Below are 51,210 nucleotides of genomic sequence, written 5' to 3' on the forward strand. Positions count from 1 at the left end.
CGGAAAAAAGGATTCAAGGGTGGACTAAAAGATTGATGTCGTTTGGAGGCCGAGAGGTGTTCATCAAGTCGGTGGTTCAGGCACTTCCTGCTTATGCTATGACTTGCTACCTGCTTCCGGAAGGGGTTATTGAAGACATTAAATCACAAGCTAGATCTTATTGGTGGTCCGGAAAACAAAATTCTAGAGGTTGGGCTATGGTTGCATGGGATAAAATTTGTCAGCCTAAAAAATTTGGTGGGATGGGGTTTAGGGATCTTAGACTGTTTAATGTGGCGCTGCTTGGGAACCAGATTTGGAGATTTATTCAGGATGAGCAATCATTGGCGTTCAAGGTCCTTAAAGCGAAATACTTCCCGAGCTCGTCGTTTTTTGAGGCTAAGCTTGGGGCTAATTTTTCTTATGCTTGGGCAAGTCTTATGAAGGCAAAAGAAGAGCTCAATGATGGATTTTTCTGGAGAGTGGGTATTGATAGTGAGGCTCGTATGTTTGAGGATAATTGGGGGGATGCTAGCCCTTTCAAATGGAGAGAGAGATACATGGATAATGCTGATCAACCGGTTCGGGTTGCGGATTTCATGATTCCCGAGTGTGCTAGGTGGGATGAGCCTAAGGTGCTCGGAGTGCTTCGGACGGAGGATGTTGCGCAAGTTCTCAAGACGTTGATTGCTCCGATTAGAGGGGATAGGATGTTATGGGGACATCATTGTTCGGGCTTCTATTCAGCTAAGTCTGGCTATAACTGGTTGAATCTTCGGAATAGCCCGACCTTGGTGGTGGTTGGAATTTGGAACGGAGTGGCTAGAGCACGGGTTCTTCCAAAGATTAGAATTTTTGGATTGCGTATTTGTCATGAAGCTATCCCAGTGGGCGCTAAATTGTTACAAACAAATCTTGGAAATGGTGTTTGTCCTCTGTGTAATCGGGAATTGGAATCGATTTTGCATGCTATTAAAGATTGCCCTAAAGTTAAGTCGGTTCTTGTGTTGTCGGGGCTTTCTCCTGTGATTGTTGATTGGAGTGTGAATTCTCCTTTATCTTGGTTGGCCTTTGCTCATTCCAAATTAATCAATGAAGGTTTCGATCTCTTCCTTGCGTTGCTTTGGAATCTTTGGAATCGGCGCAATAACTTGGTGCATAATGGGGAGTCGTAATCGGATAGGGACATTATTATTAGTTCCTCGAGTTTGATTGGGGAGTTCAATAGTGTGTCTAAGGCAGGTGGGGTTTCAAGGGATGATGAAGTTATCCGCCGTCAACGGGTTTGGTTAAAGCCGGTTCAGGATGAAGTGAAAATTAATGTGGATGGGGCTTTTTGCAAGGATTCTAGAGTTGCGGCCATTGGTGTTGTGGCTAGGGACTCGTATGGTATGGTGATTGGGGGTTTAGCTAAGAAGATTGAGCCTCCATTTTCGGTCGAGTCATCGGAAGATGCTGCGTTTACGAAGGCATTCGGTTGGCTTCCGAGAATGGGTGGAATAAAGTTGTTATTGAAGGTGACGCCATATCCATTGTCTACAGGTTGGCTAATCAGGTGACGAGAAAGATTCAGGATTTCTCTACAATTGGATTGGTGCTCAATGAGGCTAGACAAATGTTAGTTAGATTTCCTACTATTAAAGTGCATTATGTATGTAGGGAAGCTAACCGTGTCGCCCATTCTCTTACGCATTGGGCTTTATCGAACAACAATCCAGTTTGGTTTTACTTTGATGAACGTGATTGTATCAAACAAGTTGTTATTGATGATGCTATTGGAATATAAGATTTTACCACTTCAAAAAAAAAACAAAACAAAACCAATAATAATAATAATAATAATAATAATAATAATAATAATAATAATAATAATAACAATAATAATAATAATAATAAAGCAAGTGAAACCATAATTTGCAGAGACTTGTTTAAATTGCGTTTATAATAATATGTAATTAAACGTTTTTTAAATGTGATGTTTTGTTTGATTAAGCATCAAAATTTCTCAAGTAAATTTTATAAATTGTGAATTTAATATACGAATCCACCATATGTGGGGTTTCCTCTATTTTTTGGGTTCTATTCAAAAATATTTTTTTATTTAAATTGAGGTTTATATAGATATATTATTTTATTATGCTGTAATAATTATTTTTAATTATGTATAGTTTATTTCTTATCTAGTTATATTAGGATGATTCTTCTATGCTCGACGAGCGGCGATGAACACCACTAATGATGAGCACCGATAAATTAATTTATAAAACCTTAAAATTATAAAGGACTCAATGTATAATTATAAATTAGTTATAATTTTAAAGGTAAATTGTTTAAAATAAAGGGTAAACTATACCAGTGACCATCTAACTATTGCCCCTTTTCATTTTGACAATAATTTTTAAAATTTTCTCAATCAGGTCCCTTTTCATTGTAATTGTATTTGTATCCATTTATATATATATATATGAGTTAATTGCATCACACATCTCAAACTATGACTCTAATTTCAAACCAGTCCCTAAAATTTAAACATTTCAATTTCATCCTCTACTATCATTCTAAATTAGTGCTTAAACTTTTGAAAATTTCATTTTTATCCTCAAAATGTAATCTTCAATCTAAATTAGTCCCCTAACTTTTTAAATATTTCAATTTTATCCTAAATTATATGTATATACTAATCACATCTCTTGTTAATTCATTAAAGCTAAATTATATGTTTGAAAAATTAAAATTTAAGCTAAACTATGGTTGAAATGGATTTCATATTCAGATGAATTTGGGGATGAAATCGGAATCTAAAAGTTTAGGGACTAATTTATATGAGATTCTAGTTTGAGGATGAATTGGAGTGTCAAGGACTAATTTAGAATGAGAGTCCTAGTTTAAGGATGAAATTAAAATGTTGAAAAAATTAAGGAATAATTTGAAATAAGGGTCATAGTTTGGGGACATAAAAGTAATTAACTCAAAAAATATATACAAATCCACTCTCTATAAATGCGGGATTCATGTAATATTTGATTATTTTTATGATTCGATTTTTGATGGACTGGTATTAATACAATTATTTTAAATGATATATTTTTCGAACTTTCCTTTTTTTTATTATAAAAAATGCTATCCGAGTGAAAAAAGTTGAGTTTAACTCGAACATTATGTCACGGATTCGTTGCATCTATTTAAAGAGCCATCATTAATCTAAAGCTTCAACCAACATTGCCACTAAAACCTTAATCATTTCACGATTCCTTTTAGTTCGTAGTCTTAATTATGTTTAAGACGCGTAATACTGTTTTGAGTGCTAAAAATGTTTATTTTCTCATAATCCATTCACTATTATTATGTATCCTATCCACCCTTTTTTAATTTGACAATAATCAAATATTTATATGTTATAATGAATTTTCCAGACTTTTCTGATTTCAAGGCTCAATAAAATAATGAAATTAATTGAAAAATTATTTAAATAATTTAATATTAGAGTAAATTACGTCTACACTCACAAACAATATAATTTTTTTTTCACCCCATTTTTGAAATATCATATGGACTACTAGAGATGAATTACTTTTGTCGCTTAGGTGTTAACTTGGAACGAGAGAATGACACGACCCTATAAGAATAGTGTTATTTCACTGCCATTGTACAAATAAAGCAAGTTTATGCCATTGTTACTGTGGAGGATTTTTTTTTGTGGCCAAATTTTTATTTTAATTGTTTTTAGTTTTGAATTTGTTTGGTTTTAAAGAATATATGGTGAGAATATTAGATACTTAATTTGAGGGATTTGTTAATGATGTTTTGAACATGAAATAAATATTTGTTTTTGTATAGTGTCCTAAACTTAAAAACATGAAAAACCAATTAGTAGTAAAAGGGCGCATTCTGCAATTTTTTTATTTGGTCATGGTGGAGATATAAGCACAACTCTGGGCATGACACGGTTGGCATGACAGTTTCTAGAAGGTTTAGTCAGCGTTTTCTATAAGCACGAATGGATTGGCTGCACGTTTCTGGAATTCGAATTTGAATTAAACTCAAGTTTAGGATAATATTTTAAACATTGTATTTTATCTTTATATTTTAATTTAAATAGATGTTAGTATTTCAATTAGGATTTAAGATGTTATTTAAATATTATTTTTTATCTTTATTTTAGGTATTTAGTTTAAATAGTTTTAAGTGTTTTAATTAGTATAAAATATATTATTTTAGGAATTATCTTTAACTTGTTTTAGGAATTTGAAGGTTATAAATACCCTCAGTGTGAGCATAGAAAGGGGATCTGAGAATAAATATTCTTTTTCTCTCTAGTTTTCTCTCTATTTTCGCATATTCCTTTATTTTCCTTTAAATTTCGTTTTCGAATATGCTAGTATGACATTGGTCGTGTTTAGCTAAGCCGAGGGTTAAGCGAATGCTCAATTCCAAACGTGAGAATTGTAAGAATGATTAGCTTATTGAAGCACATTCGACTTCCTAAGAACACGATTAGTAAAATTGTTTGCTAAAGGAAACTGAGATCGGAATCAGTTATTGTTTAACAACATATCCGAGTCGGCTGCAAAAAATTGTCCTTGTAGCCGACGTGAATTTTGAAGCAAATATTTGTTTCGATGATCGAGAGATTTGAGGCAAAGCGAAGTCTGAGGCTATTTTTCACTATAAGTTTCTCTTATTTCAATCTCTTTATATTATTTACTTATTATTTTTTAATTTATTCCTATTTTTATTTTAAAAACAACTTTTAAAAAACATCTTTTTTTATATTTACTATTATTGTTTATTATTTTATTATATTTTCCCTTTATTTATTATTATTATTTGTTTTGTTTTGTTTTATTTTTATCTTTAACATTTTTTTATATTTTACTATTTTTCTTTTATGAAATTTAATTTTTCTTCATTTATTTTTTCTTTGAACATTTTTATTTAACATTTTTTAAATTAATATTTCATTCTTTGATTTTTTTTTAAAATTTAATTTTATTTGATATTTCTTTTATTTTATAATATAATGTTTTCAAACTTTTAGAGGTAATTTCAATCGATCAAAGGTAAGTAATTCGAAACCGGGTCTGTAAATTTTAATTTTAATTTTTATAATTAAGACAACCGACAAATTAAAATGGTACCAAAAGGGCAATTTAATGGTGCTAATCCTTCTTTGACTGTAATCGACTCCCGAATCCGACATACTTCTCATAAAACACAGATCATGTAAGATGGGGTCCGATCAACCTAAATATTTTTAAATGATTAGTGGCGACTAACGTGTTTTATTAAGTCGAAACTCAATTCCGAACCCAACTCGAAAGACGGCCAGACAATATTATTTCTATTAAGAGCTGTATATTTTATATTGAATGGTAAAAATTAAACCATCATGAGTAGTTCATTGATAGAAAACGTTATTTTTGTAAAATCGTGTAACAAAAACTTAATTTTACTAATAATCCAATGATCGTGGGTGTAATTGACCATTAGTATTATTAGGTGATTGCCTATTTTTCTTTTTTTTCCGAAAAGAAGCCATGTTAAAAAGATGGAATGGAAGAATGTTGCAACATTTATAGTCAAATTAAGGTGCGAAATTAACCAATCGATTATAGTGGGAAACTTATTTTCTTTTAGGTAATTTTGCATTTTTAAAAAAAGTTTAATAATGATTGAATATTACGTAACAATGAGAAAAGGATAAAGAATAAAAAGGACAATAGAAAAAGGAGATTAGGACCAAAGATTCTATCATTTTATGAAGAGTTAATTGCATTAAGCATTCTTAAACTATGACACTCGTTTTAAATTGGCCATTGAACTTTTGACATTCTAATTTTATGCCTAAGTTATGACTCTCATTTAAATCATTCCTTAAATTTTTAAGTATTCCAATTCTAACCCTAAACTATGAACCACATTCTATATTGTCCCCCAAACTTTTGAATGTTTCAATTTCACCAACTTTTAAGTGATTTAAGGATTTATTGAACATTCAAAAACTTGAGGACTAATTTAAAATGAGAACCGTAGTTTTGGAAATGAATTTAGAATGTTTGAATGTTTAGAGACCAATTTAGATTGAGAGATAGTTTAGGAATGAAATTAGAATGTTTAAAATTTAAAGACCTAATTTAAAATAAAAGTTATATGATGACATATAATGCAATTAACTCTTGTCGAACGAGATGCTAACCTCATCAAACACCCAAAATGCAAAGAAATAATTTTTTTGACTAATTGATGGCTGATGGTTAGAGTTTTCTGAAATTATTTAATAATTTTGTATTTATAAAGCACAAATCAAAATAATCTCTATGATAAATGAATTGTTATTATATCGAATGTTGAGAGTTATCTTTGATTAAATACTGTCATGAACTTACATTAGATTATTCAAACAAAATATCACTTAAATTTATGCACATTGGTTAACGTTTTTATTCGTTTATATTAAAGCGTATTTAAAATATTGTTATCGTATAATTTATTTATATACAACATAAATAATTCAGTAACATGGAAATTATATGTATTTGAATAATCTAAATTTAAAAACTATCGTATTATATATTATATATATATATACATCAAAACTCTCATTTGTTAGGTTTAAGTTAGTAGATTTATATTACTATTATTTTGTATCATTAAGTTTTAAAAAGTAAATTGTTGTAATAATCAATAATCAGTTGGTCTAGTAGAATGAGATATTAGATCCCTTAAGCAATGTTAGGAGTTGAATCTTGGCGACTGCAAATGAAGCAAACGGATTAGGAGGATCACCTTATTTTTACAATACCCGATCTAAATTAGTCGAACAATAAGATACCGGTGATTATAAATAAAAATGTTGTAAAGATAATAATATGTTTATTCTCTTCGTTAGACAACAAGAAAGGGAAGGACATCGGGAAGGGAAATGCCGGCTAGTGCTGAACACGCGGATCTGTAGCACGTGGAGAGGAAAAGACATGACACTACCATGTACGCTCTGTCAGTCTTTGCCCTCTATGCAGCAGTTCTCCTGTGTTAGAGATATTTAAACTTAAATTTTAACGGAATTAATCTATTAAATTACTTTTTTCTGATTAATTGATATTAATTTGGACACTTGATTAATGATTAATAATTTTTAAACTATAGTTATAAGTTAATTTGATACTAAATTAATTAATTAACTGCCTTAATTGATTAATTAAAAATATTAGATATTAGATATTAAATATATTATTTATATAATACTTAACTTTAATACAATTTTTCGGTTGGATTTATTCTATTAAATATTAAATATATTATATTTATTAATTAAAGTATAAATATTTATATTAACTGAACCTACGGATGCAATACTCTTATCCTATCAAGCTTAGGAATACTTTGCAGCGAATGTCGCTCATCGTAAATATCACTAGAATGATACACGGAAACATATTATTAATTAATTTTTTTATTAAGTAAATATAAAAAGGTTAAATTATACTTTTTTTTTATATAAATTATCAATTTTATTTCGTTTTAGTATCTAAATTTTAATTTTTTAAATCATTATGATAATACTTATGTGACATGACATGCTATTTTTTAATTATCACGTTATTTTTTCTTTATTAATCAATATTTTTAATTAATTTTATTCACTAATTAAGTATAAATATATAAATCATTTTGTTCCTAGTATGAATTTAACTTAGGTCTATTAAATGTAGGGATGGCAACTCAACCCGAATCCGACGGGTTCCGACCCGACCCGACCCGATTGGGTCGGATTTTTTTAAAAAAAATTTGGGTTCGGGTCGGGGTTTTTTTAAATGTACTGTTCGGGTCGGGTCGGGTCGGGTTTAGGGTGAAAAAAATCCGACCCGACCCGACCCGAAAAAATATATATAATTTTATCCTATATATTTAGGGATAATTACAATAATGTCCCTCCATATATAATTTTTTTCAATTAAGTCACTGTTTTCATTGAATAATTTTTTTTTATTATTTCGGGTCGGGTCGGGTCGGGTTTCTAAGTCATATATTCGGGTCGGGTGAAACCTTAATTTCTTCGGGTCGGGTCGGGTCACGGGTGAAAAACCCTTTCTTCTCGGGTCGGGTCGGGTGGCCCAAAAACCCGACCCGACCCGACCCATTGCCATCCCTAATTAAATGAGTTATAAATCACTCAACCATTAAACTAAAGTAGTCATTTGAATAAATTTCATCACATTTTATATTTAATTTATATAACGTTATCACTACAAAATCAATATTTTTTTATGATCACAAGATTCAAATATGAGACACTCTAAATTAATGACCGAAAGCTTAGTCACTCAACCATAATACGAATCTACTTTTATTATATCAAACTTATTACTTATTTAAATTAAATTAAAAGACTAATTTTTAATTTATTTTAAAATTAAAAAATTAATAATTATATTTTCTATAAAGTTTATATGAAATCATTACAAAAAAATATTTATAATATTATAAAAATTTATTTAACTTTTAAAAGTATATTATTTATTTATTTATTTTAGATAACATTAATTATTTATTTGAGATAATATGTTTTTAAATTATCTATTTAATTTTAGTGATAGTTGGATGCTAAACGTGTAATTTATCGTAAATTTTAAATTATTTTAAATAAAAAATTAATATAATTTTAAAAGTTAAATACATATTTTTATAATATTATAAATATACTTTTTATAATGGTTTCATATAAATTTTATAAAAATAGATAAATTATTTAATTATTTTTATTTTTAAATAAAGTAAAAATTAATTTTTTAATTTAATAATAATATAATTAAGTATTAGGTTCAATATAATAAAAAAATTCATACTATGGTTGAATTAATAACCTTTCTGTCATTAGTTTAAAGTGTATCATATTTAAATCTGATAGTAATCATCGAAAATATTGATTTGTTGATGATATCGTTATGTGAGTTAAATACAAAATATGATGAAATTTATCCTATTGACTAGCTTAGTTTAAAGGCTGAGTGATTTGTATTTCATATAAAAGGCACACATTTAATTCATATTACGAGCAAGAATAATTTTTATTTTTTTTTCTTCATCAGTGGTAACACATGTCACCACCTAATAAAATATACTCACGAATAAAGGAAAAAATGACAATGTAACTAAAAACAATAAAAAATTGTATAATACCACATAAATATTACTGTTAATCGTTTGTTTCAAAGTGTTACTTTAATAGTGTGTTACGGTGTAATTTGTATTTTTAATATTTAATTATTAAGAAAAATGATAAGGTAATTAAAAATGATAATGGTGTAGAGTACGGTGTGGATGTTTACAATTAAGCTTAAGCAATTAAGATGACCAAATTTTTTCGGCTTTGCTATTCGTTGAGCCGGAGAGACACAGAATTATGTTAAACCCAGTCCTTCACGTTTCTAATAAAGACAAAATAACCCCTATAAAATGTATACACCCCTTGCCTTGTATCTACCTAAAAATATTATAATAGATAAAATAAAATTTAATGTTTGAATTAAACATTTTCTTCAATATGATGCTTAAACATTTTGATTCATATTAATTTTTTTAATTTAGCATTTTTTTCATTTTAATTCCTGATGTAGATTTTATTACACATTTTACTCTTTACTGAAATCTAAGTTCAGAGACTGGATTTCATATGAATATTAATGCAAGTACCAAATATATTGAAAAAATGGAAAAGAAAATTAGAGAAGTTGATTTACAAATAAAATGAAAGATCAAGGGTTTTCTCCAAGAAAAACCCTAATTAATTCTTACAAGTGGGCAATTTTAGAACTATTACTAACCAGACTAAAACCAACAATAATTTTAATTAAAAAAAAAGAAAGAGATGAAAAAAAAAGACCGAAGCTTGTAAGAAGAAAAAAAAACCCAAATAATGGAGGATAAGTGTGGAGAGACATTGGATGTTGCAGATGAAACAGAGAGAAAGAGGCATGAGAATCCCATTGCTCAGAAGAAAGATAAAAAACAACCAAAAGAAAATAATTTAAAATAATACTATTCATTTGCTGCGTTCCTTTACAATGAATCCATGTTCCCATGATCTGAGAAGCTCAAATCTCAATTTCATATCTCAACGCAAAGAAAGAGAAAAACAAAAGACAGTAAGGGAAGATTGTCTTTAAGATTATAAGGCAGCGCGTGTTCTAGTCTGTCGTGTGAGACAACAGGGCGGAACAAAATGTCGGAGGACGACGAGAGGCAGCTGTCTCCGCCGTCGGATCTTGAGTTTGTTTCCAATAAGGCGCGGAACTGCAACTCCACTGGATCTGGTTTGGGTCACCCGGAGTTCCAGTCGGCGTACCCAGACCAGGTTCTGGAGAACGTGTTGGAGAACGTGCTCCACTTCCTGACATCGAAGCGGGACCGAAACGCAGCTTCATTGGTTTGTAAGTCATGGTATCGGGTCGAGGCGCTGACTCGATCCGAGCTATTCATTGGGAACTGCTATGCGGTTTCGCCTGCTCGGGCCACGGCCAGGTTCGCCAGAGTGAGGGCTCTTCACCTGAAAGGGAAGCCCAGGTTTGCGGACTTTAACCTGATGCCGCCTGATTGGGGAGCGTACTTCAATCCCTGGGCTTTGGCGATGGCCAAGGCTTACCCGTGGCTGGAAAAAATTTATCTAAAGCGCATGTCCGTGACGGATGACGATCTGGCAACACTGGCCGACTTGTTTTTAGGGTTTAAGGAGCTCGTTCTCGTTTGCTGTGATGGGTTTGGAACTAGTGGCCTTGCTATTTTCGTTAACAAGTGCAGGTATTCTTCTTTGTTGTTGCTTTTGTCGCTGATAAGCTTTTTATTTACTATTAACTGCCTGATTAGATCCCTTTTTGGTGTTAAAAGAGTAATTGTTATTGGTTTATTTAGTAAGGAGTAGAGAAAAGTTTGTTGCTGTATTAACATATTTTTGATCTGTTGGTTGTGTTTATAGATTGAATGTTTTAAGATATGTTTATGGTGTTCCTTGATCTGGGTATGAACTGGAATGTGAAAATGTTTTGAGTTTATGGAATGTACCATCAATGGATGAAAGGAGAGTTTGAGGGTAGGGTATGGATAGTTGATTGCCGTATTTCTGTAATTGCAGACAGCTTAAGGTGCTTGATCTGATCGAATCTGAGATTTCAAACGATGAGGCAGATTGGATATCCTGTTTTCCTGAGGGTGAATCGCATCTTGAGTCCTTGATATTTGATTGTGTGGAATTCCATATAAATTTTGAGGCATTGGAAAGGCTGGTGGCTAGGTCTCCTTCACTTAAGAAGCTTAGATTAAATCGATATGTTTCAATTGGGCAGCTATACCGCCTGATGGTTCGAGCTCCGCAGCTTACACACCTTGGGACAGGGTCCTTTAGCCCTTCGGAGATTGCAGGGCAAGGTGATCAAGAACCAGATTATGTGAATGCTTTTGCTGCCTGCAAATCCTTAGTTTGTCTCTCTGGGTTTAGGGAAATAATTCCGGATTATCTGCCTGCAATATACCCTGTTTGTGCAATCTAACGTCTCTGAATTTCAGCTATGCTAACATCACTGCAGAACAACTTAAACCTATTATAAGCAAGTGCCACAAGCTCCAGGTTTTCTGGGTATGACATTGATATTTTATTCTATAAGCTTTTTGAAGAAATTAGGTCTTTGAAGTTGACCTTAGCTTCCATTGTGCAGGTTCTTGATTCAATATGTGATGAAGGACTTCAAGCAGTGGCTGCGACATGCAAGGAATTACGTGAGCTTCGGGTTTTTCCTCTCAATGCTCAAGAGGATAGTGATGGCCCGGTTTCTGAAGTTGGCCTCCAAGCTATTTCGGAAGGCTGCCAGAAATTGCAATCTATTCTGTATTTTTGCCAGCGGATGACTAATGCAGCTGTGATAGCAATGTCCAAGAACTGTCCAGATCTTGTTGTTTTCCGGCTATGCATAATGGGGCGCCACAGGGCCGATCATGTGACTGGAGAACCCATGGATGATGGTTTTGGTGCCATTGTCATGAACTGCAAGAAGCTCACTCGCCTTGCTGTATCCGGATTACTGACGGATAAAGCTTTTGACTACATTGGACAGCATGGGAAATTGGTTCGCACGTTGTCGGTGGCCTTTGCTGGAGACAGTGATATGGGCCTTAAATATGTGCTTGAGGGCTGTCCACAATTGCAGAAGCTTGAGATTAGAGATAGCCCATTTGGAGATGCAGCTCTGTGTTCCGGTTTGCATCACTACTACAACATGAGGTTCCTTTGGATGTCCTCATGTGGGCTAACTCGCCGTGGTTGCCAGGAGATTGCTCGAGCCATGCCTCGCCTACTAGTTGAAGTGATTAGGTCTGCTGATGAGGAGGAGGTGGATGATGCTTTTGAAATATTATACATGTATCGGTCTCTTGAAGGGCCAAGAACTGATGCACCGAAATTTGTCACCATCTTGTAGGTAAACACGGTTCAAGAAGCTATTTCAAGTGTTCTCATGATAGATAAAAAACAGGATTAATCTGTTTCACGGGGAATATTAATATGGCAAGCATCTTTTAGATAACCCCCCCCTCCGTGTATTCCAGTCAACCCAACAAGCAAAGTTGAGTAAATAATTTCTGCTTCAGACTTGGGTTGTTATGGTTGCATTGAAATCAGATCCCCAGGTTAGGTAGAGCTTTCATTTTTTATAGGTTCATTTCAAGGACTTTGGATGAGGGGACTAGTGATTGAACAGGATGTCTTTGTATGTTCAGACCACCAGATGTTGTTCTAGCGGTACTGGTTTAAATTTTATGTGTATTTTTGTTTTCGTATTCATTTCAATAATTGAAGTTAGCCAAAAGAGAAGGTAGGAGGGTGTTATTGAACTATTATATGGAGAGGCAATGATGCATGTTTTTTGGGCCAAGATCGCCTTAACTTTTGATGTAGAGGTGGTCGAAGAAATCGGAGATTTGAAGCAGCCAAGTATTTTTCCGCTCTCTAAAAGATAAGACTGCTCATTTGGATTGAATCTGTTGTTTAAGCTATAGCTTAGTGACTTAAAATCACAGGCTTGCACTTCTTTTTGCTTCTTTCTTTCATTTTCACCTTGTTTCATATTTGTGGTGGCAGCACCCGACTGTGAATTTATTATTGTTCTTGTTAGCAATGTGAGATAGGTATGGTGTATGGAACTATCGACCATAATACATTAGCAAGGCTGTTGCTTCTTTTTGTTTTTATAATATATAAAATTCCCCATTTCTCCCTCTAGAATGTGGAATGATTAAACTGAGAGGAAGGGCCATTAATTATGTGTGGAAAGTGTTGTATAAGTACACATTGCTGGTCTCCCCACTATGTGGGGTTCCATGTTCCATCCCATTTCTTAAGAAAGGATTGATTGATGGATGTATGGTGGATGGTCATCATAATTTCTCACCCTCCATGAAAAATTTCATCGACGGTGTTGGAGCAGTCTATATATTCTGCTAGCTTTGTGTTTGATCTTCCTATATCAAGGGATTTGACCAATCATTTTGATGGTTAGTATGAAAAATCTACCGCCATGGCAGCTAGGGAAGTAACAAAGAAAGTAAAGCTTATGATCGATGTGGTATCTGATTCAGCAATTGAATAAGTGATGGGGAAGCAAAGTTTTTGGTTCTTCCTCTACTGTTTCAGTGTCCATTTCCATGGTAGCCTCTGCTTTTTTCCCCTTCTCTTTTGCGCTTTGATTTGATCATATGCCTTGTAGTTTGGCTTTTGTTCTTTCTTTATTTGTCGGGCAACTATCCATGTCTCAAAAGAAAAGAAAAACAGTGATTATGACATAACATTTAGGTCCAAGATCTTGCCAAACTATTAGAGAATTGGGAAATCACACATGAAAATGCCCCATTTTGATTGATCTATTTCTCCTACTGGAACATATCTTATCTGATCCCATCATTTGACAGACTTGACTTCATTATTTTAAATTGAATGAATGAAGGGCCTTAATTTATTAAAACCGCCTTCTTTCCCTGTTTCGGCTATGGCTTCCACATGCTATCCAACACTACAGTACTCATGCTGCTGCGTGCACCTCACCATCAAGCTTATAATAACAGCAAAAACAATAAAATGCTTAAGTTGTACGGACAATTAAGTTGAATCCCAAAATTCTGATTTGATAACAAACTGAACAAATATGAAAATTAATCTAAAAAAGGAGAAGAAAAGAAATAGTGCACTATGTAAAGCTACTTTTGGAGTGACAAAAAGTTAGTGTGCTTTGAACAGATTGGTGGATAGCCCAGCACCAGTGGAATTCAATATTAATTTATGCATTAAACTAACAGAGGTGGAAGTAATATTGTTATTTTACTTTTACAAATACACACACACATATATATATATATATATGTGTGTGTATAATAATAATAAAGAAATTGCGTTGATAAACATTATAAACAAGGCCGTGACACAAGCAAAAAACCTGTTGGTGGGGTTTAAGCTAAGCACATTTATGGCTGAACAGAGCACCATCAGCTTGCTTTCTCTCTCTGTCTACTGCTGCACCCCTTTTACTCGAATATCTTCAATTCCCACTTTTTTTCCTTCAAACTTTTGTCTTGATTTAATTAACTTAATCAATTAATACAATATTTTAAGTACAAAACTCTTTTTCAGTTGCACTATTTCCAGGATTGATCTTGCTTTTTTCCCCCATGATCCCAACTTGGAAGTGAACAGTGATCACAGCACCCTTCCCTCCCACTTGTTTTTTCCTTTACAAAATCGGTGCTTTAATTGAGGTTTTAAGGGTATTGTAGGGAAAGAAACATGGGTTTTCTTTAACTTGAAATGTATGTGATATACCTAAAATAACACCTACCAAAAGCAGTAAAGATTGGAGTTCATTTTGATGTCAAATGTCAAATATTTTGCAGCTCCAAAACTTAAATTCAATATGAAAATTCCCATATCTTCTAACTTTGAATGTACTGTTGAGGTTGACAAATGTATGCACTCAACTCAAGCAGTCAAGCTCTTATTCTGTCTCTTTATGGATGGAAAACACTTATCTATGACCATCAGAATGAGCCTAAGCTGTTATGCAAACCATATTTTAATTATGGTAAAGTGAATTTGAATGATTCTTTTCCTCCTTTTCTTTCTGTTTGAAGGTAGGAAAAGTCGTGCAACCCATCAAGTTGATGTTTGCTGAATGCAAAAACATAAAGCTGTTGAAAACAATCATAGTCCTCAAGGATTGAAAGCACTAACCATTCTAAGTCATTTGCAGACCTTCCACTTTCAGAAATTCCTTTGATGCCTATTTTAGTTGAACAACTCCTCTAGCATTCCATTACACAAAATAATACCCACAACCATCATCCAAAACACACTTTAGCGAACCATTTAACATCTCGATATTTTGAAGGATTTTCCTGATCACCTTCAAATCTTGTTCAGTTGTAGTAGCATATAAGAGATGCTGAGCGGCAATTCATTGTAGGCATATTGGGTAGTTAATGAACTCGAAGTGCTTTTTTACAAGCTCAACAACTTCATCAGCTTGATGAGTCTAACTGTTGCACTAGTAGGATCAAATACACTACAAAGCATCCAATTGGAGCTTCCAAAGAACTGCTGATTGAGAAACTTCATTTGAATCCAATGCTATTAGATCAGCATGCTAGAGCTCAATGTGACATCGTTGCCATCCAACTCTCTAACAGTTTAGCTGGTATTGACTGCCACTGCCTTCCCTTCCAAGGATGGCAAAGAAGAGGCTCATAAGAACGTGATAACCAACATTCAAACTTGACAATAGTTCTGGATTCTAACCAGATAGTCCATCCTTCCAAGTACTAGCTGCATAACCTCTATTTGAAGATGCCAAGTGAACAATAAAACCAATCGCACAAGCTTCACAAAGTTCCTATTCAAATAAATACCAGCTCTGGAATGTCCACAACCTAACATCACTTAGAATAGAAGCAGAGCACTAAATCTACTCACAATCAGCCTTTTTGCATCAGTGGTGTTTGAGGATCAAAAAGCTTACACTGGTTGAAGCCATGAACTGGTGTTACTGCCAACACTTGCTGTATCGTCTACTTCTTTTGGAACTTCCTTGAATGAACTTGGTCGAATGATGACCCCAAATCCTCATCCACCCTCACATTATAATCATCAAACGAAAGCCTCAAACTATACGAGTTATTAAGCCTCAAAAGTGAAGTTCTTGTTGCGTTTCTTGAGTCGCTCTTTTAGCTTCATTAATACCAATCACGTTGTCCACATTAGCGGTTCTAGAACTGAATCTTGTTTCGTCGCAGTAAAGCAACCAATTACTAGTATTTTAATTCAGAAATGTCATTTAAAACATATTGCATTTTGACAAATATTCCAGACTTGCAAAATAACCTCTTCAAAATATTAAATTCAATTAATTTTGGGTCCTGATCATTTCAAAACAGATGTTGCGCTTTTTCAATAATCCATGGCTTTAATTAACGTGTATCGCGTTCATGCTCTAAATCAATGTGATTAAAAAAATCAGGAAGAAAGACTTTTATACGAAGCATCCAATCGAAGTAAATTTCAACCTTGTTTTCCCGTTACAATTAAGTCCTTGCTATCCATTAAGATTGCTTCCAGAGCTGTCAATATAAAACATATCTTTGTAAGCCTATGCATACTTTCTACAAGACTTAGCTATGTCACTCTCCACTGAAGCCTTCAACACACGCCTGTACAACTGAGAAACATCACTTCTGTACATCAATTCTCCTAAAACAATTATTTAGTTAAACAACATGGCCTGGAAAGCCAAAAAACTTTGCCAAGCGATAACACCATAAGGGATAGATTGATGTCTCAAGTTAATCCACCATAAGCATCATTTGCCACTGAAATCGCATGCGAGGTAAGTTAAATTCTAAGTCCCAAGCTTAAAAAGCAGCGGAGATGACAATCATGTTAGCATTGTCAGCCAGATCAGAAGGCTCTACAGAGGTTAGCAGTCAGATTAGATGAACACTGCTGCTCTATAGGTCCTGTGGGACTGCAAAGTCTGGTCCTCTTTGGTTCAGATATCCTCACATGGGAAATTGCCACAGCAAGCACATCTACCACACCATTTTCATCTTGTTCCTCTGATTTGCAGCTAGAGATGTGACATGTTAAGAATGATAGTGGACCCTGTGTATGGAAACCACCATTTATCCTGCTCATGCTAAGCTCAGCTCCAGGAGAATGGGAAACTTGGATGGAAGGTCCTACTTGATTCTTCGACTTCGATTTGATGGATAATGTCTTTAATGAGCGCTCAGTGTAGAACAATATCCATGGATGTCCTGAAGTTGGACAGCTCAAATGTCAGGTATGAAGTCTAAAGATAAAGCTTTTGAAAGAACTGTAGGAGTAAACCCCAATTCAAGTCCCAAGACAAATTTACAATTTTATACCAGATAGTTTGGAAATATTCAAATAAAGATACAAAAAGGACCACAAAATTTGAAATACAAGATGAGTGGCAGAAACGATCCTAAGAAGAAAAAATCATGATGAAAATAGATCAATGACACACTGTATATAATTGCAAAGTTACATGGTTCACAGAAGAATACAAGAGGCTAATTTGCATTTTTTTTACAAAATAATGTATCAGTTGATTGCTATACCATTTAAGAAAGAGAAAGTTAGAGCTTACTCAATGCTTCATCAGCAGTTATTCTTGATGAAACATCCCTGGTCAGCATTCTAGCAAGCAGATCACGTGCAGGTTTAGATAAAGATTCCCGTATTCCCGAGTGAAAATCAAGATTTACATTCATTATGGCCTCAAATACCGTCTTCAAGGAGTCTCCTTGAAATGGAAGAACACCAACCAAAAGCACATGTAGGAGCACACCTGCACTCCATATATCTACCTTCTCAGAATAATTTCCCAATAGAACCTCAGGTGCAACATAAGCCGGACTTCCAGCCAAACCAGACAAAACCTGGCCTGTAGTGAATAGTAATCGCGTCACACAAAAAGTTTAGGCACAGCTCAAAAGGAAACATGGAAACACTAAACAAAGCTTCCCAAGGCATTATGCTACTGCAAGCATCTTTTACCATGATCGAATCTACTTAAGCAAAAGAATAATAAAGGGAAAGAAATTAGCTAAAACAGTTTAGGATTAGTAAGTTTAGAACATCAGAACTTTGAAAGTAAATAAAGAAAAAAACTACTATGTTTGGCTTGTAATTCATGGATAATAACTATAAGTCCCTGCAAATCTATAGTTTTCAATTTTTTTTAGCAATTATGTTTTACTTTGGTTTCACTAATGGTGTGGTATGATAGGCTAAAACAAGACCACATTCCCTCCCAGGTTCAGTGACAGATATTGACACTGCTCAGTTGCTAAACATGATACCGATGGTTGTAGAAATCTTTATTGCTTGAAATTTTTATCATTCAATATAAATTTAAGCACCTTGAAATATAAAATCTCTTTAATCCTCTTCTTCAGCAGATTCTTTACATTAACCAACCAAGACACTGCTGAGAAAAGAAAATACATCATATTCTAGGCCAATGGCTTCTTAGATTCTCTTCATCAAGAAACAAACAGGAAGAATCCCTTCATGCATCACTCTCCATTTATGCATCTGCGCCAAGCATTTTGCAATCTCAAAATAAATATGCCATGCTTGATAAACATTGAGAAAATACCAACTTTATAACTTCATACATTGAATGTTGAGTTGCAGATAATATGCAAAACAAGGATTTAAGAGAATCAACACAAAGAAAAGGCAAATATTCTTCAAAGTAGGTGCCAGATATTCACCATTCGCAATTCTCATGGCAAGACCAAAATCTGCCAACTTTATCTTTCCTGAGGTTGTGAGGAGAATATTCTCTGGCTTTATATCTCTATGCACAACTCCCATCTCATGACAGTACTTAATGACTAACATCACATCCTTAAAAATATTAGCAGCACGTTGCTCTGAAAACTGACATTCAGCCATTTGGTCAATTAAACGACCCCCAGAGCACAATTCCATTACAAGATGGAAGCAGTCTGGCTCCTCATACACCGCCTGCAAAGTCACAACCCCTGGATGACCAGATAAATGCTGCATTATCTCTACCTCTTTGTGAACGGTCTCCTCTCCCTTAAGCAAGGTTTTACAAGCAAGCTCTACTCCGCTAGTCCTAGACCTGCACAACCAAACTGACCCAAATTTCCCCTGACCAATTGTATCACCTTTAACATAATCATCCTCGATCTTTTTCTTCCCACCACTTACTGTAATTAGCTCAATGCAACCTATCTTTCTCTTAAGACCTCTTCCCAGAGGGACCAGAGAGGACGCACCACAAGGTGGGGCAGTAGCAATGCCAGCAAGTCTACTTTTACACGAACCAACAGGAGCTGCATCCACATCTTCCTTGCACCTCTTTTTTATCCTCGCATAATCTTCTAATGAAAAATGAGACCTAATATTAGATGATCTCGAATCAAAAGCTGAAGCAAAATTTTCTGTTACCTCCGGATGTGCATTGGTTTCACTTCCTTTCCTTTTCTTTCTCATTAAGTATCAATTCAAACAAAGTTCTCCAAAGTTCGACCTTGCATGCATTTAAGGTTCCCAGAAATTACAGATAACCAATGAAATTACCCAATTTTATGACGCAGTCTCGTCTGTTTTTCTTCCCTGTAAATAAAAAAATAATGTGTCAAGATCACTTCAAAACCCAAGGATAGACAGAAGCAAATGAAAAAGCAAACAAGACAAGATAACCTGATTCCCTAAGCCGCAAACAGATGCGAGGCCCCAGTTAAGTTTAAGGTGTTAAAAGTATATCTTTAATTTAAATGGAACATTTACTTGTAAAAGGGAAAAAGAAACAATCGATAAACTCAAACAGTCTTGTTGGATTCTCATGGGGACCAGATAGAACCTATATCAATTCCTAACTTTACCATGTCATCATTAAAAAAAAAGATGAATTTAATAATAGAGATCAACTAAGAAAAAAATGGAAGTTTTGTGGGAAAGAACGAACCTTTAAACACATTGAGAAATCACCCAAATTGCACAATGGGTTGATAAGTGGTTAGGAAAACCCAAAAGAAATAAAGTGTCTGCGAAGATCAGGCAAGTAATGGATTGGCAAAATCCGGGGATGGAAATATTGGAGAATCGAATCAGAAAACCTAGAAACGTCCGGTAAGGAGAGATTTGGAGGGTGATATCCATTTATATTTATAATATGGGTCAACTACATAGATGATCACTTATATTTGTGTTTTATTCATTTTTAGTCACTAATTTCAAAAAAAATAAGATATTGTCACTTTCGTTATATTTAATTAAGGTATTGTCACTTTCGTTTATATTTAATTAAGATAGTATCATTTTCGTTTTTATTTAATTAATATGTGGTCGTTTCGAGTTATCTGTCGTTAACACCAATTAAATATTTTGATATAATCACACATTTAACCTTTATTATTTACATATTCTCTCACTTTAGTCATAATTTGATATAAATCTCATTTTTAACTATAATAAATGATAATATATTATTGAAAAAAAAACCAAAAATTGATCAATTTTTGTTTTGAATGAAAGGGAAAACATAAAAGCTAAAATAAGCAAACTGCTATACTGCCTGCACTCTAGGGCATCCTGATAGTATTGTCGACCAACATCTTCCAGATGGGACTGGAAGTATAGTAACCTAAACTCTTCCGATCGCGCTAACTTCATCATTCTATCCGTCACTGCATTGTTTAGAACAATCTGCCAAAGTATCCTAAGTAGATCCACAATATGTGGAATCAGGAATATAGTTAATTTCAATTTTTAATTTTTCTTATTCTATGATATTAAAATAGTGTAAAACTAATTTTAACACAAATTAATAAAAAAATATTTACGTTAATCATGTAATATAATCTTTCAACTCGGTACATACAATAATTATGGGTAGGAGACTTTACGGAATGTATTTTATAAAAAATGATACAAGTGCTATATTTAATTTAAATTTCGTAACATAGATTTAGGATATATTACGTTTCACAATTTTTATCTCATATTTTGAGGATATAAATTTGATCAAATGTCAAATCATATATAAAATGAGTGAAATGATAAAATGATCTTTAAAAAATGATTGATAAATTTATTTTAATAGATATAAAAAAAGTGAGAAACATGAGAATAAAAGAGAACACAAAATTATTGTTTATTAATTTCTTAATAAAGAAATTAAGTTGAATAATTTCAAAAATTAAAAGAGATAAATTTAGTACAACGAACGAGTATGATTTATAATTTAATTTAGCAATAAATAAATAATTTCATGATTAATTAATTATTATCATTTTTAATTAAGCATGCATGCATAAAAATAATTGAAAATATTAAAAACAAAGTCCTTTTTTTCAAACTAAGTATTTTTACCCTTAATTATTAGAACAGGCAACACTCGAGGCGAAGGGGAGGTGGCTTAAAGTCTCGAACTAAATTACCCTAGAAAATATACACAAAGCCTTGACAAAGTAGAAAAAGCTGAAAATGGCTCTGTGCTTGAGGACAACCTTAAACCCTCTCCCATCCCATCTAAGCCCCGCTAAAACCCTAACTCAGAATCCCTTATTCTCACCAATCTCTTCCTTTGAAGCAAAGCCCAATGCCAGAAAGTACCCTCAAATTTCTCTTTCGGTCAAGTCCAGCCAAGGCCAACACGACATGCGAACGGCATCTCTCGATGCTATGATCAATTCTGGTCGCAAAGAAGAAGTTTTTGCCTCCATAAAAGCCTCACTTCACAATTGTCTTTCAGAGACTAATCTTCAATCGACAGTCCCTGGTCTCAAATCCAAAACCAGAGGGAAGGTAGAAACAAAGGATTGCCTTTTCTTCCACCTTACGTATTCGGCATAGTTGAGATTTGAAGTTGTGCGCCTTTTCTTAGCAGCTATCTAAGGGTGGTGCTGAAAAGATGCGATTTTTTTAATAAAAAAAATTGGATTGATTTGTGCAGGTTAGAGACATTTATGATAGTGGGGAGTATCTAGTTTTGGTCACTACTGATCGTCAGAGTGCTTTTGATAGGATTCTTGCCTCTATTCCCTTCAAGGGCCAGGTTTTTGCTCGCTACTTGGTTAATGGTAATATTAACAGTAGTAATTTAGATGCAGTATCACTGTTGGAGTATCAATTTTCAGGTTCTTAATGAGACGAGTTTGTGGTGGTTCAATAGAACTCAAGACATAGTTCCTAATGCGGTTGTGTCAGTACCAGATAAAAATGTTACAATTGCCAAGAAATGTTCTGTCTTTCCAGTTGAATTTGTTGGTGAGTATCTTTGTTATTCTGCCCATTCATTTTGTTACACTGTTACACGGAAGTCGGAGGGTGTTTAATTTGGTATCGAATTCTTTCACTGTTACAAACTTGAACTCTGAATTTCCTTGGTTATATTTCATGGTAGAAGCTATTCCAAATTTCAGCCTTTGGATTATGAATAAAGTTCCAATCTATCGATTAAATCACTCAACAATCTTTCCTTTGTTCACTCACAGCATGTAATATAGTGAAAGTGTTACATAACTTGTAGTTTTAATATATTTGATTGAGGGTTAATTTTCATAAGTATGGAAGATAATGTCATAACTTGTAGTTTTAATATATTTTGAGGGTTAATTTCCATAAGTATGGAAGATAAAGACTTGCCAGATTCAAATAGCTGTTTTCAAACACTGTCCTTTGTCCAATTACAAAATTCGTATTTGGAATTGGTTTTGTATGTAAGTTCATTGCTTTTCAAATAGCTGTATCAAATGGGGGATTGAAGTGCCACGGATTCAAAGAAAATTAAGTTTTTCATTTTGATTGCCAACCTTATCATTTGGAGTTATTGCATTCAACTGGTGTAAAATCCTCTTCCTGCCTTGATTTTGATGATATATGCAGTTAGAGGGTTTGTGACCGGAACTACTGAGACATCACTCTGGACAGTTTACAAAAATGGAGTTCGGAATTACTGTGGAAATGTACTTCCAAATGGTGAGGCTTGTATTTTGTTAAATCACTTACTGTTCATTTGGAAATTATGCAATATGATGGTGAAATGATATATTTTACAGGGTTGGTAAAAAATCAAAAGTTACCTGCAAACATACTCACACCAACAACTAAGGCTGAGGATCATGACATTCCTGTAACTCCTGATGAGGTTGATCCTTTTTTTTTCTCCTCCAAATTTCAACTTTGAACTATATAGGGGAAATATAGGAATAAGATTCTTCTTTCTTCTATCATCTTACTTCAGTGTTTTCCTCTTCCCCTCACATCTGCACCTTCCAGATTATTGAAAGAGGATTGATGACCCAAGCTGAATTTGATGAAGCAAGAGAAAAGGCTTTAAGATTGTTTGAATGTGGACAGGTGATTTAGGTTCTGTTCATAAGCTTCACGCGCTTTCATGGTGTAATGTTTCATGATGCATGTAAGATAATATCAATCAACACTGGGAATTCTTAAGATGAAATCAAACGAATTATAGTTCATCATGTTAAAACTTAAAATTCACAAGAAAATTCATTAAAAAACCAGAATAGAATAAGAAGAAAAACAAACATTTGATTGTGCTTTGGCGTTTGCTAGTTGCTTCCTGCTCTGTTCAACTTCCCTAGTTTTGTTAAAACCATATTGTTACGACTCACTTTTTTACATTGTCTTTCATGCTCTGTTGGTTTTGAAAATGTTCTCATGTCAGGCACCATAGCATATTTACGTTTATCTTTGGTGTGTCTTTATGTATGTGGATGTTTGTGCTTTTGATAACGAAACACTTCCATCATATAAGTTATTAAAACTTTATGTATTATTTCATTATATATTTCCACTTGTACTTCATAGAGCTTCATATTGACTACTGTACTGTCTAATGCAACTGACATATAATTTGTATGATTTTGTTGAAAATGCAGCGTGGGCTTTGGAGCATGGCCTGATTTTGGTTGATACAAAATATGAATTTGGAAAGAGTAGTGATGGTTCAATCGTATTGATTGATGAGGTTAGATGCCATTTTTCTGACAGATTGCATGCTTCTGCCTCTCTCTCATATACACTTGATACGCACATATGTAAGCATCTCAAATTCACACAAACTGACAGGGGATTGTTCTGTAATTTTAGGTGCATACACCTGACTCTAGTCGCTACTGGATTGCCAATTCTTACGTGGATCATTTTCATAATGGTCTTGAACCTCAAAATGTTGACAAGGTGTGTGAATAGTTTCATACAAGTCTGAGTTGATGTTTAGGGACAAATGGTTGGTATTATTGCTAACTCAGTTCTCAGGCTTGTCTTATGTTCCTTGATAGCCAAGCGGTGGGAATATTTTCTGAATTTTAATATTTAATTGTTTGTGGAATCTATAGGAGTTCTTGAGATTATGGTTTAGAGAGAACTGCAATCCCTATGAAGACAAGGTAAGTCATCAAAAAGTTAAATTATATCGTCTTCGATGTCTGTTCATCTGAGGTTATATTGTAAATCCCATTTGATTATGCTATCCATAGGTGCTTCCTGATGCCCCTGAAGAACTCGTCTGCGAGCTTGCTTGGCGGTATGCTTTCCTTGTTATCATAGGCACAAAATACATGCCATTAAAAATTTAAAGAGAAAGGCCATAAAGAAAGCAATATCTTAATTCCTTTTAGTTCATTTTCTGTCATCGCCCTATCAATCGGAATCCACTGCCAGTGGCACTGTTTTTGACCCAGTTTTATGATTGTAATGCTTTAGTTAACCATTTGCACTGTGTTAACCTTACTACCAGATACATTTTCTTGTACGAGACAATAACGAAATCAAGATTCGAGATGCCATTGACGGAGGTAAAACATAGCTCTATGAATTATTATTGTTATTTTGCAAAGCGGCAGGTTATTTTATTTTATTTCTTGCAGGAGCTAATACATGATAGGATCTCGCGAAATGTTTCTTCCGCATTAGCATCTTTGCAGTAACTGAAGAAGAAAGATTGGATAAGATCTCGTGATTTTCCTAGGACGGTGGCTATTGTGAAACTTTGAATGAAGCCATCAATAGTTTTTTCCAAGCGTTTTTCTCCTTTGATATTCTGGTGGCAGATGAACTTGGGGGGATGGGCGTTGCGCCCTTATTTTTATTTCTAAATCTATAATAATTAGCACCACCACTTCAATGACGTCAAAGGAGAATGACCTTTTTGTCCTTGGTGGTTTTACCAATGAATAAATTACCATGCATTCATGACACTTCAAAGCTCTGCTTAATTAAATGAAAATAGTTATCAATCTCTCTAAATATAAATCTTTTTTATTGATAAATTAATTTGAAATGAATGTGGAGATTTATTATAATTTTGGGTGAAGTACATAAATGATCTCCAAACTAGGGAGTTATTTTATTGAGTTTTCGATTTTTAAAAGTTATAAAATAGTTTCTTGATTATAAGATGTTGTTTTGTTGAGTTCCTCAATTATTAAAAGTTATAAAATGGTCACATCAGCTATTGTGTTCCAAACTCGTCATTTATTGTTAAAAAAATGATGGCAGTTTGAACTGGATAAAAACTTGCTGACTAGGATATAATATAATATGATCTTAAAATCTTAAATGACTATCATATCCAGTTGGCAGGTTAATGTCAGCTTAAATTGTCATCAATTTTTTAATAAAAAATGATGAGTTTGGAATAAAATGAATACTCGGATGATCATTTTGTAACTTTTAATAATCGAGAGACCCAACCAAGTAATATCTTATTAATTAAAAGATCATTTTATAATTTTTAATAGTTGAGAAATTTAATAAAATAATATCCCATTGTCTCGGAACCTTTTGTGTGCTTTACCATTTAACTTTTTTTTATTAAAAGAAAAGAATAAAATATATTTATGTTCAGCTATCGAACTTAAAAAAAAACTAAGCTATATTTGGCCACATGTCAGGTTTCTATAAAATTATGAATCAAATTTCCTAGGCAAAAAAAAAAAAAAAAATCAAATCGTTATAACATTGCTTTCTCGTCTATATAAGAAGGCAAATGGGAAGGAAGTAAAGCAAAAGACCTAAACACTTCTAACTTGGAAAAACAGAACGTCTTATCATTCGATTTCTGGTAAAGTAATTGGAATCTGATTGTTTTCTGTGAATGAGCTAGTTGAATCAGTTCGCCTCGCTTGTGTTCCTTCTAACTATATCTTCAATAATACAGAATCTGATCTTCATTGTATGTTAATGCAACCAGAAACAGTCCCTATTGTAGATTTCTCCCTACTCACATCCCACGATCCTGATGAACGATCCAAAAATCATTGCCCAACTCGGTTATGCATGCCTGGAATGGGGATTCTTCATGGTAATTAAACTAATCACTTTAGGTATATATACTGATACTGAAGTGTGGGATATTTTGTTATTAAGCGGGTAATAAATCATGGAGTGCCGGAGACGTTGAGAGATGAAATGGTAAGAGAAACTGAAAGTTTCTTCGACCTGGGAGGGGAGGATAAGCGAGAGTATTGAGGGAAGAAGCTGTTTGATCCCATAAGGTGTGGAACCAGTTTCAACCATAACGTGGATAAGACTCTTCTTTGGAGGGATCACCTTAAGATTCACGTTCATCCCCATTTCAGTGCTCCCACCAAACCTTGTGGCTTCAGGTAAAGTTACAGGCCCACAAATTCTGCACCCTGTTTGCCGTTAATTCATGAATCGTGGATGTTTTTGCTTGGTTTTAACAGCAAGGTTTTACGTGAATACTGCCAAAATACTCTAGAAATTGCCAGTGAGCTGCTTAAAGGGATCTCGGAAAGCCTAGGGTTGGAACCAAGCTATATTAATGAGAAAATGAGATTAGAATCCTCCAGCTGCTGGTTACGAATATGTATCCTCCTTGCCCGCAACCAGAGCTGGCCATGGGTCTACCCCCGCACTCGGATCATGGACTCCTCACAATCCTCATGCAAAACGGGATCGACGGCCTTCAAGTAATGCACAAGGGAAACTGGGTTTCTATCAATCCCCTGCCCCCCTCTTTTCTTGTCAACACTGGAGATCACTAAGAGGTATATAATATGGTCTCCTATTTGGTTTCTGGCACTTGTTTAACAAGTAGTATCTCCTTACTCTTGGTTTAATAACGGAGCCCTCTTGCAGATACTGACCAACGGCAAGTAAAAAGGTCTGGTGCACCGAGCTGGTCAACAAGGCCGCATGGTTATCCATTGGGACAGCACATGGACCACCACTTGACACCGTCGTAAGCCCCGCCATGGAGCTGGCGACGGATTGTGTCAGCCCCGCATATATTGGCATCAAATATGGGAGCTTCAACAATGTAAAACTCTCACCGGAAAATCCTGCTTGGGCCACCTCCGTCTTTCAATATGAACATGATTTCTAGCCACTATATTCACCCACCACTTTATATTTCGCGTGCCCTATTTCAATTCGTTCAAAAAATAAGCAAAAGGTTATTTGGTACTATGTCACTCGAGTAAATCATGATGATAAAATTTTCTAAATAATTGTGAGGAAAAATCCTGTTCAAGCTATTGCAATAATTGCTGTAATTTTACATAGATATATTTTGTGAAAAATAATAGTGAGTTTATTCATACTTAAAAAATCATTATACGATTGTTCAAAAAAAATTCACTATACGCGACTTTGTTTGATTGTACGTAAGATTTGGTTTCGAATTTAATAGTAAAGGGTATTACTTAGACGACCTACGTGATTTAATCGACTTTTTGTATGTTGGTACTTCTTATCTAAAATGTTGATTCCAAAAAAGCAAGGGTGATACTGGTAAATCCAGTTATGGAGGGACTTCCCTTTCCGAGAAATCTGATAAGTAATTACCGACCAAATGCCAAATATAGTTTCTTTTAGTAGCGGAAAGCTTGACGGTTGGCGAGTTAAAAGTCAAGTCTTTTGCTTATGAAATCAAAAGTATTTATGGTTACAATGACTGTTGTTTTCTCTTGTTCCACTAGAATTGTAGTGTTTTGGCATCCATCTTGTTCTTTTTTTCTTGATTTCAAGGGGTACCGGGGAAACCTAAGAATTGTGTTCGGTAACCCTAAAATAAGGGATCAATATTGATCAAGACTGACTTATCAAAAAATCCCCACAAATCTTCCTTTCGAAGCGTGATTCTACGCGCCACCACCTTTGGCTCATCCTCCCTACCGTCGGAACATCAAATAGCCACCATTATCTCCGTCGGCCTTGAATCACACGTCGGTGCATGCTCTTGCATCCAAGCTCTCATGGATCGAATAAATGGCACGAATGATGCATTTGTTGCCCTGAAATGCCTCTACGTAATCCATAACATTATAGGGAAAGGATCCTTCGTATCGAATGATCAGCTCTCGATATATCAATGTTTTGGGAATCGAAACTTTCTCGACTTATTCATGTTTCGAGATTATTCAGATCAAGAAACAAGGCAAAGGTCCGAATGGGTTGGATGGTACGCAACAATCTTGGAACAAAACTTGGTGGTTCCGAAGGTCCTAGGTTATTACCTTTGGGGTGCGTTTGGATGAGGTATGTGAGATTACTGGGAGAAATATTTTTTCTGGAATGTAATTCCCTCGTTTGGATTGTAAAGATTCCCAATCCCCGGTAATAAGTCATTTCTAACAGTGGCATTTTGGAGGCTTATTACCGGGAATGTGATTCCCCCAATCCCTTAGGTATTATTATATTCCTAGCGTTTTGGGTTAAAATGCCCTTAACAGATTTTTTTCTTCTTTAAAAATATCATTCTTCTGTCATTGAATAAAAAAAATCTATGAAGGTTAAATTACAAATTTATCCTTAAACTATTTTAGATTTATAAAAAAAAATCAATAATTAGAATTTTATATGAAGTTCAGGGGTTAAAATAAAATTAACCCCTTTCATTAAACCTATTTATCTTTTAAATTTTGTAAAAAAAGTTATATAAATTTTATGAATTTAAAAATTTTAAAGAAAATATATAAATTAAAAATAGTAAAATTATATATTTTCTATGATCTTTTATACAAATATTTTCATTTGAATATTTACAATTCAACTTGTTAAAAAACAATATATAATAAGGTCAATTTGATAAAATATATATTCTAATAATCTTTTATTCCTTTAACCAAACAATGTAATCTTACATTCCTGCTAAACGAACCAACCATAACAATGCAACATTCTTAATAATGTGTTAGGTAATGTTACATTCTGATAATCCTATTCCCAGAGATAATGCTATATTTCATGAACCAAATAGTAATAAAAAAAGACAAGACCTTGAATTCATTGAACTCGGATTTACTCAAAGAGATTGTTATTCTTGAGTTCGTGTCTCGGGTAGGAAACCCTCCTGACTCGCTTCATCTCTAACGAAACTGTTTGGTGTACGAGGTTGTAAGATTGGTCGGCGAAGAATACATATTAGTCCAACGTGAAATCGGTTCCCGAGTCTCGGCAAATGCATTCGGTTTCTGAATTCGTTAAACCGGTTCAAGGAGAGAATATGTTCGTTGTTTGCTAACAGGAACATGAAGGCTGATTTGTGGGATTTGGTGAAGGAAAACAAGGCAATGATAAAGAAAATGCGGGGAAAATGACGTTGGGGGTTAAATTACATGGATGCACGAGTCGAGCGCGGTGACTGGCTTTAGTTAGCCATTCGGTTCGGTTGGCATGTCGTCGTGGTTGGGTGGGGTTTAGCCCGGTTCCTGATGTTGGAAAATGAAATGCACTAGACAATATGTCTATTGTTTTTTGAAACGAGGTTTGAATCGTGACTCGTGAGTGCACAATTTTAACATGCAGCAATTTATAGTGATGGAACCATTATTTTCCAATCAGTCGGACCCAAATACCAAAAGCAAATATAAAAGCGACCGATTCATAAATAATTCAGATAAGCATTGGGCCTGTGGGGATGAATGTTGCACTAATGGGAAATGAAAATTGAGTATGATTTATTTTAAATTAAAAACATGGATCAATACGTCAGTGGAATTCGATTAAAGTGGCATTTTCCAATTCAAAACGCTTGTGCTTGGAAAAAACGGTCTAATCTACTTTTTCAGGTGTTTACTTTATAATTTTTTATTCATATCACTCTCTTTCATTGTTGAACAGATGGTAATTTAGTAATAGATAGTGCTTTGCATAATGGATATGCTTTCTTCTTCTCTTTATTTTAAATTTAAAAAATGTTAAAAAGGAGCTATTGTTTTCGGCATGTTCAGCGGTAGTAATTTAGATTGCTTTTCTATAAATTCAACTTTTTTAAGGGATTTACTGTTCTATTAAAGGGTAATTTCAAGCATTAATTTATAAATGATGAACCGATGCCAAATGAGTAACATAAAAAGTTTGATTTCATATAAAGCAGAGGAAGATACCGATGGAATTAGATTAAAGTTACAATCCTTTTCATTCAAAATCTACCCATTTTCTTAAACAACAATTCAACCTACAGTAAACAAATACCCAAAAATATCTTAAACCGATGCATGAGCGCGTCAGGTATGGATTTAGTTATGAATATACTAAAAAAATTACAACAAAACAAAATTATGAATAAAATTTTTATAAGTTTAATCATAATATAAATTTAATTATTTGGTATCCTTGGGGCTAAACACTGAAGCTGAATATAATATGACTTACTCAGACCAAATACCTGTTGGAAGCGTTGGTGGACACTCGAGTAATTTTTATAACTCAAAATATTATTAATACGAGGCAAAATACGTTACAACGACGTTACCCCAATATTATAACACTACAACACTAGCTGCGACTAGTTTACAAACACAACCTCGCTATTCTAAACTTTACTAAGCTCTCTCAAATTCTTTCTAGCTCTCATATCACATAACATGGGCATTATCATTTATAACAGTTCAAATATTCACATCACTTATTCATATCATTTCTCTTCTTTTCTGTCACATATTATATGTGCATATAATCATGTAGTTTTCTTTCATGTAATTCATGTCACTTTTCATATGATTTCACAATCATATGTCACTTAGTTTATAACACTTCTCTTGTGTTCATATGACATGTAAATCATTATCATCTCTTGTTCTCATATGTTTCTCATAATTTGCACTCACATATTCATATAAGCATATAAGATACTTCCATATGATTCACATATAAGTACATAGATAATTTCACATAACTTATATTAACTGTCCTAATCATTGCTGATCACTAGTCTCATATTTTATTTCCATGTGTTCACATCAACCATGTCACATAAAATAGCATATCAAACATATCACACAGCTAATGTCCTATTCTCATATATTCATGTACTATACTATCGGAAATAGACTTATCGCAAGTCACTTTCCATATAATCCTATGTAATAAGATGCACTCACATTGGCCTCATTAAGTTCCAATCCACTTTTATGATTTCCTCTCTTTCGATCGAATCTTAACTTGATAATTGTTCCGGAACTTGTTCATGTTTGATATCTACATAATCATACATTGATACATATCAGTATCCCATTGATATACTCTAATTTATCATTTCTTAGACCAAAAGAAATGTCTATTTCAATTTCCCTTGAAGTGCATCGATGCATTCTACAGTGTACCGATGCATCCCTTAACATGTGCATCGATGCACTAATTGCATTCGATGTTTCCATTTTTAAGAGGTGCATCAATGCACTTCCTGTGCATCGATACACACTAAACAATTTCTGGAGATTTTTCCTTGATGCATCGATGAATATAGCCCAAAATTTATTTTTTAAGCCCGAAAATCTACTCAAATCAACTCAAATGCTTCATCTTTCATCCCCTTTCATGTTCTCAACTCACATACACATATTCAAATTCATTTCTATTCATTAATCACCTATTTAACATCAAAATCCTATTCTCCATATGTAATTCAAGAATTACACTAAATTTTCAACATGTTCCAAAATCAATTCTATTGCTTCTAACTTCTTAATTAGACCCTTGACAAATCAAATTTAACTTCCAACTCTAGTTATGAACTCTATTTCAAGATTTCACCTAAGAACCTCAAATCTTTATTCCCTTCTAACTCCATCATACTTTGATTTTAAGATAACTTAAGCTTCCCTTAAGCTTAGTTATCGTCTAATAATCAAAACCCAACCTTAAAATCAACAATTAATCCATAAACAAAGAAACTCACCTTTGAGCTTGGAGATACGGGAGGAGGAAGAAGAAGAAAGAAAACTCTGGATAATTCTCTTATTTCTCACGTGGTTCCTTATCTTATAAAAGGAATATAAAAATCTTACTTGTCAATTGACCATTTTACCCTTTAATTCATTCAAGAATTACTAAATAACCTTCATCATATTTCCAATAAATCATTGAACTATTCAATTATCCTACTTTAATTACCAATTTATAAAACTTTATAACTTGATCACTAACCCGATATTGAGGATGTTACATAAGCATATTGTAACTTCATCATTGCTGCAATTTTATAATATTTTTATGGGACCACCTTAATAACTTTTCAATATTTAGAAATCAAGTTTGATTTCTAACACTCCCCCTCAAACTTGATTTTCTATTCCGAGTTTTTTTCCACTTGTCATCTCCAATCGATTCTTCATTCGTTATGAGATCACTCTTTGCAAAGAGTCTGAATAGTGAAACATTATTTAATTCATAATCGTTATACCTTTCTGGTATTATTCTCTCTCTTGTGGATCTTCGAACTTCTGTGGGAGGTGCTTCATAGTTTTCTATTATGTTGCTAGCATCGTTGTTGCTGCTTGACGACGATGGTATATTTTGTTGAGGACCTTGATCATCAGCTTGTTCATATTGATTGATAAGATCGTCATCTTTATCTTCATTAAAAAATAGTCATTCAACTTTCTTTTCCTCTTTGCTCCATCTCCAATATTCTGCCTCATCGAACTCGACATCTCTTGAAATTATTACCTTCTTGGTAAGAGGATTATATAATCTGTAAGCTTTTCTTCTTTCATCATAGCCAATGAAAATACATTTTTCTCTTCTTTCATCAAGCTTCTTTCTGGTCTGTTCAGGAACGTGGGCATATGCGATGCATCCAAAAATCTTAAGGTGTCCAACTCCTGGTTTCTGACCACTCCATACTTCGTTTGGCGTCATATACTTCACACTTTTTGTTGGACAACTGTTCAATAGGTAAACTGCACATCGAATTGCTTTAACCCAGAAATTTCTCGGTAGTTGCTTACCTTTTATCATGCTTCTTGTCATGTCAAGAATTGTGCGGTTCTTTCTTTATGGAACTCCATTTTGTTGTGGCGTGTATCTAATTGTCAACTGATGGATGATTCCATGCTCTTTACAGAAGTCTTCAAATAAATTTGATGTATATTCGCCTCCTCTATCTGATCTGAGTGTCTTTAAATATTGACCGCTTTATTTTTCCTCCATTGCTTTAAATTCTTTCAATTTTTCTAACGATTATGACTTTTCTTTCAAGATATAAATCCAATACTTCCTACTAAAATCATCAATAAAAGTTAGGTAGTACCTGTTACCGCCAAGTGATGGTATATCAAAAGGACCGGCTATATCTGTGTGTAATATCTCCAACGGTTTCCGGGCATGTCAGGATCTACCAACTTCAAAGCTTTGTTTATGTTGCTTTCCTTTAATGCAAGCCTCACATAATTGATTTGGAGGGTTGACCTCTGGTAGTCCTTTCACCATACTTGTTTTTTATAACAACTTCAATCCAAAAAATCCAAGATTTCCATATCTTAGATGCCATAACCATGAATCATCTTTGATTACGGTCTTCATGCACTTGACTTCTCCCGACTCGATATCAATTATAAAGAGACGATTTCGAGTCATATCAACTTGGGCTATCAATTCTCCTTCTTTATTTTTGATGGCAAGCAAGTGATTCTTTATCTGCACTTCATATCCTTTTTCTAGGAGTTGACCAAGACTGATGATATTGCTTTTCAAAGAAGGTACGTAATAAACATCTAAAATGTATTTCTTTTCACCATTTCTCTGAGTAATCATGACTTCGTCTTTTCCTTTTACTTTTGCGTGATAGTCATCTCCGAAAGTTACTCGCCCATTGACTGTTTCATCTAATTTCATAAACAGTTCCTTTCGACCACACATATGATTGCTGGCACAATTATCAAGATACCAAATATTTTTCTTGAATTCTTCATTTACTTTATAAGTGAGGAATACATGAGATTTTTCAATTTTTTCTTCTTCAGCTGCTGCTACGTTATTTCTTTCTTCTTGTTTAGGAGCATATCTACACTCATAACTATAATGACCATACTTATGCAATTATAACATTGTACCTGAGATTTATTTCTTTGTTGATATCTGCCTCTACCTTGGTCTCGGCCTCTGAATCCTCTTCCACGGCTTGATGTTTGATTATTTTCAATTATTTGATCGGTTCCATATGATCGACCTCCACGTCCACAAGTTACTCGTCCTCCTCTGTATCTTCCACTATAACCACCACGATTTCCTCGGCCTCGTGTATAGCTGCTGCTAGCTTATCCTTTATTGACATTCATCTTGCTTTGTAAAGCTTGCTCCAAATTTTCAGAATCTTCATTTTGTTTCATTTTCTGCTCATGGGCTTGAAGTGAACCCACAAGCTCATCGATCGATATTTGAGATAAATCTTTCGATTCTTTGATTGCCACAACCACATAATCGAATTTTCTTATCAATGACCGCAAAATTTTTTCCATCACTCTAACCTCGTTGAGTGATTCACCATTTCTTTTCATTTCATTAATGCCCGCTTTCACACAGCTAATACAATCATCGATATTTTCTGTATTTTTCATTTTTAACATCTCAAACTCATCTCTAAGAGTTTGTAAACGTACATTCTTTGCTTTTTCGGCATCTTGTAGAGATTTTGGTAAAATTTCTCACGCTTGTTTTGCGGTCTTTGCATCAATTTTTTTTCAAAGGTAGATTCATCTACTCCTTGAAAAATAAAGAACAACGTTCTTTTATCTTTTTTTTTTCAGGATTCCTTCAATATCTTCTTTTCTTCATTGGCCAGGACTGCTTCTGCTGTTGTATTTTCAGGCTTGGTGTAACCATCCTCGATGATATCCCAACAATCTTGAGAGCCTAGTAACGCCTTCATCTGAATGCTCCAATTGTCATAATTCATCTTTGTCAATCTTGGGATTTGAGATTGAATCATGTTGGCCATCATCTCCATCATGTTAAACTCAAATCAAACTCTGATACCACTTGTTGGAAGCGTAGGTGGGCACTCGAGTAATTTTTATAACTCAAAATATTATTAATACGAGGCAAAATACGTTACAACGATGTTACCCCAATATTATAACACTACAACACTAGTTGCGGCTAGTTTACAAACTCAACCTCACTATTCTAAGCTTTACTAAGCTCTCTCAAATTCTTTCTAGTTTTTCTAAGCTTTCACTCATAATTCATCTCATTTTCTTACTTGTATTTATTTTTCATCTCATTCATTTTTCTCACTTTGCATATAAAACTAATCTACACACATATTTATAGGTGTAGTAACCGACTTATTTGAAGACTTTAGAAGTTGCCACTTTTTTTTCTCACGTGGTCATTAATCTTTCTTAATTGATAAGAATTCCCTAAATTACTGCCAACTCAACCATGACTTTTCAACTATGTTACAACACTCTGCCACCTTTAACTTTACTTAATAATTAAGTATATTGTAACTTCATCATTACTACAATTTTATAATATTTCTATTAACCACCTTAATAACTTTTCCATATTTAAAAATCAACATTGATTTCTAACAATACCAAGACAATCAGAGAAAAACCAAAGGCCGGAATCTTTTTCGTGGGGCTGAGGTAACAAGGTGGTGGGAGATTGGGACAGTAGCCCCTGGTTTCTGATCGGGGGCCGCGGTTTCGCTGCGCTGCACCCCTCTGACAGTAATCATGTGTCTCACATCACACCAACTGTTTGGCCCTCGGAATTTTTATTTTCTGTCGTTTTTGTACATCCCTTCGTAATTTGTACATCCCTCGTTTCATGTAATTTTCTGTTGTTGTACATCCCTTCGTAATTTGAATTATTATTATTTTATTAAACTAAACAAACCGTAACTAATATTTAAGTTCTTTTAAAATTGAGTTTAATATATTTAGTATATAATTTATCATATTGGTATTTTACTTTACAAAGATTTTAATATATTTAATTGATAGCATCTTATAAAAATAAATTTTAGTTTTCATGCTTTCCCATAACATTATATTTGAAACATTTGTAGAGTGACGGAGCTATATTATAGTATGGTATAAAAAATAAGTCACCATGAATCTTGATTCCTGACAAACGTACAATTACGGTGGAGACGGGCCTGATGCGTATCATCTTCTTAACCCATATATTACAACGGGATAAAACAGCTTGCAATTATTTGATTCAAAAAACAATTTTTCAAAAGCTATGTTATAGTGTATAAAAAGATCATTTTTTGAAAATCAAGTTTTTGCGAACTTTATTACATTAACCAACCATTAAACATTGCTTTCGAGTACCCAAATTAAAACAATGGTAATGGAAACCTAAATGAGGAGGATGACAGCGGGGTTCTAATTCTTAGGCTGGGGCCTCATCAACAAAACACGACAATAAGCTGGTGGTGGTTCCCAGAAGGTGATGTCCGTGGTTCCTTGAACAAATATATACCTCTCTTTTAAACACGTAATTAAAATAATTCGAGATTCTGATCAATGCTTAAACATTATGATTAATCCAGTTGGAATTATGTTGGAAACCCACATGACCCCTGGCTAGAATTTTTGGAAGAGAGCATTGCGCTGCACACACATACAATATGTGATGAATACCAAAACCAAAACATCCAAGTCTTTAAGCTAAATCTAGCCGGAATCAAATTACCTCATTGGTTAACTAAATGGTTATTATTTCTAGAAGTTTCAAGGTTCGAACACTAAAGCCTGCAAGATATTTAAGCGTTTATTATTAAATTATTAAAAATCTTTAAAATATGTATTACTATTTTTAAACATACTAGGTTAATAATAATAATAATAACTATAATAATAATAATAATAATAGAAAAAAGAAGCTATGCCTACGCTCGATTTTTGGTGCTTTCTTAGGTAATGAGTCGTAATTATTTGGATCGTTGTACGGTTTGATTTAAAATAAAAACACCCTAAGCTAATTAATTCTATTCATCGGAGTTAAGTCATAAGCTGTATATATTTTAGACTTAATTTAAAAATAAGTGTCTAAATTATATCAAAATTTTACTTTTGATTTATAAAGATATTTTTTGTTAAAAATAAATGTCTAACGTTTTATCTGTTATACTTTTAAGTGTATGGATCGTAACCATCATTAAATTTGATCATTATTTTGGCACATCTTAACCATATAAAATTCAAAATTATTATTTTTATAAATAAAAAAAAAGCTCAACTTTTCTAAAATTATAAAAAAAACTCTAAAATCCTTATATACCCTAATTTCAATTCACTCACATCACCTGCCATTAAAATCACTGCCAGTTGGTTAAAATCTTGACGGCGCCCTACTGGCCGTACACCCAAAGATCAAACTCCCATGATTTAAGTGACGATTGTAGTAAAAAATGGATAATTGTAGTGTCGTGATTCCTTTTGTCTTCGATGATTTCGACGATTCTTTGTTCATCTGTCATCGGAGTTCATTCTTCTGTCGTCGGAAAGGAGGACTAGAAGGAGAGATGGAGGGAAAGAAAGGAAGGCGACAGGAGAAGGGACGATGATGTGAGGAAGGGAGGTTGCGATCGAGGGTTTCTAAATTCTTTTATTTCTTTAAAAAAATAATATTTTTATTTTAAAAAATAAAAAAATTTATCAACATGACATGTGTCACGTAACGATTTCTTTTAAAGGTAGACTCTTAATATTGTATAAGAGAAAAAGTTAGATGTCTATTTTTAACGAAAAATTCTTTATACACCAAAAATTAATTTTAAATATAATTTAGACACTTATTTTTATATAAGTCTATAATTTAAATCTTGAAACACGTATTCTTTGTTGTATTGTTAAGTTAAGAAAATGAAATAATATATATATGTATTCTAAGTGTACGATCAAATATTCACCTCACATCTATTCTTGGAACTCTTAAGTCAAAACAATGATCTTAATTATCACAGTAATCTCCATTATAAATATCAATAACAGCTTAGTGGATGGATACTGCACGGCTATATGTGAACAAAATCCTCAATCAAATTAAAGACTAGTGGTGCCGTTAAAAATATATTATATTTTGATATTTCTTATACATTTAATCACTCTATAAAATTCTTTATTAAAAGAATTTTATTTATAGAGAACGAATACACACAATATATACGATAAGTATATATTAGTATGAGCTCGAGTCAAATAACATCAACAAAATGCGTGTTTATATTTTATTTTTCATTACTCAATGAATATATATATATATATATATATATATATATATATATATTAAAATATTATATTTAAACACTTAAAAATTAATATATAATCAATGTAAGATTTATATTATCAAATTTCATACTGATTACATAGTAATTTTCTTAAATATTTAAATATAAAATTTTAACATCCACTAAGTTAAATAATTAAAGATAAAACTCATATACACAGAGACATTTACTTGCATGCATACCCACTTTCAAAAGGGTGCTAGCGCCTTGCTTGCGTGTGACGAAGCACAAACGTAGTTAAACGATAGCCACACATAATTTTTAATATTAGATGACAGCTTGCAATTAAATTATTGAGTCCTTTGGCAACTTGGTTTATTGTTTTCAAGGATGCACAAGGAAATTAAAATAAGGCAAATTGTACATTCTTAATGACTGTATTGGTCAAGGAATCTCATAAATAACAGTTGTTTTTTTGCGACACTTCAAAAGAACGTGCCTAGTTTTATATTGTGATTAAAATGTTAAATAACCCAATCTCATACAAGGCATATGAATATAACACATACAAACAGGGTTGTGGCAGGATTTTCGGAGGATCTGTACAAATTCGTATAAAGGGGCCCCTATTTTCTAGATATATTCGATTTTGGGGCAATAATAGTGGCGTTTTCTTGACAAACGCCGTAATAAATCCATATATAATGACATTTTATCAATAAAGCCGCAATAATAGTGGCGTTTTTTAAAAAAAATGTCGCAATAGGTCCATCTATAGTGGCGTTTATTGGTAAAACGCCACTATATATATATATATTTTGGGGATGTTTTGGGGGCCATGTGCGGTTGCGCAGTTTGCGCCACAAACATACAAACATATATATATTCAAAATTATTTTTTAGAAAATAAAATTTAAACCTTAAATTATTGTATTAGAGTAACATGGTTAAATAAATTTATGTTTTTGAGATGTTTGATGTATTGAAAAGTTACGTATCAAGGGTAAGTATTATTTTTATAATCATAAATCTTAAATTTTGGAGATTAGTTATTCGACCATTTTAATTTTATAAATATAATATGTTATATTATATTGGTGGTTTTGGATAAAAGTTTAAAACATTAATTAGAATATCTAATTAAAACAAAATGAAAGATATCTTCAATAATTTTTAGAAAATAAAATTCACTTAAAATTTTACAATTAAATGATAGGCAGCTTTGTATCTGTTTTTTTTTATTCAATACTACTTATTGAAAATTTTTATAAGGTATTTATAGAAAGATTTGAAATAGTTAATAATTGAACTTTAATATAATTATTTTTAATTACATGTGTAGAATATTTTTATTAGTTCGCAAATAGGTATGGAAATGAGTTGGGTTCGGTCTGCTTTCCGATCAATCTAATCCGACTAAAAGTTTATACATCATTCATTTGATCCAAATCCAATCTGAAAAATACACCTTCCATTCGATCTGAACCCGACCATTTTTTAAGATAAAACCCAAACTCGACCTAAAATAATATTGTTGAAAATATTTTGATGTTTTAATATAACAAATAGAGTATAAATGATTTTAAGATTTTATATCCGATTTCAAATATTCGATTAAATTATTCAAATATAAAAAATATTACTCCAAGTTTTCAAATCACAATTTCAATCCTTACTTAAGTGTAAAATTGTATATGAGTCTTAAAATATTTTTGAAACAATTTTTACAAAGTATTTCGAACCTTAATAGGGCCAAAAATGATTTTTACAAAGGGAGGTACTGATACACTCTTTGATGTATCGATACACCCCCAACATCAAATGCATTTTGTGTATCGATATACTGGCTGATGTACCGATACACCCCTGGCTCTGAGAAACATCGAATGTAATTAGTGTACCGATACACCTGGGATGTACCGATACACTAGGTCAACCAACAGTCGAAATATTTGAATTTTACACAGAGTGTACCGATACACCTAGAGAGTGTACTGATACACCCACGCTTCCAACATAATTTTTAAATGATAATTACACCATAACGGCTCTATTGACTTCATCAATGATCTCCAATGTTCAGAAGTGATCCAAGGTGTATTAAACAAGCTCAGGAGCCATTGATCAATAACTAGAAACAAGAATTGAGAGAGAATCAAAGAGAAAGCCTTGAACTTATCGTTTGATCATTTTCAAGCATATTTTCATTCAATATTCATTTTGCATTCAAGAACATCATTTGTGCTCAATTGTATTCATTCTTGAGTGTTCTTTCTTTGTTCTAGAATTGTGCAAACATCTTGCCTTCTGAGGTTTTCTGTAAGTTTGTGAAATTTGTACTTTTCTCTTTGGGAAAGAGTGTTCTTAAGAATTTGGGTTATGATGGAGTTGTAAGGTTACTCTTTGTCCTCAAAAGAAAGACAAATTAGTGAATTTGTGGAAAATCCTTAGTGTGGATAGCTAAGATAGTGGACGTAGACTTGGTTGAGAAGTCGAGAACTACATTGTGCAATCTTTTTCAATTTTCTGAAAAAGCTTGCACATAAATTTTTATTGCCAATTCACCCCTCTTGGTCGATTCGTCGATCGATTAAATCAACAATTGTTATCAGAGCTATACTCATTTGAAGGTTTAACCATCTCTTGAGTCGATTCAGGAAGAGTTAAATCGATAAATACGACGTCCACTTTCGGTTCATTCTCTATGGAAGACGTACGACTAATTGACGTGTCTCATTACTTCAATGGAACAAACTATCGTCGTTGGAAGAGGTTTATGACGGTATTTATCCAAGCACATGATCTTGAAGCATGGATAATAATCAATAAATGATAGTCTCCTCCTACGAAGAAGGCAAAGAAGTGGAGTGATCAAGAACGGAAGAAAGCTCAGCAAGGCTATGCACTGTTAAGCTTGTCTATAGAGACAAATAAATCGGTGATGTCTCTATTAGCTCTAGAAGAGCCAAAGGTATCTTCGAACTCAAATAAATTAGATTCATATTCTTTTAATAAGTTATAAGATGCCTATGATAAATTATTTTCGGAGTTTGAGACCATGAACTTTGTATATAAGAAATTGATTTCTAAATTTATAGTTAAAAATGATCTTCTTTTGAAAGCTAAAATAGACTTGGAAAATCAAAATAAAATTTTGTAAAAGGAGTTAGAGCTTTCAAAAATGAAATCTGAAAACTTTGAAAAAGAAATTTTCGAATTAAACAAACTTCTTTAAGAAACTAAAATGGATTTTGAAAATCAAAATGAAATATTGAAGAAGGATTTAGAGCTCTCAAAAATAAAATTTGAAAGCTTTGAAAAAGAGGATTTCAATTTGAAAGTTAAGCTTGAATGCTTAACAAAAGAAAAAGAGATCATTATAAATAATTCATCTAGTTCAATAATGACAATATGCTCACATTGTCATTATCATGGTCATAAGGAACATACTTGTCCTTTAAAGAAAGGAAAAAGATTTAAAATTACACAAGTATGGGTTCCAAAAGGAGCAAGATGCATTGAAACTAACGTTCAAGGATCCAAAGAAATTTGGATACCAAAATCTACTTAAATGTCTCTTGTAGGTGTGTGGGAGTAATGGTGATGAAAGTAATGATATTCAAGATGCTCTAGCCACACATGAAAAATGAATGGGTAACCTATAAACTTAATGTTATTATTTTAGTTGGTTGCTCATTTAGTCTATGTATACATGAGCTTTTGATTTTTAAATAATTATGTTTTATCTCATGTATGTTAAAAAATGCTTTATGATGAGTAATTTATTTTTCAGTAATGCTTTATAACTTTATTTCATCATAATAATTTTTGGTCAAAATTGTTTTTAATGTAAATGATATCTCTCTAACAATTGATATCAATTTTTCAAATAATTTGGTTTTACAAATTTTTGACCATAATTTTTTTAAATGTTTATGCATAAAACTCAAAATTTTAATGATATCTTTCTAATAATTGATATCAACTTTTAATGAATAACAATTTTAAAACTTTATGCATATGCTCTTAATCTTGATAATCGACATTGCATAATGTTTTATATATAAATGGGTTAAAGCATAATCTTTTGAATAATGACAAAAGATACACTGTCTTATTTTAAATGATTGCAAAAATGATTGACATTGCATCTATTTCGATTATGCTTGTTGGTCATAAAATAGGAAACATATACATGGTGCATTTAGATTCTATTAATATGACTAACTTGTGCCTAGTTGCTAAGGATGAACATGATAGTTGGTTATGGTATAGGAGACTAGGACATACTAGCATGAGTGTTTTACAAAGACTAATTCAAGGAGATTTAGTAAGAGGATTGCCAAAGCTAAAATTTGATAATGATAAAATATGTGATGTATGTACTAAAGTAAAACACAAAAGAGCTTCCTTTAAATCCATTAATGATATATCAACTAGCATAGTATTACAATTGATCCATATAGATCTTTTTAGGCCAATTAGGACTACTAGCTTGGGTGGAAAACAATATTGTTTTGTATTAGTAGATGACTATTCTAGATATAATTGGGTTCTATTTTTAAGTACTAAAGATGAAGCATTAGAAAAATTTATCACGTTTTCAAAAGTAATCCAAAACGAAAAAGGATACTTCATAACTAGTGTTAGGAGTAATCATGGTACTGAATTTGAAAATCTTGGATTTACTGATTTTTGTAATTCAAATGGTGTTAGCCATAATTTCTCAGCACCTAGAACCCCTCAACAAAATGGAGTTGTTGAGAAGAAAAATCGAACTTTGGAAGAAATGGTTAGAACCATGCTTTGTGAAAATAATTTCCAAAATATTTTTGGGCGGAAGCCACAAATACCGCTTGTTATGTTATAAATCGAGTAATGATTAGGCTTATTTTAAAGAAAACTCCATATGAATTTTTTAAAAATAAAAATCCTAACATTAGTTATTTTCATCCTTTTGGATGTAAATGTTTTGTTTTAAACAACGATAAAGACAATCTTGGCAAATTTGATGCTAAAAGTGATTAAGGATTTTTTCTGGGTTATTCTTTAAATTCTAAAGCTTATCAGGTATTTAATAAAAGAACTTCAGTGGTAGAAGAGTCTATACATATTGTTTTCGATGATAATCCCCTTCCAAGGAATTAATCTTGTGTTGATGATGACGTAGGTATTGTAAATACAAATGACATTAGACATGACGTTGGAAAACCATCATCAAAGGAAGAAATGAAAGATGAGGAAACTCACGATGCTCTTGAGAATCCAACCATTGAAGAAAGAGAAGTCTTTTACCCAAGAGAATACAACTATGTCAAGAATGGTGAAATTATAGGTGATCAATCCAAAGGGGTAACAACTCGATATTCTCTTAGAAATATATGTAATTATGTTGCATTTATCTCATGCATAGAGCCTAAGAATATTCAAGAAGCATTAAAAGATGAAAATTGGATTATGGCTATGCAAGAAGAGTTAAATCAATTTGAGAGAAGTAAAGTATGGACATTAGTTGAAAGGCCTAGTAATAAATCTACTGTAGGTACTAGATGGGTATTTATGAATAAGCTTGATGAAAGTGGTAATATAGTGAGAAACAATGTTAGACTTGTTGCTCAAGGCTATACCCAAGAAGAGGGCATAGACTATGATGAAACATATGCTCCCGTAGCTAGGATGGAAACAATTAGAATGCTATTAGCATTTGCATGATTCAATGAATTTAAATTATATCAAATGGATGTTAAAAGTGCATTTTTAAATGGTTTTATAAAAGAAGAAGTGTATGTGGAACAACCTCCTGGTTTTGAAGATTCAAAATTTCCAAATCATGTTTTTATATTGACAAAAGCTTTATATGGTTTAAAACAAGCTCCTAGAGCTTGGTATGAAAAATTGTCAAATTTTTTAATCGAAAAAGGTTTTTCAAAAGGAAAGGTTGACACTACATTGTTTTTAAAGGGAAAAGTAAAGATTTATTAGTAGTTCAAATTTATATTGATGATATAATATTTGGTTCTACTAATGATACTCTTTGCCAAGAATTTTCTAAGATAATGCAGAGTGAATTCGAGATGAGCATGATGGGGGAGCTCTCATTTTTCTTGAGACTCCAAATCAAGCAAAGAAAAGATGATATCTTCATCAATCAAGCAAAATACATAAAGGATATGCTCAAAAAGTTTGGATTGGAAGATGGAAAATCCCAAGCCACTCCAATGAGCTAATCTACAAAGCTTGACAAAGATGAAGGAGGTAAATGTGTAGATGTTAAACTTTATAGGTCTATGATTGGCTCTTTATCTAACCGCAAGTAGACCGGACATTATGTTTAGTGTTTGCTTAGTTGCTAGATTTCAATCATGTCCTAAAGAATCACATCTAAAAGCCATTAAGAGAATCTTTAGATACCTTAAGGACACTCCTAGTTTAGGACTTTGGTATCCTAGAGACTCTAGGTTTAGCTTGCATGCCTTCTCTGATGCGGATTATGGAGGATGCAAAATAGATAGGAAAAGCACCTCCAATACTTGTCAATTCCTATGAAATATGATGATTTCATGGTTTTCAAAGAAACAAAATTGTGTTGCATTATCTACCACTGAAGCGGAATACATTTCAGCCAGTAGTTGTTGTGCACAAGTTTTATGGATGAAACAACAACTTTTAGATTATAAAATTTAAATTAGTACTATAACTATCAAGTGTGACAATACTAGTGCTATTTGTCTTACTAAAAATCCCATCCAACAAGCTAGAATAAGCACATTGAAATTAGACATTATTTCATTAGAGATAATGTCACTAAAGGAGATGTAGTTCTAGAATATGATGATACTTTGCACCAATTAGCATATATCTTTACAAAACCTTTAGATAAAGAAAGATTTTGGACACTTGGAAGAGAATTAGGTTTAACTAACCTATCTTTACTTAGTGTTTAAAATAGTTTTAGCACTTTTAATTAGAAATGAAAAATGCTTATAAAAATAACACTTTTGATTGCATTCTTTGCTAATAGTTAGGGGGAGTTTATGATCTTTAGTGAAAATTAATAATATGTTCAAATAAATTTTAAATATAGATTTGGTTAATTGAACATTGTTAATTTTCGATATATGAGTTGCCAATACCACTAGAGCTAATTAATTTATCATTCTAAGTGTTAAAAATCAGATTTTGTCATTTTTGTGCACAGTGTATCGATACTTATGTATGATACACTATGAATGTGTACCGATACATTCCTTGAATGTGTATCGATACACTCAAGAGTGTACTGATACACTCGTCGGGTTTTAGGTTTAAATCCCTAAATATCACATATGTAACATCCGTAATACCAGGTTAGTGACCAAATTATAAAATTTTAGAATTTGATGACTAAAGTAGAAGAATGAAATAGTTCAATGATTATTGGATATATATGATGAAGGTTATTTAGTAATTATTAAAGGAAATAAAGGGCAAAAAGGTCAATTGACCAAGAAATGAATTAAAAATGGGATTGATAAGGATAAATACACGTGGAAAGGTAGAGAATTCTCCAGAGTTCTCTTCTCATTTCTTCTTCTTCTTTACGTGGAAGCCAAGAGCAAAGGTAAGTTTGATTTAGCTTTTGATTTCTTGAAAGTTTTAAGTTGGATTTGAGTCTTTGGGGGTTACATAAGCTTAAGGAGAGCTTATATAAGTTTAAAACACCAAAGAGAGAGAATTAAAAAGGAATTTCTATTAAGAGTTTATAAATGAACTTTTGTTATAGAAAGGTTTTTGAAGTTCTAAAGTTGGATTTGACTTGTCAAGGGTCTAATTAAGAAGTTAGAAGCAATTGAATGGAATTTGGAACATGTTAGAAATTGAGTATGATTCTTGAATTTCATAAGGAAGATATGATGTTGAGGTTAAAGATGATTTACATGGATATAAGTTGGTTTAAGTAATGGTAGTTGAGTTGAATGACATATTAGAGGCTTAAAATAGAAGAATTAAGGGAAGAGTTGATGATTTTCGTGCTAAAATGCAAATTCTGGGCAAGGTGTATCGATGCATATTCAATGTGCATCGATGCACTCTTTAAAGAAGAAACATCGAATGCAATTGATGCATCGATGCATAAGGAGTGCATCGATGCACATGTTAAAGAATATATCGATGCACTGTAGAATGCATCGATGCACTTCAAGGGGAAATTGAAATAGACATTTCTTTTGGTCTAAGAAATGATAGATTAGAGTATATCAATTGGATACTGATATATATCAATGTGTGTGATTATGTAGATATCGAACACGAACAAGTTTCAGAAATATCATCAAGTAAAGATTCGATCGAAAGAAAGGAAAAATCACAAGAGTGGATTGGAACTTAGTGAGGCTCAGGTGAGTGCATATTAATTCGTTTATGGTGCTAAATGGAAACAAGACTTGTGACAAGTCTATTTCATATGTTTAATGCATGAATATATGATTATATGTATATGCATGACATAAATTGTATGTATGCACTTGTGATACATGTGATATGAGATATATGGTTACACATACATGTGGTATGTGATAGAAGAGAAATAACAAGTGATATGAAATGTTATAAATGATAATGCCCATGTTATGTGATATGAGAGCTAGGGGTATAGTTGGCATGCCAAGAGTCGAGGGTTTACCTATGTCTTTCGAGACATATGGACAGTTTACCTAGGTTCTTCGGGACCTATGGACAGTTACCGAGGATCTTTATGACCTCTGGACAGTTACCGAGGATCTTTATGACCTCTGGATAGTTACGGGGTCTTTTGACCTTTGGATAGGTCCTTCGGGACATTTATATGAGCTGTGGTGACAGCATAGTGGTGCACAACCTCAATAGACTCACATATCTACAGTTCTCACAGGTGCACATGGGCTAATAAGAGATAACATGGAATGTAATGTATATGATATATGTGTGTTAGTGATTATTGTATATGCTATAAGATATATGATATGAGCTTAATTGATCATATAAACAAGAGAATAGAAATATGAAAGGTGATAATATGATAATGATAGGAAAGAAGATAATTATATGTATGCGTGGATATATATATATATATATATATATATATATATATATGAATATATGAAAGGTCATAGTAGGAATTATTATATGTATATGTGGGTATAATGCTTGTATGTGATATGTTAGTAGAAATTGTTCAAGCATGATTACGAGTTAGAGTTTTATTATATGTTTTATGCCTCACTAAGTCAATGACTTAGCGTGTGATTGTTTCAAACGTAGGTTACAGAAGTGAGAAGAGTAAAGAGCTAAGAGGAGCAAGACATGTCAGCATTTTCCTTACAAAGTTTCAGATCAGAAAATAGATGATTTAAATGTGTATGGTTAATCTGAATATAGTTGTCATGTACTAATTGATTGAGCTGAATATGCTCTGATCGATTTTGGTCAATTTATGTAAATACACAGTTTTTATTTTAATGAAAGTTTTAAATTTTCTTTGAATTTTGTCAAGAGTTAAAGTTTGAAAAGTCAATGTGACACCTCAAACTCGTATTCGGGTCGGATACGGGTTGAGGGTGTTACATTTAATGGTATCAGAGCTACGGTTTAGCCGATTCTCGGCATAAACTAAAGTCCAAAGTGTCATAATATGTGTACATGCCAACACAGAGTGAAAAAAAATATCTGATCTGATAGTGTAAGGAGTATGTTGTCTTGCTAATAGAATAAGATTAGTTTAATATAGTAGAAATCTGATTATGAGAATTTCAATGAAAGCGAGGGGGTGAATCTGATGGTTGTAGCAATTCACCTGCCCTGGCCAGACAAGATGAAGAGCGGAAACCTCAGAAAATGTCTTATAAGATTAAATGTTGATTTCATAAAGTTTAAATCATATTAGAATAGTGAAAGAAGATCTTTATTGTTTTGAATTGGAAAAGCGATATGGATTTGTTTTGTTAGTATGTGGATAAGATAGAATATGGTGAACAAGTGTCACCATAAGAACGTTAAAAAGATCAAATGACGTGGTGAGTACTTATAGAAGAACTCAAGGATAAGTGCATCAGTGACAAGCGTATAAGATGTATAAAGTCAGAGCTTATGAGTTGAAACGAAGTGATAGTATTGAGCATAAACAAGAGTATGTTTATGATAAGAGTTTGCAGTTAAGATAGAAAGAGTTAGCATTGGCTAACCAGAGTATGTGATAAAATGTACTGGAATTATAAGATTATAAGATATTGTCAGGATAAGATAACCAAATATGAAATGGATCTGGATACAGTTGTATATTTGGATCATAGTAATGTGGTATAGTAAAGGAAATAAGGATTTGTATATTTGAGTAAAGCTGAGGATTGATAAGAAGAGTTTGAGAATGTATATATCGATGATCAGTTTATAAGATAAAGGAAGTCATAATGTTGATTTGAACAACGAAAAATTCAGGATGTATAAGAATGAGGTGAAATTGACAAGTTAAGTAAATGAATTTTTAGATAATTTTGATTGGAAAGGATGTATGTGATTGGTTGATTAGGGGTTGTGCCCTAGATTGGACAAATGTTATTGATTAATTGTCAGAGTAAAAGTTATAAGATTGGAAGAAAAGGTAAAGTTGAGTTAATCAATTATGATGTGAAATGAATGTAGTTGTCTATTCTGATCAGGTAGCTATGATGTAGAAAAGAAGATAAGTATTTGCATGGAACCTTAAGGAAAGAAAATACAAGTATAAGAAATGATAAAGAATGAAGTTTTGTATAAGTAAATGGGTTATCAAAGTTATGAGGATGCCATAAAGATTGATACATAGATATGAGTATAAGTGATAAGACAAGAGTATGTGAACATGAAGGGAAATATATGATTTGGGTATAAGGAATAAATAAAGGAATAATGGAATAAAGAAATGAAAGGGATGAGTTAAATGATCAGATACGATAAAGGTTATATGGAAGTGTAGATGATAATTTTGGATATAGAATTAAGAAAAGTGTGTAAGGTGATGTGAATAGATTCTTTAAAAGTGTATGTTGAATCATATTTAAAGAAGATTTAAGGTTGTGTTTTTGGTTAAATGGTGATGGAAAACGAATTTGGTTATTATTATAAGGTAGTTAGAGATTGATCTAGGTTGTTGATTGATGAAAATGGATTGAAGTTACTGGTTGCTGTTTAAATGATAAGTGACATGATATGAATATATATATATATATAAGGGAAAAAGGTAATTGAAAAGCTAAAGGATTGAAAAGTAAGTTTTTGATGATGACAAGAAAGATTAATTAAATGAAGCAACATGAGAACTTTAGAAGATATGTTTCTATCAAGATGTCCAGTGAAAATTCGAGGACAATTTTTCTTAAAAAGGAGGGGAGAATTGTAACATCCGCAATACCGGGTTAGTGACCAAATTATAAAATTTCATAATTTGATGACTAAAGTAGAATAATAAATAGTTAATGATTATTGATATATATGAAAGGTTATTTAGTAATTATTAAAGGAAATAAAGGGCAAAAAGGTCAATTGACCAAGAAATGAATTAAAAATGGATTGGTAAGGATAAATAGACGTGGAAAGGGAGAGAATTCTCAGAGTTCTCTTCTCTTTTCTTCTTCTTCTTTACGTGGAAGCCAAGAGTAAAGGTAAGTTTGATTTAGCTTTTGATTTTTTGAAAGTTTTATGTTGGGTTTGAGTCTTTGGGGGTTATATAAGCTTAAGGAAAACTTATATAAGTTTAAAACACCAAAGAGAGAGAATTAAAAGGAATTCTATTAAGGGTTTATAAATGAACTTTTGTTGTAGAAAGTTTTTGAAGTTCTAAAGTTGGATTTGACTTGTCAAGGGTCTAATTAAGAAGTTAGAAGCAATTGAATGGAATTTGGAACATGTTAGAAATTGGGTATGATTCTTGAATTTCATAAGGAAGATAGGATTTTGAGGTTAAAGATGATTTACATGGATATAAGTTGGTTTAAGTAATGGTAGTTGAGTTTTATGATATATTAGAGGCTTAAAATAGAAGAATTAAGGGAAGAGTTGATGATTTTCGTGCTAAAATGCAAATTCTGGGTAAGGTGTATCGATGTATATTCAATGTGCATCGATGCTCTTTAAAGAAGAAACATCGAATGCAATTGATGTATCGATGTATAAGGAGTGCATCGATGCATCCCCTTAAAATGAAAACATCGAAGGTAATTTGTGTATCGATGCATGGGTAGTGCATCGATGCACATGTTAAAGAATGTATCGATGCACTGTAGAATGCATCGATGCACTTCAAGGGGAAATTGAAATAGACATTTCTTTTGGTCTAAGAAATGATAGATTAGAGTATATCAATTGGATACTGATATATATCAATATGTGATTATGTAGATATCGAACACGAACAAGTTTAAGAAATATCATCAAGTTAAGATTCGATCGAAAGAAAGGAAAAATCACAATAGTGGATTGGAACTTAGTGAGCTCAGGTGAGTGCATATTAATTCGTTTATGTGCTAAATGGAAACAAGACTTGTGACAAGTCTATTTCCTATGTTTAATGCATGAATATATGATTATATGTATATGCATGACATAAATTGTATGTATGCACTTGTGATACATGTGATATGAGATATATGGTTACACATACATGTGGTATGTGATAGAAGAG

The 51,210-nt window shown here is 32.8% G+C and overlaps 2 protein-coding genes and 3 pseudogenes across 2 annotated transcripts; 4 read left to right on the forward strand and 1 right to left on the reverse strand.

Moving 5' to 3' along the window:
• Positions 1-9,855: 9,855 nt before the first annotated feature.
• Positions 9,856-13,178, forward strand: LOC120195124 (annotated as a pseudogene).
• Positions 13,179-16,577: 3,399 nt separating this feature from the next.
• Positions 16,578-20,195, reverse strand: LOC120194904 (serine/threonine-protein kinase PEPKR2-like). The gene is made up of 4 exons (XM_039197076.1): positions 20,037-20,195; positions 18,811-19,684; positions 17,679-17,975; positions 16,578-17,322 (listed from the first exon to the last, which is right to left on the reverse strand). The coding sequence occupies exons 2-4, from the start codon at positions 19,559-19,561 to the stop codon at positions 16,964-16,966; spliced, it is 1,407 nt and encodes a 468-aa protein (XP_039053007.1). The 5' UTR covers positions 19,562-19,684; positions 20,037-20,195; the 3' UTR covers positions 16,578-16,963.
• Positions 20,196-21,490: 1,295 nt separating this feature from the next.
• Positions 21,491-25,223, forward strand: LOC120195138 (phosphoribosylaminoimidazole-succinocarboxamide synthase, chloroplastic-like). The gene is made up of 12 exons (XM_039197239.1): positions 21,491-21,877; positions 22,026-22,127; positions 22,210-22,339; positions 22,958-23,050; positions 23,131-23,219; positions 23,351-23,437; positions 23,982-24,065; positions 24,188-24,277; positions 24,436-24,486; positions 24,577-24,623; positions 24,837-24,894; positions 24,967-25,223. The coding sequence occupies exons 1-12, from the start codon at positions 21,557-21,559 to the stop codon at positions 25,024-25,026; spliced, it is 1,212 nt and encodes a 403-aa protein (XP_039053170.1). The 5' UTR covers positions 21,491-21,556; the 3' UTR covers positions 25,027-25,223.
• Positions 25,224-26,185: 962 nt separating this feature from the next.
• LOC120195045 lies at positions 26,186-27,436 on the forward strand (annotated as a pseudogene).
• Positions 27,437-28,015: 579 nt separating this feature from the next.
• Positions 28,016-29,664, forward strand: LOC120195046 (annotated as a pseudogene).
• The last annotated feature ends 21,546 nt before the right edge of the window (positions 29,665-51,210 follow it).

This window comes from Hibiscus syriacus, unplaced genomic scaffold (genome assembly GCF_006381635.1).
Source record: "Hibiscus syriacus cultivar Baekdansim isolate YM2019G1 unplaced genomic scaffold, ASM638163v2 tig00117005_pilon, whole genome shotgun sequence".
In the NCBI taxonomy this organism is placed as follows: domain Eukaryota; kingdom Viridiplantae; phylum Streptophyta; class Magnoliopsida; order Malvales; family Malvaceae; genus Hibiscus; species Hibiscus syriacus.

What these genes read in the sequence shown, in the direction of transcription:
- LOC120194904 (XM_039197076.1), bottom strand. Translation starts at nt 19,561, where the DNA reads ATGAGAAAGAAAAGGAAAGGAAGTGAAACCAATGCACATCCGGAGGTA. An exon ending in TGCCATGAGAATTGCGAATG is followed by an intron (nt 17,976 to 18,810) that starts GTGAATATCTGG and finishes TATTCACTACAG; the next exon opens with GCCAGGTTTTGTCTGGTTTG. An exon ending in AACTGCTGATGAAGCATTGA is followed by an intron (nt 17,323 to 17,678) that starts GTAAGCTCTAAC and finishes GTCCAACTTCAG; the next exon opens with GACATCCATGGATATTGTTC.
- LOC120195138 (XM_039197239.1), top strand. Translation starts at nt 21,557, where the DNA reads ATGGCTCTGTGCTTGAGGACAACCTTAAACCCTCTCCCATCCCATCTA. An exon ending in AATCCAAAACCAGAGGGAAG is followed by an intron (nt 21,878 to 22,025) that starts GTAGAAACAAAG and finishes TGATTTGTGCAG; the next exon opens with GTTAGAGACATTTATGATAG. An exon ending in TCGAGATGCCATTGACGGAG is followed by an intron (nt 24,895 to 24,966) that starts GTAAAACATAGC and finishes TATTTCTTGCAG; the next exon opens with GAGCTAATACATGATAGGAT.